This window comes from Panthera leo, chromosome F2 (genome assembly GCF_018350215.1).
Source record: "Panthera leo isolate Ple1 chromosome F2, P.leo_Ple1_pat1.1, whole genome shotgun sequence".
Classification (NCBI taxonomy): domain Eukaryota; kingdom Metazoa; phylum Chordata; class Mammalia; order Carnivora; family Felidae; genus Panthera; species Panthera leo.
The window spans coordinates 53950736-54022824 of NC_056695.1; the positions used below are offsets into that span (position 1 = coordinate 53950736).

The following is a 72089-nucleotide window of genomic DNA, read 5'->3' on the forward strand; positions in this document are numbered from 1 at the left end:
CTTGACATAGAAAGCTGAACAGCATTTACCTGAACACAGAATTGTTCAAGGGATATAGAATTGACTGGGAAGAAACATAGGGAACATTTTAGAATGATGGAAGTTTTCTATATCTTAATTGTGGTGGTATTTGTCAAAATTCATAAAACTCTACACTTAAAGTGAATTATTTTTATTTTATGTAAACTATCTCAATAAAATTGATTTTTAAAAATTACATATACACATCTGGGAAGCAGTGTTTTGTGTCTGCATTTGTGTGTATGACGTAATAAAGAAATCAGAACAGAGGAGGAACCAAAGGTCGAGTACTAAATCGATAGATTTAGTAGGCAAAAACAAATTTTATTGGGAAGGCCTTATACAACTATTCATGTAAGGACATACGTTTGGACTTGAGATCCCTAGCAGCCAGAATACAGAATAAAATATGATCAGCTACAAGATGGAATTTTATAATAACTTAATTTCAGTACATTTTTGAATTATATAAATATTTAAAAATAGATTTAGTGTACCATAAAGCATGCAGTGAATCAAGATTAAACACAAGCTCAGAAGTAGGATGTTGTGATTAAAATTCTTACTCTTAAATCTCCCACTTGGGTCATGCTTCCAAGTAACACTTCAGGGAAACTTCTAAATGGTGTTAACTCTTCCTAAACATGCTTCACCTGACCAGATTACAAATGCTACAGACTACAAAGAAGCAGGAGCTGTGTGTTTGTGTTTATACTTTTCACTTTTAGGTTTTGTTCAGTTGAGTTCTACTGTGCTTTTTTTTTTTAATGTTTATTTATTTTTGAGAGAGAGCACAAGTGGGGTAGGGACAGAGAGAGAGGAGGACAGAGGATCCAAAACTGACTCCTTGCTGACAGCAGAGAGCTCAATGCGGGACTTGAACCCACGAACCACGAGATCATGACCTGAGCCGAAGTCGAACACTTAACGAACAGAACTACCCAGGTGCCCCCACCGTGTTTTGTTTTCAAATCTAAGATCCATTTTTTTCCACAAACTGGGACATTAGGTAATATAAAAGTATATGTTATAGAGAAACAGAAAGGAAGGGCAGCTTGTGCCCAAAAGACACATTCACTGTACATCTTACTTTACAATTTAGGGTGAAAAGATACCATGTCTTTTCCAATAGCACAAACACAACTTCATAACCCCATTACATAAAGTATTTTCTTTTGTTGATCAACAGCCAACAATTTTCCCCAGCTAATATTTGCATTTCAGCAAAAATGGATTTTGACATTTGTCTGCGGTTTGCCAAATGCCTTCTCTTACTCCAGGCTCTAGGTTGAAGCCTATACCTGCACAGAGGAAACTGGAGGATCCTTAGGTCAGCATTTAGGTGATTCAGCATCGAATTCTGTTTTGACTTTGTTTTCTACTTCCAGAACCCAGACCTTCTATCTCAGTTCCAATGACCAAGTCTTTACCTTGGTGTTGTGTCTGAACCTTAAGTTGATAGACGGTATACCATGTTTAGCACGTCTAAACCTAGAAATCTGCATAGCTCTACAGCTTCTCTCAGGAACCTGAGTCCTGTGCTACTGTTCTGTTGCCAAATTGTTCTGATGCTGTCACCTTTCTGAATCATTGCACATGCTTTGCATGCAGTTTATTTCATCCTCCCACAGCCTGGACCACCAAGAACCACCGATCCTTCATTCCCAGAGACCAACATGTGGTGGTACAGCTCAGTGATTCTAGACCACTGTTGCCCTAACCGTGCGTAGGCTTCACTTGCTAGCTAATTAAAGAATATCTGGGAGTGAGACCTAAGTATCTGCATTTTTTTAAAACCCTCCAGATGATTCTCAAACTCAGGCTGAGAATAGGGCGAGGCAAGGGAGGGTGCTAAATTTAAGGGGGGGGGGTCCACGAAAACAGTAATCAGGATGTAACTTTAGTGTACTATTTTTTTAAACCATAATAAGCAAAAAAGTAAAATTTTAAGTAAAGGCTTGGAGCCTGAGTTGAAAGGGAAATTTTCATAATATTGATCATGTCTTTATTTAAAATTTTGGTATTTTATTCATCATAGGCTTATTTGCATTTATACTAACTTAGAAAACAGTCCATGGAAATATCAGTTACATTATGTGCTGAGGTTTAGGGTGTCCCCTGAAATTTTGCTGTCTCCTTATCCTGGTCTGGGCCCTACAAACCACTGACCTAGTCGGATGCTCTACATCGTCTCTGACCCTAGTGCCAGTTGACCGTAGTGAGCAGGTGGGAAATTGTGCTCTCTACAGAAAACTGGCCCCTGGGTCAGAGATGATGTAGCACTTTCCACTAGGTCAATGGTATATATATGAAGAACAAGTCAACTGCTTTTGTCCAGGGTCCCAATCTCTTTCTCAAGTCTTAGTCTGATTCTAGGAAATACACCTGTATCCAAAATATGTAGGAGGACTAAGCTAGTCCTCCTTTTTATTTTTATTAATATTTCAGTTAGATTTTTTAAATGTGTACTTATTTGTTTTAAGAGAGAGAGAGAGAGAGCACGAGTGGCAGAGGGGCAAGGAGAGAGGGAGGGAGAGAGAGAGGAAGAGAGAGAATCCAAGCAGCTGACAGTGCAGAACCCAACCTCACAAACCATGATATCATGACCTCTGCTGAAATCAAGTGTTGGACACTTAAGGGCACCTGAGTGGCTCAGTCAGTTAAGTATCTCACTTCGGCTCAGGTCATGATCTCATGGTTCATGGGTTTGAGCCCTGCATCAGGCTCCGTGTTGACACCTCAGAGCCTGGAGCTTACTTCTGATTCTCTATCTCCCTCTCGCTCTGCCCCTCCCTCACTCATGCTCTGTCTCTGTCTCTGTCTCTCTCTCTCTCTCTGTCTCTCAAAAATAAATAAAATGCTAAAAAAATATTTTTAAAAAGAGTTGAATGCTTAACCAACTGAGCCACTGAGGCACCCCAATATGCACATTTTTAAAACTCTTTCTAGGTGACTCTGATTCATCATCGCTCCCCACCTCTCACATCAGAACCATTGAGCTAGGTCATATAGTACAGTGTTGCTCAGAATGTGGTCCACAGAGCAGCAGCATCAGCATTGCCTGGAAGTTTATAAGGAATGCTCAGGTCCCATCCTTGAGCTACTTAAACAGTAATTTGGGGATGGAACCAGGAATCTAGATTTAATAAGCTCTCCAGGAGACTCAGATGCATGCTAAAGTTAGAGAACTGCTAATTGTATAAATAGTCATCTATCTATTAATTGGATTCATGACAACCAGTAGACAGCCACCTACTCCCAAGATGGCTAAGATCACCTCCAGAGATGAGGGTGGGGCTTGCCCTAATTCTTCCTGTGCAGAGGTAGGCAGGCCCAGCAAATGTAATATCATGTTAGCCAGTGTGTCTCAGGAACAGACACTCACCAAGCAGATGGTTTCCTGGGGTACCCACGAAAAGGAAAGCCAGATTCTGAGAGCAAGCCATGTGATTAGAAGTGCCAGGAGTGGGAAGCAGAAGTGCTAAATCTTTCCTGAAGCTCAAGGGGCAAGTCTGAGTCCAGACCAAAAAGAAAGCCCTGACTAGGAGTCCAAGGACATTCTTACAAAGGAACCTGTGAAGTCTGATGCTTTTTATTGTTGCTGGCTGGCTGGCATGTGGGCGAGAAGGCATTAACTATGGGCATAAGGTCAGAGAAAATAGTCTGGGACTGAAATGGGCATGAGAAATGCATGCAGTGTGTGGGTTTGCCATCTACATGGCTTAGCTGGGACTTATCAGCCTTTTTTTCAAAACAGATGCCACTGGACTGTTTTCAAACTTCTCTCTAGTCTGAAGTACTTACAAAATATAAAATCTGCAGTTGGTTTACAATTTAAGATACTACTGTGAGAAAAAAAATGAACTCAAATGTAAGGTTTATTTTATTTTATTTTTTAATGTTTTTATTTATTTTTGAGAGAGACAGAAAGACAGATCATCAGCAGGGGAGGGGCAGAGAGAGAGGGAGACATCGAATCCGAAGCAGGCTGCAGGCTCTGAGCTGTCAGCACAGAGCACGATACGGGGCTTGAACTCACGAGCTGTGAGATCATGACCTGAGCTGAAGTCGGATGTTTAACCGACTGAGCCACCCAGGTGCCCCTAAGATTTATTTTAACTGAACCCGATTTTGTGCAGTTCTTTACACATAGGAAACATTTATTTGATATCATCTGATTGAGCTTTGCAAATGAAAAGCCTAGCTTATGGAATCTCAGTTACTTTGAAAATATAATTTTGTACAGAGCATGAAGTTGATTGAAAACAGACAGAACCACAACTTCACAGGACGGTGAGGTCAGAGTTTGGACCCTCCAGAGTTGAAAGAACAGCAAGGTACGGGGCAGGGCAGGGGGAAGATGGTCTGAGTCAGAGCAGAAGGGAGGGCTCCTCACGAGAAAACCTGCCTGGTTACCATCACTGGCTGTCTCATCACCAGTGCCACCTCCTCATGGCCAGAGCAAGATCATATAATTGCACGCCCCCCATCCTTGCCACTTTACACAGCTGGACCTTATCTATCCTATTGCCTCCTTTCACCTGTCAAAAAGCACCTGTACTTCTCTTCAGGAATGTTTTCCAATGTTACCTTGCCTCTGAAGCCCTCCTGGGTCCCTTAGCTCATTGCACCGCCCCCGCCCCCCCCACCATGGATGCCTTCGCCTGCACTTCTGAACCTTCTCAACATAAGCTTTTAGTGCCTAAATCCCTGTAACTGTTTATAAGTCTGCTTCTCTCCCACCAGACCATGACCTATTTGAAGATAAAAACAAAATTTTACATACTGGGTGCCTGGTACATAGTAGGAGCATGACAATTATGAGCTAAAAAATGAATAGACTCAGATTGACAACATCCTGCAGAAACGCTGAAGAATGTGCTAAGATTTGGAGTCAAGGTGGATTTGCCAGAGCAGATAGCATTATAGATGGGCTCTGCCCTCATTTTATGACCCAAAAGTAAGACTTGAAGTAAGGTCTTCTCGGGAGCCCTGAAAGCCAACTAAAGTCCGGGGCGGGGGGGGGGGGGGGGGGGGGGGGGGAGAGATGTGCCATATGAACTATGACTTTTCAAAAGGTATTTTGGGTTGGAGATGGTGACATTGGGGCAGAGTAGGGAAGCAATGCCTTCTCCTTAGAAAGCATTTTTTATTCCAGAATGTAAATGGCTAAGCAAGAAAAGGGGTGCTCAGAGTAATCTCTGTCCTCTAGTCCAGAAAGAGAGGCATGGAGGGCATCTCCTGTCCAGTCTGCTAAACAAGTTGGAGGAAGAAACTATAATGCCAGCAGAAATCCTACTCATGGTGAAGGAACGTGTATTTGGCTCATACTCTAAGGAACTTGCTTATGATAAGGAACCAAGACGCAGATGGTTACAGAGGCCAGGTGTGTGTGATTACTAAGTGAAGCCGGACTGTGTGACAGAGCATAGGGAGCAAGTATGGAGTAAGGATAATAGAAGAGGGCATATCCTGTATCAAGGACCCCCACAAATTACCACCCACAACCACTACTCAACTCCAGGTGGTTATTTCTATTCAGGAATGTGGGCCCACATTTGCCAGATCTTTCTAATTTTTATGAGAGGCGGAAATTCAGATTTAGTACACAATCTCCCAATTTTGAAAAGTAGACAATAATTTAATTATTTTAAATCACACTTGAGCCTACAATGTATGAGCCAAACAATAAATGCCTCAAAGCTGAATCTGGGTCATGGGTTATTAATTTGTAATATGATGATTTGAAAAGAGAAGGAGATAGTCAAGGAGCACTCGGTGGTTCAGAGAGTGAAATTACTCAATATGATCCAGAAGTTCCCCTGCATCTTATTGGTACCTAGCATTGAACATGGCTTTGATCACCCCATGGTTCTGTATACTCAAAATCTACACTTCCATTGATATCTAGAAAGAAGAACATCTAAACATCTTAAAACAGAGAATCAAACCATTTACCATACAGGGAATTTGGTTAAGGGTTGTTTTTCGTTGTCAGTTAATAAATAAGAGTGGACAAACATTAACGTTTGGTGTATTAGGTTGGTGCCTGTGGAAGGGAGACATGTTTTCTGAGCCTGTATAAAAAAAACCATAAGGATTTTAGAGAAATAAAAATCAAATGGAAGTACAGTTTTCTAAAAAAAAAAAGAAAGAAAGAAAAAAAGAAAGAAAGAAAGAAAGAAAGAAAGAAAGAAAGAAAGAAAGAGATGGAACCATGAAGTTTCGTTTCAGAGGTGTGGTACCAGTTGCCCTGGCCTAGATTTCCACAGGATGCGTTTTCCACCTGGAAATAAATGAACACAAAACGTTGCTGGGTAGTAGTACGTGTGGTTGGCATACCAGAAGTGGATGAATAGGGAAAAGGCACCCAGAGCAGTTAGAGAGATTCTAAGAAGTTATGCAGAGCCAGAGTTGAAAAACAAACTTAACAGATCATATGTAGGTGTAAATCAATATTTTTAGCTCAAAAAATTTTTTAAAAACTGATTTTTATAAGCCTCAGAAGATCACAGCTGCCATGGCTTAAAATCAATTTTAACTCATTTTCCATTCATGTAATATGAGAGGAGGGAGCCAATTTCACTGGTTCACTGGAGAAATAGTTTAAGGGTTTCCATAGTGGAGAAAGAAGTTGGTTTCAGTTCAGACAGATATTTCAAGCTTCAAGGGCTGTGTCTGGACGGAGAAGGATTTGCTCTCCCGGAAGTCCCATCACACACAGGGAGTGTGAACATATTTCAGGGCTTCTCAGGTACTGGAATTCCTGTGGCACTTAGACTAGAAGAGACTACAGTCCCAGCTGCCTCTGGAACCCTTGCTTGTGATTTCAGCCTTCCAGAGAGACGGAAGACCCTGTCATCAGCATGTTTAAAAGGAAATCCTTCAAGGGGAGAAGACTCTGAATCAGTGAGGACTGGCTGGCCGGCGTGTGTGTGTGTCAGAGAGCGGGGGGGGGGGGGGGGGGGGGGGGGGGGGGGGGGGGGGGGGGGGGGGGGAGGGGGGAGAGAGAGAGCATGTGTGCTCATTAGGGGACGCTCTATGATTCGACAGCCTCATTGTTGCTGCCGCTGCTCCTGCTGCGGCTGTGTGGTCTGTCAGCAGTTGGAAAGAACTGCAAGGGTTTAGAGGAACTGCAGGTCTGAAGACTGAGCGCTGCTAAATGGTATCCCCGTCAACAAAGTAGACGAGACCTCCTGCAGGATTGGAAACTTGGACTTATTACTGCTTCATCCACCTGGAGAAAGCAGGCAGCGCCACAGAGGAAAAGGTAAGAGAAGAAATTGGCCTCTACTGGGAAGGCAGGGCAGGGGGCATGGGGAAATGGAGGCTCAAAGACTTGCTATTTGTAGCCAAGCCCTCCCACCCTCAGAGAGCAAAGGAGGCAAACGCTAAAATCCTACCAAGCTTCATCACTGAGCCTTTTCCCCTGGTACATTTTTCTTCTTTACACTTTTCCCAAGCATCTAAGAGGTCTCTTTGTATTTCTTTTTCAGCGAGAGCAGATATCATTCAGTTTTTCCTTCTGGGCAGTCTTTCAAAATAGGGAGCTTTCTCTGTTTCTCTTACGAGCTTTTTCTCCATTAAGAGGAAATAGGTGCCTCTTATTAAGCTGGTCAAAAAACAGTTGCTCCTTCCTACACGAGGGTTGCCTTAAAAGGAGTTTTCAGAAGTACATGTGAGCCCTGTTACTGTAGACACACGAGAGGTGAAAGTAGCGGAAGAGAGAGCTACTGTCAGTGACTGGCCCCATTTGAAACGGTGATGAATTTGGACTATAACTCTTCACAGGGGGAGAGAACCACTGAGATAAAGGCAGAACACCAGGAAGAGGATGTTTTGAGAAGTGTTTCAGAGAAACTTCAAGTCACTAAAGATGGAAAACGAGACAGTAAGTGAACTGAACCAAACACAGCTTCAACCCAGAGCAGTGGTGGCCCTAGAATACCAAGTGGTCACCATCTTCCTTGTGCTCGTTATTTGTGGTTTGGGCATCGTGGGCAACATCATGGTGGTCCTGGTGGTCATGAGAACCAAGCACATGAGGACCCCCACAAACTGCTACCTGGTGAGTCTGGCAGTAGCTGATCTCATGGTCCTGGTGGCTGCTGGCCTCCCCAACATAACAGACAGTATCTATGGGTCCTGGGTCTACGGCTATGTGGGATGCCTCTGCATCACTTACCTCCAGTACTTGGGCATTAATGCCTCCTCTTGTTCCATCACAGCCTTTACCATTGAGAGGTACATAGCAATCTGTCACCCCATCAAAGCCCAGTTTCTCTGCACATTTTCCAGAGCCAAAAAGATCATCATCTTTGTCTGGGCTTTCACATCGATTTACTGTATGCTCTGGTTCTTCTTGCTGGATCTCAATATTAGCACCTACAAAGATGCTATTGTGGTGTCCTGTGGCTACAAGATCTCCAGGAATTACTACTCACCTATTTACCTAATGGACTTTGGTGTCTTTTATGTTGTGCCGATGATACTGGCCACCGTCCTCTATGGATTCATAGCTAGGATCCTCTTCTTAAATCCCATTCCTTCAGATCCTAAAGAAAACTCTAAGACATGGAAAAATGACTCAACCCACCAGAACAAGAATATGAATTCAAAGACCTCTAATAGATGTTTCAACAGCACAGTATCTTCAAGGAAGCAGGTAAGCAAACCAAAGCCTCCAAGTCCACAGAAAAAAATGTGGGATAGAGTCCCTTGCAGGATGGGGTCCACTTTGCCTTACTTAGCTGATGGCAAAAAGAAAATACAGTCATGCAAATGTTTCACAGTTGAAGCTTCTGCTTTACATATTAAATCCATCTCTAAAGCAAGTAAAGACCTAAAAATAGGTGGGGAAAATGTGATAGCATAGCAGCAGGTATCAGTTTAGGTGCTGTTAAGATAGAGGGAAATATAAACAGAAACTCTAGAAATCCACCTTTAAAATGTTTGTGACTCTCTGGGAAATGTTATCAAAATACACCATTTGTGGCTTCTGGATATCTTTAAAAGTTCTATTACATGACAAAGATTTGATAAGGTAGTTTGAGAAAAGATGAGTCAAAGCAATAATTCTACAGTTGTTCACTGAGATATATAAATGAGAGGGCTTCAGTTCCTGGACTTCCTAGTTTTAGTGGGGAAAGTTTCTATCACCCTCTCCCCCAGCTCCCTGCAAAGTATCCCAGCATGCAGAAGCTGAAAAAGCACTTTGCTCAGGAAATGTTCTGATAAAAAGGCTAACACCAAGCTCAATTTGTTTGTCACAAAGAATGATTTATTTTTTTAAATGTCTGTTTTTCCTGGTAAGCATAACTAAAAATCCCTTTATGCTTTCAGATCACCAAATGTGGATGTGGTTACGGTTGAATAGTGGTTTTACTAGTGAATGGAGTGCAACTTTGTTACAGTAGAAAAGGCTTATAAGACAATATAGGAATGAAATACTTTCATAGCACATACACGTTCAGCTCTATTTACATATGAACTTAGCCTTCAGTTCCTTTCCCTTCTCTGCTAAACACAATAAACACATGGTAAACATTTATTCTCATGGCTGAAAAAGAAAACTTGAAATCAACAGTACTGGCTCTCTCTCTCTTTCCCTGTATGAAATGCAGTTCTTCCTGTGTGCATAGATAGAAACTGAGGAAGCATGCTTTAAAAAGTATGCATATAGATTATACATGCTATTACTTCCTAAACTCTAGGTCGTTGAGATATGAAGAATTTTAATTGGACATATGGGCACACACTGAAGTGAGCTACTAATAATTACAGGTGTTGTAGATATATATGGCATACATAAGAAACTGTAATTTAAAAGGAGTATCATTTTACATGATACTGTGAGATTTGATTTATAGAACATTTATTATTGAAGATACCTCGATACTAGACAGAGATGTAGGAAGTGCCAGCTTTTAGATCCCTATTGCTTTGGGTCCAGCAATGCTAGCTAATACAGGGCATGTTTGGCCATCCACTACCCAAAACTTGATTAAGGAAAATTTAGAGAGATCTGTTGTCCATCTGCCAAGACAAACATTAACAAATACATTAAGAAAGTAAAGAATATGTACATCTCAATTAGAGATCAAACATGGTTTAATGTCTGCAGCAAAGGGGGTCAGCGAGTAAATTTGTTCATTAGACTCCAATTTATATTCTTGTTATAAATTCTAAAAAAAATGTTTGCACTAATGTCCTTCTTTTCAATTATAGACACTAGTACCTATTTTAAATTGTTAATTATGTTACATGTTCACACTCTTATTTCAAAGCTGTCGCAGATAGTCTCTTTATACAGGTTGGGGGTAGGAGACAAAGTTGAAGATTTGGTCCCAAACAATCCTGGGCTTAAATGCCAGGGCCCTAATCAAACAGGATGACATTGAATAAGCAGAACACTGTGAGCCTCAGTCTCCTCATTTATAAAATAAAGATAAATAGCATCCAGGCTTGGTATGAGGGTTCAACAAAACATCGTATGAAATGGAACAGTGATTAACACCTGACTGTCAATTAGCCTCCTTCCTAGTTTTGTAATCTGTGGGCAACTGTAAGAGAAATAAAGATTTGTTCTTTAAAATACTATATACAGTCACCATTTAAACAGCTTAGTTGTTGAACAGATGTGTATATGATATAGTACCCTCTCTAAGGAACTTTTGAATAACGAAGGCATTTGGGAATGTATTCGGAGCATTTGGGTTTGTCACAATAACATCACTGTCTGATAGCATTCAAGAGTGACAGGCATCAAATGTCCTGACATGTGCAAGACAGGCCTGCGCGTTGAAGCAGTGCCCTGTCACAAATGCCAATAACGCCCTCATTGAGAAACACAGGATGGCATATAAATCAATAGAAGTGCATTTAAGTAATATGTCATGAAATTCAGTCTTGATTACAGATGCGATGGCAATTCAGAGAAAAGAAAGGAAATTATGGGGCTAAAGGGATCAGAGAAGGCTTCCTGGAAGAGGTGGCATTTGAAAAGGCTCTGAAAGAATGGAGCTCCTTTGCAAAGTAAAAGTTAAGAGGACAGCACTCCACACAGGAAAGGGCCTGGCTGGGGTGAGAATGTTATGGGTTTTGAAAGGAGACAAGGAAGGGCACACGGAGTGGGATTTTTATGGTATTAAGTGATTTGGTTGATTAAAATGAGTGATGTATTTGGGGGAGCAGTAAAAAAAAAGATTGTATTAATGTGTGTGTGTGTGTGTGTGTGTGTGTGTGTGTGTGTGTGGTTAAGAGACAGAGAAGGGGCTGTGGAGGATCCCAACTATCAGGCAGAGAAGGGAGTTGTGGGTGGTGAGCAGAGAGCAGCAGTCCGCAGCATGATTCAGGGGGGTGATCAATGTGTGGATGAAACAGGAGACCATTGGCAGAAAGACCACTTTGGAAATGGGTGGTAGTGATTCAGGCATGAGGTAGTAAGATTCTCTATCAGGAGAACTTAAAGTAAGGTGTGAACCAGAGATGTTTCAAAGAAAGAAAGGGTGAAGCGTGAACATAGAGGACACACTGGCTGGAGACAACACAGCATCAGGGCTCTGAGCCTAGAAGACGCAAGCTGCCCTGATCGATGAGTGGGAGTGAGAGCCGTGCAGGGGGGCCCGTTTTGTCCAAAATCAATGTACCTTTCGTTTGGCCTTTTTCTCTTCTAAAATTGTCCTTTTCTTAAATCTTCGAAAGGTTCAAACCTCCACCTACTATGACCAGGGTCTTTTATTTCCATATTTTCTCTGCATTTTTTTTCTTTCCGGCAAGTTTAATTTACATTTTAATAAATACTCTGTCTGGGCCAGGTCTTTCAAACCAAGTTATTAAAGTCAAATATGCATAGCCTAAGAGATCTCCATTTAAAAAGTAAATAAATGAGCATTTATATGTAAGGGACAAACGTGCATTTTCGTTTGTCTTCAACTTTTATCCCCCATGCAGAAAATCCAGATCATATCTTCCCCCCCCCCCATTATTTAGAGATTCAAATATATTTTAGGAAACCGACTAAATATTTGGTAAATTCAATGAAATAAATTACTCAAAATCAAGGCTTGGGCCTGTGTAGAAAAAATATTTTTCTGATTGACTAAATCTTTTGCTTTATAATTGGGTGTTTTGATATTGAGGAGATAAGGTTTAAATGGTCCCATTTGTCACATTTCAGCTCTCTTCACACAGTGCCAATTCCCATGTGGAGCATTGTGTAGATAAAATATCTCTATTACTGGCTGTATATTTCAAAAGAATTGATTGGATCCTTCGGTACTTTGGAGGCACAGAAACATCTTGGTAATGGACTGTACTACAGATACACACATTCAGTACAAGCATTTACTTTCCATAGGATGCAGGGGTGCTCAGAACATTGTGTGGATCAGACTACCAGTTTTCTTTTGCATTCAGTGGCTCTAATTAGTTTCTCTTTTCTCTGGTGGGAAAACTGTGGAACAGAGTCCAAATAGAAGCTCTGAGTTTATGGCAAATTTTCTGTTATGGGTTTTATATGACTAAAGAAGCCTTTAAAATACCAGTCTCTGTTTCCATACATTTCTTACCAGCCTTCTACCTTACCAGAGGAACATTGCTAGCCCAAGAAACAAAGCTGTCCTTTTTAAAAAAATTTTTTAACATTTATTTATTTATTGAGAGACAGAGACAGAGTGTGAGCAGGGGAGGGGCAGAGAGAGAGGGAGACACAGAATCTGAACCGGGCTCCAGGCTCTGAGCTGTCAGCACAGAGCCCGGAGCGGGGCTTGAACTCATGAACCACGAGATCATGACCTGAGCCTAAGTTGGATGCTTAACTGATTGAACCACCAAGGTGCCCCACAGCTTTCCTTTTTAAAGTGATACATGCCTTTTGTTGTTGTTGCTACTGTTATTGCTGCTGATGATATAAAAGCAATCATGCATATTATGGAAAACACGGAAAACTAGGATTAAGAAAAAGGCATCTCTTACTCCACCTCCCCAAACCATAGTTTATTAGCGCGTGCTTATATTCTTTTCCTTATGTTTTCACTTGATCTTTGTATATAAATACAGAAATACATATATATACATAAAATTTTATACTCTGCCTTTACATAAAATGTTGAAATTAATATTCTCAAGGAGAATAGCAGAGTAAAAGAAAATGGGTAAGACTGAGTAAGTTTCTCTTAGTCTTGATTTTTTTTAATCAATAAAAGGGGAATAACAATTACTCACAGACTCCTTGTCCAAATCCAATGAGATGCATGTGACAAAATTCATCTTAGCTCCTTCCACCTGTCCCCTCCACTACCCTTCCCTCCTGTCTGTCCTTTCTCACTGATCTCCAGCCCCTTGGCACACTCCAGTAGTGAGATGGGCTCCTGGAAAATGGAAAACTGAGATAAAGAAAGGGCTTAAATGTGTCTTTTCTCTTCTCCTCATTCCTCCCTCCAACTCCTGCCTCCAGTGCTATTTACTTTTTTTTAAAGGTGTTTTGGGTTTTTTTTAAGTTTATTCACTTTTGAGAGAGACAGAGACAGTGTGAGCAGGGGAGGGGCAGACAGAAAGGGAGAGAGAGAATCCCAAGCAGGCTCCACATCATTAGCACAGAGCCCCATGGGGAGCTCAAACTCACAGAATTGTGAAATCATGACCTGAGCCGAAACTGAGAGTCAGGCCCCCCAATGTGCTACTTACTTTTTAAAGAAAACACCTTGAACAAGGAAAATCCTTTAAGACACTGGAAGGGTCTTAAGGGAGGGAAAGAAGGCATAATTGTATAATATCAGGCAGTAGTGCTGGTATTTGGAAGCATAAAATCCTGTAAGTTGTCTAGGCAGCTTCATCAATGGCTAATCTTATCAGGCAAATTAATGGTACTAAACTCTTCAGCGTTAAGCCTAAATCAGGGGTTTCTCAAGTTTTACTGTGACTGTTTCCACAGTTCCTTTTTTGATTTCTATTTGTTTTATTTGCTTCATTTGTCTGGGATCGATTATATCCTTCATAGTATAAAGGTCTCGAAGATGGAAGAAAATACGATTGTTGTCACTTGGCACACAGGTATCTAAGTGAGACATCTTATTTTTATTATCAAAGAATAGCCTTCTATTTTCCCATTCACATCCTGTATAAGGAAAGACTCTGTACATACCCCATAAACCAACTCATTGAAAATCCCTGCAGTTATGTGCTTTGTGTCCCTTGGTTAGATGAACATTGTTTATTCCTAGTTTTATATTTGCAGCTTTGAGCCATAATTTCATCAGTAGAGAAAAATAAAATTTCCTATATGCCTCCTATGTACCCCTACAGCATTCTTAATTTGGCCATACACACACACACACACACACACACACACACACACAAGCACACCTTAAAATCAGCTAGCCTTGATCATGACAAACTGTATTTCTTTACGTAGCCTTTTGTGAATTCTTCAAGCTGCGAGCAGATATCCCAAGCTCCAGACACAGGAAGGCTGGGCTGGCACCATGTCTTTAGGCTCCTTTACCTTTTCTTTATGGGTTGGGGGAAGGGTGAGAAATATAAAGCTAGAGCAAGGTCAACACTAAGCAAAGTTGTGCAGTAGGGCATTTTATATTTGATATCTTCCTCACTTTAATGAAACATCCATTCATAATCCAAAAAGCACCTAACACTGTCCTAAGTGTGGAGGCTACAGGGACATAGAGAGACGAACTCTTCACCTTCAAGGAGCTCACTATTGACGATGTGCACACACTATCCTGAGCAGCCCATCATGTTCTGGATAGAAGGCACAGCATCAGGAGGGGAGAGGTGAAATGAGGGAGAAAGGAGGCAGGTTTTCTGGAGTATGTGGCATTGAGTTGAGCCTGTAAAGATGGACAGAAGGTCTAAAAGCCACACCAAGAAGACCAGGAGAGAAAGAAGGAACGGACCCCAACAGAACAGAGGCTGGGAGATGGCTGGGCAGGTTCAGGGACAGAACAGTCTAGAGCTGGTGTCGTTGCAGTGGGGCAACAGAAAGCAGTTGTCCAATGAAGGTCGCCTGACCCTGTTGCATCTGACTCCCTTCTTGCCTCCACAACCTTGCCCTTTGTAATTCTCCCTGCTTTTATCCGTGCTCAGTTATGAGTCTGCAGCACGCAGCTCTAGCAAACACTTTATTGTTTTATGGACATCATGTAAGTGCATCAAATCCAATATGTCTGAGACTAAACCCATTATTTTTCTTGATAACCTCTACCTTCCTCTTTCTTTCTTATTTGAGAGTCCCAACCCAGAAATCCGGGAGTCCTTCTAAGGTGCCTTCTGCTCTGTATACCCAAGTCTGAGTGGTTCTAGCTCCAAATTCTCATATTGTACATACCTTGTTCACACCACCATTGTCCTCCCTCGCCGCTGCCCACCTGCTCGAATTCAGCACACACCTCAGCAGCCTCTCAGGCTCTAGTTCCAATCTCTCCGAAATCATTCTGTACACTGCTCACTAGGGGATTGCTCTAACACAGAGATATGTTATCCAAGTGATTTATATGGTTCCCTGAGGTCTACAATTTAAACATCTTAGCATTAACAAGTAAGATCCTGCCTCCTTCCTATGTTTTCAGCTTATTCTCTTGTGGCTCTCCTAACTTATACTTTATGCTGTAGTGATACTGAATTATTTGTAGCTCTCTGAACTTGTTCTTTCAGCCAGAATGCCCTTCATCTGGCAAACTCGCAATGATCTTTTGAGTCTCAGATCAAATGGTACCCCCAGCTACCCCACCAAGCCTTCCCTGAATTTCTCAGGCAAATGTATATAACTTAATGCCTAGCTGTAACTATGTATGTTAGGTATTCTAGCTATGTTTCCATAATGATTTGCATATACTGCTGGTTTAGTAATTCTTAGCATCATTATTGTTAGTCTGTCCAGCTTCCTACTGCCACAAACATCCTTAAGAGTAGGGTCTTGTATCCTCAGTGACCTCAGCACTGTGTCTGGCACAGAGCAGACTTCCAAAAGTCTGTATACGTAGTTGCGTGTTACAGCCAAAAAATACAGGCTTTGGAAGACTAGGTTGTTAGCGTGTCTTCCCAACTCTGTGTTGGCCACACTGGTTGCTTAAAATTGGCCATGGGTGTAGTTTTGTTTTTTTTTAACTACAGAAATCAGCAAGTATGACACTTCAGTGTTTCCCCTTTTTTTGTGGCAAGCCAGCTGTTAAGTATTTTTCAGCACACTTGTGTGTGTGTATCATATGTAATTTTACATATATAATGAATGAAAGTATGAAAGAGTACATGCACATTTACTTTGGGGCTTGGTCAATTCCAATATTATTTTGCTCCATGAAAAATCATTGTGGATTTATGCTACAGTCTTCTCTGCTTTTAATTACAATTTTCTTGCCTTTCATTGCATCCCCTTTTTTTAAAAAAATTATTTTATTTCACTGTAAGTAATCTCTACACTCAACATGGGGCTCAAACCCATAACCCCAAGACCAAGAGTCGCATGCTCCACTGACTGAGACAGCCCCGCACCCCTACTGAATCCCTTTTTTATTCTAAAGTAGCCACACAAGCAACTACTCAGTATGATGGTGACTATGTGAGTAGACAAGGCTTTTTATGAATATTTTCCCTCCCAGACAGGATAGGCTAATTTAGAAATATGGAAGACACAAGTAATAATTTACCTTTTATACAAAATCCTGTTGGCTTTCCAATGAGCCTTTGAAATATCCTCTGTAATGAAAGAGTTGCACTGGACAGGATGGGCAGAGAGGCAGGGGGATAGCACCTCAGGGAAGGAAAACAATGTCAGCAGAGGTATAAAAATGAGAATAAATCTATCTGACCATCCCTATGTGACTAATTTTCCTAAAACAATTTGCACACATCATTTTCTTTCAAAAGGAATATCCCCAATATCCTCTGACTAGCTCTTAAAACTCTCTAAAGTCTGACCCTTTCATGATTATTTTGGCTTTGTTTTATCCTTATTTCTTCAATTCAAAAAACATTTATTGAGTGCCAATTTCATGCCGGGGATTGCTCTGGAAGACCAATGGTAGTCACTATCTTAAGGAACTTCTAGTGAAATATCAAAGATCGCCACTAAAGACAGTTGGAAAAATAGAAGGTTAGGCTGTACAGTGTGCAGAAGAGGCAACAGAGAGTGGTGAACGGTGTGCTTAAGGCTGGAAAGCAAGCCTCCCACAGAGTAAGAGTCCCCTGCACAGGACAAAAAAGAGCAGACTTATCTGTATTCATTCCTTCCCCATAGATTCAGGCATGTCATACCAGATTCTCCCGCACACACCAGTCTCATTTATATTTTGCAACCTTGCTCATGCAACTTTTTCCCACCTGTAAAGCCATCCCCACTCTTTACGCTACCACACCTATCTGTGCATCTCACGTTTCAACCTCGGGCTGCAGTTGGATCAACAGGTCCCGTATATTGGACATATATTGGAAGGTAGATGAGCGTGAGCTCTAGAGTCAGAAACACACAGGGACACCTGGGTGGCTTAGTCAGTTGAGCATCCAACTCTTGATTTCAGCTCAGGTCATGATCCCGGGGTCATGGTCAAGCCCTGCGTCCAGCTCCACACCTGCTTGGGATTTTCTCTCTCTTTCTCTGCTTCTATCCCTCTTCCCTGCTCATTCTCTCTCTCTAAAACAGGAAAAAGAAAAAGAAAGAAAGAACAACATAAGTCCCAGCTCTTTTACTTTGGATAAGTTATTTTACTTCTTGATATTTCGGTTTGTTCATATGTAAAATAGGATACGAATGATACCCACTCATAAGATTCTTGTGAGGCAATGCCTAGTCCATAAGAAGTATTCAGTAATTCTTATTTACTATATTTAAATTGTATGCTATATTTGGAATGTCAGTTACTCCCTCCTTTTTCATGACATAGCAAAAATATAAACGGGTAATTCTTTCCCAAAGAAGACAAATTTAAGAGGTTATAAAAGTGATAGATCTTCCAGGATCATCTAACAGCATATTAATGAGATCAAATTAGTAACTACTTCCTGAGTTCCTACTACGTGCCCAGAGAGAAATATAAGTGCAATATAAAACTCACACACATAACAGAAGCTAAGTGTCACTGACTTTTTACTATGTATTCTGTACTCTTTTATTTGAACTAACTCATTAAATTCTCACAACCATCATGGGAAGTAGTAACTAATTATAGAAGAGGATGCGAAGTCATTGGGGGCTGCTAAGTGTCCTGCTCTGGGTCACACAGCTGGCTGTGGCAAGCCAGGATTTGAACCCACACTCCTGCTCCAGAGCTGATACAATATCAACCATAAGGGCAAGAAAAAAGAAAATAAAGGTAGGATTGGTGGAGGTTAAGTAAGTTTCCTGGAGCTGGTAGGATGAAAGGGGTCCAGAGGTTTTAAGAGGGTTACGGAGGGGAGATAACAGAGGTTCTCCCAGATAAAAGAGGGAGAAGGGAAATATATGGCAGTATTATCCATAGGAGACAAAAGCCCAGAATTTAAAAATGTGTGTTCTGTCTGAAGAACAGTGATGAGATGAGCTAGATGTGAGCCAAAGGTCCATGTTAGTGAGACATGGGATATAAATGTGGAGGACACGCAGGCTGGGAATGCATCCATGAGACCAGGAACCCAGCACAGCATCCCCACTAGAACCTAGCTGGCGGCTCCCTGGTCTCTCCATTGGGCGATGCCACGGAAGAGTGCATGCTGTACAAAGCTGCTCAGCCGCCCTTGGAGTTTCCATTCCAGCCTTGGTGACCTCTGTCCCTGTACAGGACCATAAGCAGTTCCTTCTTTTTGTGCTTGAAATGCCTATTTCAAAGCTTCCTGATTTCGTCATACCATTATACCTGCAACGTTTTCCACTGAAAGTTCTCCCCTGTCTGACATCTGTCTTCTCTCTATCACTGCTTCCTCCGCACCTGTGTTTCATTGCCCCTCTGTGCTGCAGATGGGGAGGCCGGCTCCTGCCTTGCCAGGCTCTTGCCCGGGCTTCTCAACCAGTCTCCCAGCCCTTAATCTCCCTCCTCTGGGTCATCCCCAAGAGTGTTGCTCAGATCCTCTAAAATGCACACTTGATAACATCCCTATGATGCCTGGAATCACCAATATCCTGTGTCTTACAGGCATAACTGCAGCATCATTATTACGGTATACTGGGACATTTATGATCTGCTGTCTACTCTCCCAAACCCACCTTCAATCCCCAGCACCCCATTCCAGGAGCAGTTTCCTAAACTGACCCGCTCTGTCATGGGTCCAAGCCAGCATGCAAACCCTGAGCTGGAAGCTTTCTGCAGCTCCTTCTTGGACCTGTTACTTCTAATCCGCCCCTCACTGATCTCCTCTCGGAGCAGGCTTTCCAGAGCCCACTGGCAGCAAGTGTTTGAGGTTTCTCCCTCCCCTCAGCAGCATTTTGTTCTCACATCTGTGCAGCACACTGTGTTGATGTAATAATTTGTTCAGATGTCTCTGCCACCAGATCGTGTGCCCCACACTGGCGGCAACATTATCTGGTTCGTTTTTGTGTCCACACTGCCTGTTGTGGTGCCTCGGGACATACTGATAAATGACTGAACGGGTAAGGACTGGGTGTAAAGGATGAGGATGCTGGAAGGGTCAAATATGACTCTGGAAGTTCTTTTCTGAAGCCTGCAAATGGTGAAATTGAGAGAAACATTGAGGGAGAGATGTCAAAAGCACTGTCCGAAATCTTCACTGTCAGAGGAGGATCATTTTTCCATTGTGTTTAGGATTTGGAAGTTTTTACATTGTGAATGGAGTGGTCAGGATCAAATATGTGCCTTCAGAGATCATTAGAATAATGGAAAGAAGGTGTAATTTGGATTGAATCTAAAGAGAGGGGAGGACAGACTAACAAAAACTGAGTTCTGGAGGAATCTTTATAATTAGGAGGCTGGAAGAGGACTGGAGTCTTTGCTGTATAAAAAGACCTATTTTCCCCTCTTGGAACATGGCCAGAGGGCCAAAGGCAGAATTATAATAGATGCTTTGCCTCCAGTTGGGAGGGAAAATAAAGAAAGAAGAATGAGCCAAGGAGAGAGGGAAGTTTCCGTTATAAGAGTAAGTGGATTTATCTAAATCTGGGAAGTCATGGCCTTGCCACCAGAGTCAAACACAGCTCTTCATAGCTGCATGCAAGGTGCATAAGAACTTAAACTACAAATTAAATTCTCTCTGAAAATTAGACAAGACTAAATGTGCGCACAAAATAGAATGAATAATGCAAAACCCCTGACAGCCCTGTTTAGGTGAAATAAAAATAGAAAAAAAGTCATTTTGGAAAAGAAAATCCTGCAACCTTTCATAAGCAGCACCGGTGACTTGAGGCTGTCCCTCTAGGATAGCTCGCCTGAGCATAATTGTGTAGTGACTGCAAGTAGGTGAAGCATCCTGTGCCTCTCCATTCTGCACTTCGGCATTGGAGCTCTATCGGGATTTATGGCTCTGGGAGAACTCAGCATATTTTCTGCAGGCAGAAGCTCTGAGCTTAGGGAAGGCGGCCGTGACTCAGTGAGAAAGGCAGCACCATCTTGAGAGTGAGAGAGAACAGAAGCAGGGTAAAGGCAGAGCACCCCATGAATTTTTAAGGATCATTTGTAAAGTCAAGTAACTGGAGCCTCCAGTACTGTGCAGGACTGATGCCCTGCCATCTTGCTCTGATTGGAGTTCGGCTTTGTGACTGATTCGACCTGGCAAATGTGGAAGATGATGCATACAGAAAATGTGGATGAGGGAGGGCGGGAGAAAAAAACGGGCACTGAAATATTTTCTGTTCTACCAGGAAAGATGGCAATGGGCTCAGATTCAGGGTGAATTTACAGGAGAAATATTTAACCAGAAACTATAAAGTGCTAGGATGGATCTCCAGCTATTTCTCTATTAAATTAATTAAGAGCAATCAAATCAATACTTTTTTATCAACCAACTGCAGCACACAGTGGAGACGTTTTCCTTGTTAAATTATTACAATCCCTTCAGTGTGTTTTCATATGGAATAGGAAAAGAGTTGAAGTAAGGACAGATTTGCACCTGCTCATCTATGGTTTAATTGAAAATCTACTATATATCAGGCACTGTGTTAGGGACTAGGATACAAACATGAACAAGTTACAGTTCCTGCTCACAAAAAGTTCACAGTCTAGTAGGAAAAACAGGAAAGTAAACCAATAATTAAAGCTACAAAGGAATAAATGTTATCATCAGAAAAAGCACAGTGGTATTCTGTTCTACTGACCTAGATGGCTTAGGGGTAGATGGGCATCAGAAAGGCTTTCTGGAAAAGAGGACTCTTACGCTTCACCTTGTAAATTAATAGAAGTTTTGTAGGTGAAGAAGGGAAGGAAGATGGTTCATGCAGTGGGAACTATACAGGGGAAGGCTGGGAGTCCAGAAAGAATGTCATCAACCCAGAGAAATGCATATAGCTCATTAAGACTGGACAACAAAAGATGAGTCTAATGAGACAGGCAGGGACAAAGAAACAAAATCTTTATCTAAGATATTGAATGATTTAAACAATATTCTAAGGGCTATGCAAAGTCATCAGAAGATTGCAAGGTGAGGCATATTATCATCAGATTTGTGCTTGAGGAAGATTGCTGTCTTCTTGTAGGCAAAGGATTGGACCAAAGTCAAGGGCATTAGCTAGGAGAGGGCTGCAACAATATGGATGGTATAATCTGAATGACTCTACACAGGCTTCACATTATAAGGTAAATGGCAGTAAGAATAGAGAGAAAGAGATACATTTAGAATCTAATCAATAGAGTTTGTGTGAGTAGATGTGCAGAAAGTAGGACAGAGAATCAAAGATAAGTCCCTTGAGCCATTGAGAAAGTAGTGTGATAGCTGACAGTCTGCATTCTGGAGTCCCGTGCACTACAGCAGAGCCAGGGTTGGCCACTGACTACGAGATGTGAGCCAGTTAATTTGGCTCACTTTGCACATCCTGTAAAAAGGACACTAATAATGGACCTATCTCTCAAGGTAACTATTAGGATTTAGTGAAAAAATCCATATAAAGCACCATGCATGGTGCCTGGAACATGGAAATGATAAACGCTAGGTACTGTTATTATTAATTGGATAGTGTAATTTGCCCAAATGAGGACAATTAGTGGAGGAACACATTTCAGGGCAGTGAGCATATTAAGTTTAGCTTTGCCCATGTTGCATTTCGAGTGTCTAGAGAACACAAGGGCTCAGTTTGAAGTATAGATTTCGAGCTTAGAAGAAACACCTGGCTCACGATCTCACGGTCCGTGAGTTCGAGCCCCGCGTCAGGCTCTGGGCTGATGGCTCAGAGCCTGGAGCCTGTTTCCGATTCTGTGTCTCCCTCTCTCTCTGTCCCTCCCCCGTTCATGGTCTGTCTCTCTCTGTCCCAAAAATAAATAAACGTTGAAAAAAAAATTTAAAAAAAAAAAAAAAAAAGAAGAAACACCTGGCCTGGAGATACAGATTTGGAGCAATCAGTGTCCAGATGGTTTGTTGGGGACTCTGGGGTAGACATGATTATTAGGGGAAACTTTGTGGAATAGAAAAGAAACACTAGAGAGGCTAGAATTCTGAGGAGATGGGATGAAGGAGCCTATAAAATAAAGAGAAGGAATTGCCAGAGAGGGAGGAGGAAAGCCAGGAGAAAGTAGAATCACAAAAGCTGAAGGAGACTTTCTATAAAGGTCAATAGAAAGAGGTAAAGGTAAGGACTGAAAAAGCACCCGAAACAGGCATTGGTCACCTTTGTGAGTGCAATTTCCATAAAGTGTTAGAGGAATTAGATTTCATGAAGTTGTGAATGAATTGATGAGGGGAAATACAGAGAGTAAGAGTAGACAACTGTTTTAACAAATTCGATTATAAGAGAGAAGGGTGGGTGGGGGGTCCATGGTAATGACAGGGAGAAAAAAAGACAGGGTATTCTTGTTTATTTTATTTTGTTTACTGCTTAATACAGGAGAAACCTTAAGCCTTTAAATCCTGATAGGAAAGAGCTAGCAGAGTGGGAGGAATTATTTGCAGATATACAAGCCAGACTCGCTGTTGAGAGGGCATGGTCCCCGAGGAAGTGCGAAGGAATACCAGAAAGAGCGTAGGCAAAGCAATCACTTTGGGGAGGGAAAGGGGGCTTCTTTCCTTTCCTGGCAGCAGGGATTGAGTCGAATTTACTCATCCACTTACAGCATCTTGCATAGTGTCTGGCACATAGAAATCTCAATGAATGTCAAATGAATGGATAAATGAGTCAATTAAAGAAGGAATGAATGATACAGGAAGAGAGGTAAGGAAGATCATGGTGGCAGATTATTTTTAGGTTAGGGGACAGGTGGTGGTTAATTCTCAAAAGCTGGTCTCTCTTTTCTTGGTGAAACCAAATGGAAAATCATGCCCTGAGAATGAAGAGGCAGTGGTGGAGGCATGGCAGTCCACTGTGGGGAGTGGGAGAGGCAGAGTTCATGTTTAGAAACAAGGAGCTGATGTGATAGTATGTTACAGGCAATCTGAATTTCTTAGTGACATCTAACACTTTGCAATGGGCCAGTTCTTGGACTCATTCCCAGTAAATATCTCAGGCAAATTAGGAAAGTCCATCCCTTTGTTTAGGCAACCAAAAGCACTAATCCTTAAGGTCTTTACGTGTGTGGTGCCACATTTAGATGATCCAGTTCATTGCCTTCAAGGTTGTTTCCTTTTCTGTTACAAAGAATGGCACACCCACAGCCAGTACAATTTACATTTAGCACTTCATTCCCTTTTGTTGAGGCAAGGGTCTTATGATAAAGGGTGTGACCAGATAAGATTTGATGCATTACCAAGGGCAGAGATGTCTACATTTGCCAAAAAGTTCCATCTGAAGTCCTGCTCCAAATCGATAGAAGCCAGGTGCCTCAATAATTCCCTTACTCAAAAATGTTGTGAACAGGACCAGCTCATGGGCAACAACTCCTTTCTCACAATCTTCAGCCAGGTCTCTCTTTTATCAGCACCCTCAGCTGATGTGTCTGGTGTCCACAGTCTTTTTCCTTCCCCTCAAACATCCCGGCTCTTTCCAATATATAATTGAAGGATGCTGGGAACATATTTAAAAGCAATTAGCCTTTTGACAAAAGTAACACAACTCCATTCTGCAGACAGTTCTTGACTTTACTTTGCTCCTGACTTTGTCTCATAGAAAGAGGTCATTATGAAGTGCAAACACTCTTAATAAACAGGGATTGGCAGGATCAAGGGTGCTTGGCTCTTCTCATTCTTATGCAAGCATACTGCATTTTTGCGCCTCACCAAGACTCTTGAGCTACGAAAGGCAAAAGGCACAGAGGTTCCATATAACCTTCTCTTTATCAGTGCACTAGATCCCACACGATGTTTGCTTCTTCTGGGGGGAGCTCTCCCAACTCAAGGAGTCTGTGGCAGCCACTCAAAATCCAATGCAGACCCCAACTTCAGACATGTGGAAAACTCTGTTATGGACTATGGCTTTTAAGCTAATGAATAGTTTCTGTTGCTGGCTCCTTCCCAATTGTACTCATTTCCTCAGAATAATTAATTAAGATTGGTTATTAAATCACATCAGGCTTATTGTACCCATCCTAAACATGCTTTGATATAGACAATTATCTATGTGCATACCACAAGTAGAAAATGCAGTCTTGAATTTATTTCTTTAATCATGAAGACTGAGATGGTAAAAGAAAACCCATGTTCCTATTATGCCCAGTTAGTCAAAAGACAGAAAATTCTGGACTGTGACGGTATGAATTATCTTCTCAACTAATTTTTAATGGTCATTAAGAAGTTCTAGACTGCCTCTCTCTCTGCCCCTTCCCCTGCTTGCACTCTCCCTCTCTCTCTCTCACAAAGAAATAAACTTTAAAAAAATTTTTTAAAAACAAAGTTCTTAGTAGCATTAAAGGAAGTTACTCTCATTTTGACAAATTGATACCTAAATGTAAGCCCACTTTAAGACAGTCCTGCTGTCTTTCATAAAGAGTTAGAGTAAAGCCATTATAATTAGAATTCCATTTATTCAAGAATGTTACTTTTCTGCCTCAGCTAAACTGGCCCAATATGATCTCAATATTAAGGATAGAATCAAATTGTTTAGTAACACTGAGGAATATAAATAATTCTTTCAAAAACAATAATTTATCATAAAGCTGACTTGAATATGATAATTAGCAATGATAAAATTCACAAAATCATTTTTTCCTAAAAAAGCAATAGAAATGTCTTCACTCAGAAGCAAAACATTTAGGGCAGCTGGGTGGTTCAGTAGGTTAAATGTCCTACTCTTGGTTGCAGCTCAGGTCATGATCTCACGGTTTGTGGGATTGAGCCCCACAGCAGGCTCTACATTGACAGCAAGGAACCTGCTTGGAATTCTCTCTCTCCCTCTCAGTACCCCTACCCTGCTCACGTGCTCTCTCTTTCTTTCTCAAAGTAAATACATAAAAACTGTTTTTAAAAAAGGAAGTAAAACTGGGAATGCAAGCTGGTGCAACCACTCTGTAAAACAGTATGGAGGTTCCTCAAAAAATTAAAAATAGAACTACCCTATGACCCAGCAATTGCACTACTAGGCATTTATCCACGGGATACAGGTGTGCTGTTTTGAAGGGACATAGGCACCCCAATGTTTATAGCAGCACTATCAACATTAGCCAAACCATGGAAAGAGCCCAGATGTCCATTGATGGATGAATGGATAAAGAAGATGTGGTATATATATACAATGGAGTATTACTTGGCAATCAAAAAGAATGAAATCTTGCCATTTGCAACTATGTGGATAGAACTGGACAGTATTAGGCTAAGTGAAATTAGTCAGTCAGAGAAAGATAAGTATATGACTTCACTCATATGAGGACTTTAAGAGACAAAACAGATGAACATAAGGGAGAGGGAAACAAAACTAATATAAAAACAGGGAGGGGGACAAAACAGAAGAGACTCTTAAATATGGAGAACAAACAGAAGGTTACTAGAGGGGTTGTGGGAGGGCAGATGGGCTAAATGGGTAAGGGGCATTAAAGAATCTACTCCTGAAATCATTGTTGCATTATATGCTAACTCATTTGGACGTAAATTTAAAAAAAATTAAATTAAAAAAAAAGAAGGAAGTAAAACATCTTGGTAAGCTGTTATATAGTCATGCTAGGGAAACGCTGTGCACAAAAGCTTCTGAGTGAGCAGTGATTCACCCCATGTGTACTAACTAGCCAACATTTCATACATATTGCATGTTTACAGTCATCAGAAAGATTTGATCATATTATACCTTAGTAATATATTGTAAATTTATTTTCAGATTTTTTTTACTCCAAATCCCTGAGGAACAGGGAATGTTCCCTTCAGTACAGAAACACATCCCAACCCAAACTGTAAAGAGAGGCAATGATGCCAACTCCCCAGGAGCATAGAGGGTTTTGAAAATTTCCCTCAAGTGACCCTCAAAACCTCCCCATCCCAGTTTGAGTTGCTGTTTCAATATTCTAGCTGAGATGCCTCAGTTAATATCATGCAGCAGGCTGCTTCCTGCCAATATAACCTAGAAAATAGCATGTCCCATGCCTGGTTGGCAGTCGCTTATCCACCCTTCAGGTGGCTGGTATTCCTGCGCTCATTCCATGTGCTAGGTATGCTGCCCAGGAATTTTTGCACATCATCACATTTGTACCTATAGCATAGGTATAATTTATCATCTCAGTTTTAAAGGTGAGGAGTCTGAAATTTAGCACCGTTAACTTTAAGGTCATCCAATCAAGAAATGGAAGAACACGGAGGGGTACCTCGGATGGCTGTCAGTTTGCCATCTAACTCTTGATTTCTGCTCAGGTCATGATCTCATGATTTGTGAGTTCAAGCCTTATGAACTGTTAGTGATGTCAGCATGGCACCTGCTTGGGATTCTCTCTCTCCCTCTCTCTCTGCCCCTTCCCCCTGTGTGCACTCTCTCTCTCTCTCTCTCTCTCTCTCTCTTTCTTTCAAAATAAATAAATAAACATTTTTAAATAATGGAAGAACAGGGATCTAATCCTAGCATCTAATCTAAAGCTTCTGACAGTAACATTATACTCTACTTCCTCACACACTTACCCACCGTATTAGTATCTCAGAGATGAGGTACATATCTTAGGCCATACCTGCCTAAGAAAAAGGAAACTTCTGGGGCACCTGGGTGGCTCAGTCAGTTGAGCATCCGACTTTGGCTCAGGTCGTGATCTCGCGGTTTGTGAGTTTGAGCCCCGCCTTGGGCTCTGTGCTGACAGCTCAGAGCCTGGACCCTGCTTTGGATTCTGTGTCCCCCTCTCTCTCCACCCCACCCCTGATTGTCCTCTGTCTCTCTCTGTCTTTCAAAAATGAATAAACATTAAAAAAATTTTTTAAGATAAAGGGAACTTCTTATATATGTGACAATTACATCGATTCATTTATTCCACAAAATGTGCTGAACACAGTCTTGAGTGTTTCTGGCACTGTTTCAGAATTGAAAGAGTGAATAAATAAGACAAGAATCCTTGTCCTGTGGAGCTTACATTCTAAGGAGGAGGATAGAAACAGAATAAATACACACAGTATATAAACATATACACATAGTATATCAGATAGTGGAGAAAATTAAGCATATGAGGGTGATATGAAATAAGAGGGAGATGATTTTAAATAGGGTAGTCAGTGATTTAAAATAAATAGCCCATCGTCAGAATGGAGTGTTGTTTTGTTTCTATATGCCGACACTAGCTAATGTCCTTTATAAATCAATGCCTGAAACAACAGAATTTTTCCCATTAAGGAAATGTTACAATACCAGGCTGGCCTACATACATCATTTAGCTTTTATGCACAGGAAGTATAGCAGTGATACTATTCAATTATCTTTCATGAACTTTTATAACACTTATTCTAGAGGAAAAGCCATTCTTCATTCTAATTCAGAACAGAAACAGTTTCCAGTGGTGGGAATAGGGGCCTCTAGGTAGGTCAGGCACTGAGAGAGGTCGTGACTGGTGTTACCTTATCTGTATACAGTGCTTGTTCTCTTCCTTCTTGTCAGAGAAAATATGACAATGTCTACCCAGTTCCACCTAAGGAGTAAAAAGCAGTTGCCTTTTTAGGGACGTATAGGACAAGAGACTTCCAGCTCTTCAATGGCAGCCAGAGTGGTGAAGCACAGAGGGGGGCAAACCGTATGGATCAAATCCCAGCTTTGCCTCTTGTGAGTGTATGTGAGTTCCCTCATTTGTAAAATGGAGGTTAATGGCAGCACCTTCTTCAGGATGTTATTGTCGAGATTAAATGAGCTGATATGTAAATGAAACACTTAGAACAGGGTCTGATGCACAGTAAGTGATGAATGATTTTTGTTGTTAGTTTCAAAATGAGCTTTGCTTGTACAGCTTTTACTATGTTCCAAACACTACAGAAGCCCTTGATAAACATGATCTAATTTATCCACACAACCACCCTTGGAGATAGGTAGAATGTCCTTCACCATTTTTACTGAAGAGAAAACTAAAACTCAGAAATAGAAAGGGGCCCAACATCCAACAGCCGGTAAATGCTGAAGCCAGGATTCCGGCACAGAGTGGCTGCTCTATAAGAGGAGTATTTGGCACAGGGAAATTAGAATCTGATATGAGATCCAAGGGACAGGCTTGCTCTGGGCCAGCCGGGTCCACCACCATCAATCTGGAAGTGCACTGTCTCCAACTGGTACCTGAACTCATCATCCGTTAAGAGCACACGTCTTCTGTCTTCTGGGAAAGCTGCTCCAGGATTATTAAAAGGACTGTATCGGCATGATATTTTGTAGGTGACAGTTTTTAGAGTGGTAATGTTCATGATGCTTCTGTCATAAGAGAAATCAAATTTTAAAACAACCTTGGTCCAAAGTTGAGAGCCAGCATTATTGGCCTATATTTTTCATAGGAGCTATTGATAATTAGATGAATAATTTGAAAAAAATAGCCATAAATCACAACAGTGGATTGAAATGGGTTATATGTCATTTATCTGTTTGACTAAAAGTTTTTGATTATTCCATTGGTTGGCAAACTACAGCCGTGGGCCAAATCCAGGTCCAAGAAAAACTGCTTGTTTTTCTAGATAAAGTTCACCCGTGTCTGTTCATTCACATGTTGTTCATGGCTGCTCTTGCATCATAGCAGTAGAGTTGAATAGTTATGACAGAGACTGTGGGCTCCGTAAAGGCTAAAATACTTACTGTCTGGCTACTTACAGTAGAGGTTTGCTGGCCTTGAACTATTCCTATTTAAAAGATTATTTGTGGGGCACCTGGGTGGCTTAGTCGGTGAAGTGTCTGACTTTGGCTCATGTCATGGTCTCATGGTTCATGAGTTTGAGCCTCCCATCAGGCTCGATGCTGTCAGCACAGAGCCTGCTTGGGATCCTCTGTCCCTCTCTCTCTCTGTCTGTCCCCTGCATGTGTGCTGTCTCTCTCAAAAATAAATAGACATTTAAAAATAAATAAATACATACATACATACATAAAAGTTTATTTGTGAAAATATATACTTAATACAGGTACATGAAAGGTGCTCAAGAAATAAATTATAAATATTAAACAAATACTACGAAAATAAGAATTACCACAAAAGAGAAAGTTCAAGCTCATCACAGGCAACCTAAATTAGCAGCTAGTGGATCCCCTGCCATCATCTTGACTCTATATCCCCTAAAGAAAATTCTTTGTCCATTATATGGGAGAATCCTTGATTTCAATGGACTCTAAAAATACAAATCTTGGGATGTCTGGGTGGCTCAGTTGGTTTAGCGTCCAACTGCAGCTCAGGTCATGATCTCACAGTTCATGGGTTTGAGCCCCACATTGGGCTCTGTGCTGACAGCTCGGATTCTGGAGCCTGCTCCAGATTCTGTGTTTTCCTCTCTCTCTGCCCCTCCCCACTCATGCTCTGTCTCTGTCTCTCAAAAATAATTTAAAAATGTTAAAAATTTTTTAAAAATTTAAAAATACAAATCTAAAATGCAGAGTGACATCCAGAGAAATACTTTTCTACAGCTTTATGAGTGACTAAGAAGCCACAGATGACTTAATGTGACAGCAGAGAGGTAAAACAGCACAAGAATGACTGTCAAAGTGGATTTGTATCTTTTCAAGGAAAACCCCACTTTGGTATATATTAATGCAGTATCAGTCACCATCAGTAATGGGCAGTGACCTCAGCATAAATCATATCGAGTTAGCATCTCTTCAGTTGTTCATATTCCCTAAGTTCTTCATAACATTATTTCTAACAATTGTTTATTTTTACAGAATAGCAGACTGTTCCCCAGAAAATGTTCTTCACCCTAATTCCAGTTTGATCTATCATGCCCCTTTTTGAGACTGAATATTTACACATTCATTTTCATTTTTTATGAATATAATTTATTGTCAAATTGGCTTACATACACCACCCAGTGCTCATCCCAACAAGTGCCCTCCTCGGTGCCTATCACCCATTTTCCCTCTCCCCCATCCACCCTTAGTTTGTTCTCTGTATTAAAGAGTCTCTTATGGTTTGCTTCCCTCCCTCTCTGCTTGTATCTATTTTCCCCCCTTCCCTTCCCCCATAGTCTTCTGTTCAGTTCCTCAAGATCCACATCTGAGTAAAAATATATGATATCTGTCCTTCTCTGACTGTCTTATTTCATTTAGCATAATGCCTTCCAGTTCCATCCACGTTGCTGCAAATGGCAGGATTTCATTCTTTCTCATTGCCAAGTAGTATTCCATTGAATATATAAACCACATCTTCTTTATCCATTCATCAGTTGATGGACATTTAGGCTCTTTCTATACTTTGGCTATTGTTGAAAGCGCTGCTATAAACATTGGGGTACATGTGCCCCTATGCATCAGCACTCCTGTACCCCTTGGGTAAATTCCTAGCAGTGCTATCACTGGGTCATAGGGTAGCTCTATTTTTAATTTTTTGAGGAACCTCCATACTGTTTTCTAAAGCAGCTGCACCAGTTTGCATTCCCACCAACAGTGCAACAGGGTTCCCATTTCTCCACATCCTCAGCAGCACCTGTAGTTTCCCGATTTGTTCATTTTAGCCACTCTGACTGGTGTGAGGTGGTATCTCAGTGTGGCTTTGATTTGTATTTCCCTGATGATGAGTGACATTGAGCATCATTTCATGTGTGTGTTAGCCATCTGGATGTCTTCTTTGGAAAAGTGTCTATTCATGTATTCTGTCCATTTCTTCACTGGATTATTTGTTTTTCAGGTGTTGAATTTGGAAAGTTCATTATAGATTTTTGATACTAGCCCTTTATCCAATATGTCATTTGCAAATATCTTTTCCCATTCCATCAGTTCCCTTTTAGTTTTGATTGTTTCCTTTGCATTGCAGAAGATTTTTATATTGATGAGGTCCCAATAGTTCATTTTTGCTTTTAATTCCCTTGCATTTGGAGATGTGTTGAGTAAGAAATTGCTGCAGCTGAGATCAAAGAGATTGTTGCCTGCTTTCACCTCTAGGATTTTGATGGTTTTCTGCCTCACATTTAGGTCTTTCATCCATTTTCAGTTTATTTTTGTGTAGTGTAAGAAAGTGGTCTAGTTCCATTCTTCTGCATGTTGCTGTCCAGTTCTCCCAGCACCATTTGCTAAAGAGACTGTCTTTTTTCCATTGGATGCTGTTTCCTGCTTTGTCAAAGATTAGTTGGCCATACATTTGTGGGTCCAATTCTGGGTTCTCTATTTGATTCCTTTGGTTTCTGTGTCTGTTTTTGTGCCAGTAGCACTGTCTTGATGATTACACCTTTGTAGTAGAGGCTGAAGTCTGGGATTGTGATACCTCCTGCTTTGGTTTTCTTCTTGAATGTTACTTTGGCTATTCGGGGTCTTTCTGGTTCCATACAAATTTTAGATTTGGGAGGAATGCCAGTGCAATTTTGATTGAGATTGTATTCAATGTGTAGATTGCTCTGGGTAGTATTGACATTTTAACAATATTTGTTCTTCCAATCCATGAGCATGGAATGTCTTTCCATTTCTTTGTGTCTTCTTCAGTTTTCTTCATAAGCTTTCTATAGTTTTCAACATATATGTCTTTTACATCTTTGGTTAGGTATTTTAGGGTTCTTGGTACAATTGTGAATGGGATCAGTTTATTTATTTCTCTTTCTGTTGCTTCATTATTGGTATATAAAAATGCAACCGATTTCTGTATATTGATTTTGTACCCTGCAACTGTGCTGAATTCATGTAACAATTCTAAGAGTCTTGGTGGAGTCTTTCAGGTTTTCCATGTAGAGTATCATGTTAGCTGTGAAAAGTGAAAGCTTGACTTTGTCTTTACCAATTTTGATGCCTTTTATTTCATTTTGTTGTCTGATTGCTGATGCCAGGACTTCCAACACTATGTTAAACAACAGTGGTATGAGTGAACATCCCTGTCATGTTCCTGATCTCAGGGAAAAAGCTCTCAGTTTTTCCCTATTGAGGATGATATTAGCTGTGGGCTTTTCATAAATGTCTTCTTTGACATTTAAGTATGTTCTTTCTATCCCAACTTTCTTGAGGGTTTTTATTAAGAAAGCATGCTGTATTTTGTCAAATGCTTTTTCTGCATCGATTGACAGGATCATATGGTTCTTATCCTTTCTTTTATTAATGTGATGTATCACATTGGTTGTTTTGCAAATATTGAACCAGCCCCACAGCCGAGAAATGAATCCCACTTGATCATGGTGAATAATTGTTTTTATATGCTGTTGAATTCGGTTTGCTAGTATCTTGTTTAGAGTTTTTGCATTTATGCTCATCAGGGATACTGGCCTGTAGTTCTCCTTTTTTGTGGGGTCTCTGCCTGGTTTAGGAATCAAGGTAATGCACGCTTCATAAAATGAGTCAGAAAGTTTTCCTTCCCTTTCTATTTTTTGGACCAGCTTGAGAAGGATAGGTATTAACTTGGCTTTAAATGTCTGGTAGAATTCCCCAGGAAAGCCATCTGGTCCTGGACTCATTTGTTGGGAAATTTTTGGTAGCTGATTCAATTTCTTCGCTGGTTATGGGTCCATTCAAGTTTTCTGTTTCTTCCTGTTTGAGTTTTGGTAGTGTTTGCGTGTCTAAGAATTTTCCCATTTCTTCCAGATTGTCCTGTTTGTTGGCATATAATTTTTCATAGTATTCCCTGATAATTGCTTGTATTTCTGAGGTATTTGTTGTGATAAATCCATTTTCATTCATTATTTTACCTATTTGAGTCCTCTCTCTTTTCTTTTTCAGAAATCTGGCTAAGGGCTTATCAATTTTGTTTATTTTTCCAAAAAAGCAACTCTTAGTTTCATTGATCTGTTATTTTTTTTTATTCCATATTGTTTATTTTTGCTCTCATCTTTATTATTTCTCTTCTTCTGCTGGGTTTGGGGTTTCTTTGTTGTTCTGCTTCTAGTCCTTTAGGTGTGCCATTAGATTTTGTATTTGGGATTTTTCTTGTTTCTTGAGATATGCCTGGATTGCAATGTATTTTCCTCTTAGGACTGTCTTTGATGCATCCCAAAGGGTTTGTATTGTGTTTTCATTTTCATTTGTTTCCACATATTTTTTAATTTCTTCTTTAATTGCCTGGTTGACCAATTCATTCTTTAATAGGATGTTCTTTAACCTCCATGCATTTGGATGTTTTCCAAACTTTTTCCTTTGGTTGATCTCAAGTTTCATAGCATTGTAATCTGAAAGTGTGCATGGTATGATCCCAATTCTTTTGTATTTATTGGGGGCCATTTTGTGAACCAGTATGTGATCTATCTTGGAGAATGTTCTGTGTGCACTCGAGAAGAATGTGTATTCTGCTGCTTTGGGATGAAAGTTCTGAATATATCTGTCAAGTCCATCTGGTCCAGTGTATCATTCAGGGCCATTGTTTCTTTATTGGTTTTATGTCCAGATGGTCTGTCCATTGTTGTAAGTGGAGTATTAAAGTCCCCTGCAATTACCATATTCTTACCAATAAGATTGCTCAGGTTTGTGTTTAATTGTTTTATATATTTGGGTGCCTCCAGATTCTGTGCATAAACATTTATAATTGTTAGTTCTTGTTGATGATATACCCTGTAATTATTATATAATGCCCTTCTTCATCTCTTGTTATAGTCTTTAATTTGAAATCTAGTTTGTCTGATACAAGTATGGCTACTCCAGCTCTCTTTTGACTTCCAGTAGCATGATAGATGGTTCTCCATCCCCTCATTTTCAATCTGAAGGTGTCCTCAGGTCTAAAATGGGTCTCTTATAGACAGTAAACAGATGGGTATTTTTTTTATCCATTCTGATATCCTGTGTCTTTTTATTGAAGCATTAGTCCATTTACATTCAGTGTTATTATTGAAAGATATGGGTTCAGAGTTATTATGTTATCTGTAGTTTTCATGCTTGTAGTGATGTTGCTGGGCCTTTGTGGTCTTTGCAATACTAACAGAATCCCCCTTAGGATCTCTTGTAGGGCTCGTTTAGTGGTGATGAATTCCTTCAGTTTTTGTTTGTTTGGGAAAACCTTTATCTCTCCTTCTATTCTGAATGACAGCCTTGCTGGATAAAGGATTCTCGGCTGTATATTTTTCCTATTCATCACACTGAAAATTTCCTACCACTCCTTTCTGGCCTGCCAAGTTTCAGCAGATAGGGCTGCTACTACCCTTATGTGTACACCCTTGTAGGTTAAGGCCTGTTTATCCCTGGCTGCTTTCAGAATTCTCTATCTTTGTATTTTGCCAGTTTCACTATGATATGTCATGCAGAAGATCCATTCAAGTTATGTCTGAATGGAGTTCTATGTGCCTCCTGGATTTCAATGTCTGTTTCCTTCCCCAGAATGGGGAAGTTTTCAGCTATGATTTGTTCAAGCACACCTTCGGCCCCTTTGCCTCTCTCTTCTTCTGGAACTCCTATGATATGGATATTATTCCATTTCATTGAGTCACTTAGTTCTCTAATTATCCCCTTGTGATCCAGAATTTTTTTATCTCTCTTTTTCTCAGCTTCATTTTTGTCCATAATTCTATCTTCTATTTCACCTATTCTCCCCTCTGCCTCTTCAATTTTGGCTGTCACCGCCTCTAGTTTATTTTGTTCCTCATTTACAGCATTTTTAATTCATCATGACTATGTTTTAGTTCCTTGATCTCTACAGCAATAGATTCTCTGCTGTCTTCTATGCTTTTATCAAGTCCAGTGATTAATCTCATGACTGTTATTCCAAATCCTTGTTCAGTTATATTGCTTATATCTGTTTTGAGCAATTCTTAACTGTCATTTCTTCCTGGAATTTCTTTTGAGGAGAATTCTTCTGTTTTGTCATTTTGGCTAGTTTTCTGTCCCTTATGTGTTTTAAAACTTGTTATGTATCCTGCACCTGTGAGCACTGCTATATTAAAGAGGGGTCATACACTGTCCAGGGCCTGTCCCTTCAGGAGGTGTTTTTTGGAGAGTGTTATTTGCTGTCTGTTGTTGTGAGTTTGGTTACTTTATCTCCCTACTCGTAGTGATGTTTTGAACCCTCCACCAAGTGTGCTTTGATTTGTTTGTTGAAGTACCCCTGTAAAGGAAAACAAACAAACAACAAACAAAACAAAAACACTCAAGCACACACACAAACAAACAAAAAAAACCCAAAAACAAAAACCCAGAAACACCAGCTACAAGTAAACGATAGGGTGGAGAGGTGCTGATGGAAGAGGCCTTACCCCACACAAAGAGAGAAATGACAGGGAAAAAGAAAGAATAAAGTTGACCAGAGAAACTATATGGCTTAATCCAGAGACAGAGAACAGAGAATAAAGAAGGAGGTGTGGAACATGTATCAAGGGAATGCATTAGATATGTCTGCTTAAACAAACCAACAACCAGAGTAACCAGACTAGAGAAGGGAAAAGATAAGAAGGAGAAAAGGAAGGAAGAATATATCTACATAATAAAAATTGTCCAAGAGTGAAATCAGGCAAGGCAATAGCATTGGTCTGGAGGATGGGCCATTGGGATCCTCAGCGTCAGTCCCGCTCTAGTAGATACACAGTTACCAGGCACCGAGGGGTGTGGTTTCGTATGGGTGGGTCCTGCCTCCACTGTGGGCCCCAAGGTCTGATCCCTGAGGCCCCACCTTGGTTGCTGTGGGGAGAAAAATGGCGACCCCTCTAGTAGTTCCTCCACGGACCAGGTGTCCAAACCACTCTGTGCCATCCTTACTGTGCTGTGGGTGCAAACCAGGCAGTTTGTCCTGCTCCAGGGACTCCTGTGCCCTGGTGTTCAGCTGGGATTCAAACTCTTGCTCCACGTGCCCCAGTACTGGGGAAGCACCGCTCTGCGCGGCCCAATGTGTGGTCCCCGGCTGACAGACACAGGCAGGCTTTGTTCTGTCCCACAGCATTCCAGGGAGGGGATCACTTTCTCCTACTGTGGGTTGCACCCCTGACATAGCCACCCAGGCTGGGACTGGCTCCCTTCCTCGCCAGGGGCACAATCCGGGCAGCCAGCCTCAGTCCTGAGAAAGCCCCTCAGTTAGAGATTGGATCTTCCTCAGTCCCAGCCGGAGGTTTCTCTCCTGTCCAGATACAGTTCTATGCTTCCCCAGACTCTCTTTCTCTTTCCTTCATCTCTCCGCAGAAGGGGATCCATTTATTTTATCTCTCCCAGTTCACAATCACACACCTATGGCCTGTCAGGTTGTCCCCGTGGGTCCCTGGAAGTGACTGTCTCTTTTCCTCCCAGATTCTTGGAGTTCAAAATCCTTTAGCTTCAACACTGCTTTGTTTGTGAGAGGAGGGAACTTTGGATCCCCCTACTTCTCCACCATATTGGCCCCTACTCCTCTTGATTTTCGTTTTTACTCCAAGCACTTTTTTTATGCCAAACCTTGATTCAAAGGCTAGAGATAAAAATATGCAGTGCACATGATTCCTGCCAGCAAGATCTTATGTGTCAGAAAAGAAATCAGACCTAAAATAACAATGACATTTGTGATTAGGGCTGGAAGTACCAAACAACCATGTGGATGGAATTGCATGGAAGAAGCTAAAGTTAGAATAGCATTAGCTAATTGTTTATTCATTCATTCATTCATTCATTCATTCATTTCTTGATTATTCATGGTACCTACTAAATGCCAGACCTTCATGTTGCTCCATGTATATAGGTGGGGCAGGGATCCTGAAGGAGCTATCATTCTAAGAATGAAAAAGAGACAATAAACAAATAAACAAATGAAGCTATAGCATCCTCTCAGAATGGGATGGTTAGTACACATGAACTAAACAGAGAGATATGTGAGAAAACAACCCAAGGAAAGGTTAGTACCTGCCACTCCCTAGAAAGTTGATATTCTTTTCTCTGGATCTCTTTCTCTTCATCTATAAAATGAAAATAATACCTACTTGATAAATACTACAAAGATTAAATAATTCAATAAAGTCCCTGGTGTTATGTTTAAGATCTGTTGCATACAATAAGGAATTGTTGTTGTTGTTGTTGTTGTCAGAGTCTTCTCTGCTGTTTGGTTAAATCCTCCACTTTTCCCAGAGATAGTTAAAATTATCTGTTGTTTATTGAAGACCATACTCTTTGCAGGTGCCTTACCTAAATTACTTAATGTATTCTTTACATTTAGTCCTATTTCACAGGTGAGTATACTGAGGCTTCCAGGCATGAGATATGTTGCCCAATATAGCTAGAGAGAGGCAGAACTAGAATTAGAATCCAGCCTGTTCCATCAACTACTATACTAACACAACCTGGACAAGACCACTGAAAAGAAACTCTAATGATTTAATAATCTGTGATAAAAGCGTGGGCATCATAGCTTAGGCCCCGCATGCTGTGGTTTGCATCATATGCCTTGTAGACTCATGTAGGTTTTTAATCAAACCAGTAAAAGCAGATAAATGCAAAGTAGCTCCACTCAATCTGTTAGGCTAACAAGGAGGGATAAAGTTAGCACCCCTTACCAAGGATGCACATTTCAAGACAGGATAAGGGATGTAACAGCACCTCATATTAGAAAGGTCTAGTATATGTTTCAATGTGATTTCACATCCTCCTTGCAATTAATCCTCATATATTATTAACTAGACATCAAGGCTCAGCAAGTTTTGAGTGGCAACGATTGGTAAAGCTGACATTTCAAACCACATCATCTGATTCTGAGTCCCATGTTTAGCCCATCGGAGAGCTAAAAATCAAGGAAAGGTGCTGAATTTATGATTTGCTGAAGAAAAGAAATGTATTTTCCCTATTTGGCTGTTTCTGTGAGTTCTTTTGGGACAGCTGGAACATTAGCTCCATAACTCCTGACAGGCCCAAGCATGCTACAGGCCGTCTCCCCCAGGACAGACACAGGTAGAGAAGAAGGTGGCTGCCTTCCAGGTGCTCTCAACCCTATGATGAGGTACTATGTCCAAGATCTTTAGGAGCAAGACAACTAAATATGCACTAAAACTTTGGCAGCCCTGAGAGCTTTACTTCTATTTAGAGATTACCTCTCTCCCCCTCCATCATTCACATTTTACATTTTAAAATATTCTCATTGATTTCCTATCCCCTGCTGGGTGAGCTGAGGGACTGTGTGTGTGTGTGTGTGTGTGTGTCACTGTCTATGGTGTCAACCCTCACCAGGCTGCATGGCCAGGGAAGCACAGGGGAGAGATGAGATTGGGAAATAGCTCCCTCGGAAAGGACCGATACCTTCATAGAAGTATTAGAGCCTGCTGCTGGACTCTCAGCTCAGAGCCAACCAAGATGCCTCATTCAGAATCTCCAAGGTCTGGTTCCAAAGAGAAAAATGACCAGAAGAACTAAACACATTCTAGAGAGCAAAGGTAAGAAAACCCAAGCGAGGCAGTAGGGCAGGCTTTTCCACATGCTTAGCCATTCGTCAATAATTTACCTGAAGTTCCAGAACATTTAGAAGCTAAATAGCACACTCAACCCACAGCAGATGAACTGTAGCATTGTTCCAGTATGGCTCATACTGAAAGAATTTAGAGTGACATTTTATTTTCTAAATTGAGATGTTATTATAATTTGAATCCCAATTCTGCTGGCTGAGTTTTCCCCTTCCCAGCATGTTTCCAAACATCGGCATCCTATGAACAAGAAAACATACAAGCATCAGGAGGGGAGCCAGCCTTTCATCACTCCCAATTATCAGACTGTAACCAACCTTGAAACCTCCACACCACAGTAGTTGCTGGTGTTGTGGGAAGTTTTATAGCAAATCCTCGAGGCTAGCTACAAACGCTACCTAGCCCTGGGCTGTTTTCCACTGTTAGCAGAAGAGCCCCTAAATCGGAAACATTCAAAAAAAACATTCTCCCTCAGAACTTAGTGGCACAGAAGGAATGGAATCGCTGTTAGGGGCTGAGGCGTAAACCCTTGGGTGGAACTAGGAATTCATTTTTCATTCTCCCTGCTCCACTCTCTTACAGCCTTCACCACTTCCCGACTTTCAACCCAAGTTTTGTTTTTTGGTTTTGCAAACTTAAAAAAAATTTCCCCCAAATTCAAGGTCTTATAGTAAAGAGAATAGGGAGACTTGCAGTGAAATACACATGCCCTTAAAGTGTGGCTTTCATTCATCAGCATACAACTTTCTAAGCATCAGTCTTGTCCAGTAAAGTGCAGACAAAGTCGGGCTTTTAGGAAGAAAATGCCAAGCGCACTGCCTGGCACACAGTAGGCATTGCATATATTTGGATGCTCTTACTCCCCTTTCGCCTGCTAATTCCTATTGCTAGATTAGAATACCCTCCACTTTCAGGGCGCCTGGGTGGCAGTGACTTCAGCTCAGGTCATGATCTCACGGCTTGTGAGTTCGAGCACCACGTTGGACTCTGTGCTGACAGCTCAGAGCCTGGAGCCTGCTTTAGATTCTCTGTCTCCCTCCCTCTCTCTGCCCCTCCCCTGTTCATGCTCTGTCTCTCTCTCTATCTCTAAAATAAACATTAAAAAAAATTTTTTTGTAAAGAATGCCTTGCACTTTCATCCCGTTTTCCTATCTCCATACTGAAACATGTTAAGAAATACTGCACAGTGCTCCTCTAACAGAGACTCTCAGAATTTCTCAAAAAATGAGGCTTACAGCTACTCAGTGTCTCTCTTACCCTGAGAGGTTTGGTATAATTTAGCCCTGAACTCGAGTTCCACTAACTAGAACATCTCAGTGCTCCATCGCTTTTTTCCACTCTTCATATGTCTGTACCTCTCTCTAACTTTGCTCATGAAAGAAAGTACAGGCTTTGAGGGTTCATCCCACATCAGACTTGGATGCAGAACTCTGTTTCCCATAAGAAGTGCCCTCACACTTGGTATTTGGTGATGCTTTGTAAATTTTCTGGAGCACTGTGGATGTCACAGAGGAACGGTCACATGGTGTTCTACATGGAAGTATGTCCTTCTATAATTCCACCCCTCAGCCATGCTCAGGTATCTTACCAAGGGCAGTGCCAGCTCATGACCACACTGGCCCATGAAGCGTCCCCCACCCCGGGGTATAGAGCCCAATTTCCTGTCTCCACAAATGTCTTACTCAGAAAACAGCTCTGCTTGACAAGTCCATTTTCTCAGCACCTATACAGTTGTGGAGGAAAGTTTTCTTTCAATTTCACTGGATACACCACACTTGCAAATTTATACTCAAAAATCTTGTGCCACTATTTGTTTCCTTAATCCCTACTTCTCCCTTAATCACTACGCCTTCCTCAAGCATCACTAAATACAACCAAGCTTTCTCTACTGTGAATCTCTGCTAATATTTTCCATGGACATTCTTAATCAGAATAGAGCCCAGAAAATACTTTGTACCTCTAGCTAGAGTGACTCTTCTTAATGGAATATTTAGATATAGTACTTCACAGGTGGAATAAAGAACCCATGGGTTATCCTGCCTAGGTGGCTTCTTGCCAAGAAATCTGTTAGTAATCCACAAGGCAGGATTTGACATTCCATGGTCTCTCCACCATGAATCACCACTCAGACTTCATTCACTTTTATTGTACTTTAACTGACTTTGAGTTGATTCCAAGCCCTTTGGTGGCCCCATCATTTAATTTTTAAACCTCACCAATGATCTCACTCCTTAGTATGAAGCACCCCACATTGATTATAACTGTCTTTTAAAAACTGTATTGCCAGGCTCCAAGTCAAGACAAAGCAGACAGAACACTCTCGGTGAGGAAAATCCCAGAGCTCCCAATCAGTGTAGACGCTTACTTAAATTCAGATTTATATAATTGTCTCATCGAATATATTCCTCAACTGGCTCAATTAATGTAACAAAATGCAAGGGGTCATTGATCACTTTGCTGAAGGCCATCTGAGAGCAAAATATTCCCAGTAACAGAACACTTTGTTAAAATGCAGCAGTGCAGGAGAACATGGACAGGATCCAAACACAGAACATATTGTTACTCTTCAAAGAATGGCATTAGAATATTAAAGCTAACGGTTTTGTATTCATTGACCAAGAAAATGTGTCCAGAAGGAGTACGCTTTTTGAAATTGGGAATATTCCAGCCAGAAGTACAGGAACTAAAGCACTTTGCTGATTTAAAGAGTCCTAAACCCATAAATGCCTTCTCAATTATATTTTAACAGATGTGAAAAATAAATATTAAAGAAAAATAAGTATTTACTCAGTAATGATTCGACTGTACATTGAGCCCTCATTATGTGGCAGGCATATTTACTAAGGACTTCTCCCAACCTTTTATGTATTAGAGATCCAATAAAAGTTTGTCGATGATTTACTTTGGTCATGAAGCCAAAACCAGAACTTTAGTGTTATAGAATGTGGGATCCAAAACAAATAAAGAGCGTATGGTTCACAAATTAAAGTTACCTGTGATGACACTCGTGAAGATCATTCATTATAAAAGTGGTAAATATCTTCAAATACAAGTTACTGATATGGTTGTCATCTCTTTTTACATGGCTTTGTTTTAAGAAAGCATTTAGTTTAAGTCTAGTTTAAAGTTTTAGTTTTAAGAAAGCTTTTCTAGTATTTAAGATTGCCCTGACACCTTTTGGGATGAGCACTGGGTGTTGTATGGAAAGCAATTTGACAATAAATTTCATATATTGAAAAAAAAAAAAAGATTGCCCTGAAATCTTTATATTCTGCCACTTAATTGCGGCCAAATGTTTGAATGGACCCTGGTACCTGTTATTAAATAATTTTTGGCTCAGCATTCCTTTCAAAGCTTCAGTCTTTAGATTGACAGTATTCCTTAAAAATAAATACAATAATAATGATAATAATACATACATACATATATACATTGACAGTACTCCTTAAAGAGGATTCACTTATTTGGCTTTCTTCTTAAAGTGATGTCCCAATACTTCTCTATAACTCAATTTCTTCAACAGTATTTCACTTATAATAAACTTTAAGGAAAAAAATTTTTTTAATGTTTATTGATTTTTGAGAGAGAGAAAGCACAAGCAGGGGAGGGACAGAGAGAAAGGGCAACATAGGATCCAAAGAAGGCTCTGCACTGACAGCAGTGAGCCTGATGTGGGGCCTGACCTCACAAACCACAGGATCATGACCTGAGCCAGAGTCGGACGCTCAACCGACTGAGCCACCCAGGTACCCCACTTATAATAAACTTTAAAAGGGAAAATAATAGGGGCGCCTGGGTGACTCAGTCAGTTGAGCGTCTGACTTCGGCTTAGGTCATGATCTCACAGTTCGTGAGTTCAAGCCCCACATCCACCTCTGTGCTGACAGCTTGGAGCCTGGGGCCTGCTTTGCATTCTGTGTCTCCCTCTCTCTCTGCTTCTCCCCTGCTCATACTCTGTCTCTCAAAAATAAATAAATATTAAAAAAAAATTTTTTAAGGGAAAATAATATAAGGTTAGGAGACCACGGTTTTGGGTCTAGAGATGCACCTTGTTCTTAATTAGCTATAGAAAGTTAAAATGAATTTTAGTAAGTTCTTCAGCACTTCAGGAAACTTCAGAGAATCCTCCCTGTGAATGCAGCAATTAAGATGATGACTGACAATCACTGTTGTTAGGAAGTGAATTTATTCCTATAGTTTATCAGCACTTTGACGGATACATATGCTCCAGGGACTATTTCCCTTTGCCTGGCCTTACAGCCCCCAAATAACCCCCAGTTATGTGAAAATGAGCACAAATATGTCTGCATATTATGTTACCGTAATATATAAGTTATATCTTCTTAGAATGTTGGAACTGGAGAGACTTTTGAGATAAATATAGATTCCATATTTACCGGCTCTGGAAAATGAGGTTCAGACATAGGTCATACGATGTGCCCAATCTCCTCAGAGTCAGAGATGGATTGTGAAACCAAGCCGCAGCACCCCAACCCTAACTCTTTCCTCCGTACTCACTCCACTTTGCCACTCACTAACATACAGGACTATGCCACCACAATTCTCTCCCAAGGAAGAATGTCTAGATAATAGCAAGACCCATGACCATGCACAGAATTTTTCTGAATCAAACATAAAATCAAAAGTCAGAATTTTTTCTGAATCAGTACAAGAATTCCAACAAAATCTTCCAGAGAACTGAGGTATCAATTAACTCCCTGTGACTTCCTGGGCAGACTAATAAACTAATCTCTGATAATGAATCAAAATGTCCCCAAATCCCATGTAACCAGATCTTCACAAATGACATGCTAATTGCACTGTGACCCCTGAAATAGAAGTTTTCAGTTCACTTTATTTTTTATTCCATTTAATTACTTTTTCATTTTAAATTTTATTGTTTGGTTTTTTTTCCCTAGGAAGTAGATTGGTGTGAAGGATCCCTATCTGCCTTGTTATGACAACTGTCTTCTCCCTAATCAATACTTTCTAAATGTAGCACTCCAATTTTGGGCAAAAAAACACACGTAATCCTAGGGCTACCAATGATTCCTGCCAATAATATTATGCTTTCCAAATATTTCATCAACATTATTTACAACAATAGAAGTCTTCAACTCACTATACATGTTGATTTTTGGAATTATCTAGAAAGAAAACTAGCTGTAGCCTCAAAAGACCTTAGTCCAATAACTAGCTTGCTGTTTATACGTATATACGAGTTGTATGACCTTATTTCTGCACTTTTCTGAGCTCAATTTCCGTCCCTCTTCAATGAAATGGGAACAGTAACACCTGTCCTACAGATTTCATAGGGAAAAAATACAAAATAACTTGATGACAATGAAAGTACTTCATTAATTCCAAGGAAGTAAATAATTTGCTGCTATTAGAACCCTATTCAGTATTTAGGGTATTGACTTAAAAGTGACATTTTTCTCCTGCATTATCTTGATCTTTTAGATTGAGTGTGGCTAAGAAGAAAATGGGAAGATATTAAAAAAGTGTTTTCATGTATATGTCTGAGAAGAGGCCAACCTCACCACTTGTGCACCCTGTACTATTCCCTATTCATGAACACAGTTCTTCCAATTGTCTTCTTTTTCCCTCTCCTGGATCACAAAATTTCCCCTCTCTGTGGGATTGCTCCTTCAGTAAACAAAGATATAATATCTACTATTTTTGAAAAAAATCGATTGACTCTGCATCCCACTCTGGCAATTCTTCTATATTACCAGTCCCTTTTCCAGCAAAACTTTCAAAAAATATTTTTATAGTCACTATCCACTTCTTCCACCATCTCTTGAACCCACTCCAAACAGGCTAACCTGATAAGTGAAAATTTTATAAGTATAAATAAATAATAAACTTCTCCAAAAATATCCATTTTCTCTCACTCATGTTTTTCTGTCTTGCTGTTGTTCTCCAATTTTCAAGAGCAGCCTAAGACTAATCCCAACTGTTTTAGGTTTGTCTTTCTTTATTCTGTATCTTTGTTGAGTCCTGATATGTCTATAAAGTCAATTAGTATTTTTCACCAGGTATTTATCTCTCAGAATTGTTCTAATGATTAAATGTTTAATATTCTTGAATGCTTTATGACTTAAAATGCAATATACAACCCATCAGCTCCATTCCAAAGTATATACCCAAGAAAAATAAAAACCTATATCCACATTAAGAACTTGTACACAAATGTTCATAGCAATATTATTCATTACAGGTAAAAAGTGCAAACCACCACATGACCAGATAAATAAAATGTAGCATATACATAGGGTGGAATATTATTCAGCAATAAAAATAAATAAAGTACTAATACATGCCCCAACTGTGGATGAACCTTAAAACATTATGCTAAGTGGAAGAAGCCATTCATACCACAAAAGACTAATTCTATTCATATGAGATGTTCAGAATAGGCAAATCTATGGGGACATAAATATATTAGTGGCTGCCTAGGGCAACCTAGGGCTGGGGAAGGTGGGAATGACTTGTAATGGATGCGGGGTTTCTTTTCAGAATGATGAAGATGTTCTAAAATTAGGTTGTGGTAATGGTTGCACAACTCTGTGAGTATACTAAAAACTTGAACTATACACTTTAAGTGTGGGTGAATTTAATTATATGTAATCTATGTCTCAATAAAACAAAATATGAGGTTAACATTAGTCATAAGTCAAGCTGATAACATGCACCCTTGATGTATTGTGTTGAGAATGACAGTTCACCTCTATGGCCCTCCTCCCCCAAATCCATACCTTCATTCTAAGTGTGAGAAAAATATCAGCCAAACTCAAATTGAGGGATATTCTATATAATACCTAACTGGTATTTCTCAAAAGTAAGGAAAGTTCGAGAAACTGTCACTGCTCAAAGGCACCTAACGAGATGTGATGATTAATAAATACATGATATCCTGGACGAGATCCTGGAACAGAAAAAGTGAACCAGGAAAAACCAATAAAATTTTAATAAAGTATGAAGTTAACTAATTCCATAGAAAAATTATCAATATTGGTTTGTTAATTGTGACAGATGCACCACACTTTTAGGTGTGTTAATGATAGGTATTAATAACAGGGGACTTTGGTGTAAAGTATATGGAAACTCTGCATTATCTTTGCAACTTTCCCATACATAAATCTAACACTTTTTAAAAAACAATATACAAACATTAGTTAATAGTTTTAGAATTTATAGTAAACATCATAGAACATGGGATAGTAGTTAGTAATACAAGGATCCTTAGCAGGCTGAAATAAAGAACCTAAAAGGCCTGGTTTTTCACATGCAGCGCTTATATGCAGAGTTGAACTAGTATTTCCTGAAGGAACCATAATTTCAACTTTAACAGTCAGAAGATAGAAATTTGTGCGGTTCACATTAGAAAGAAAGAAAGAAAGAAAGAAAGAAAGAAAGAAAGAAAGAAAGAAAGAAAGAAAGAAAGAAAGAAAAAGAAAGAAAGAAAATCTCTACTAGAGTCTTTATCTAGAGGCTTTATAATGATTACAAAGGATGTGTTGAAAAGGACCGAATCCAAACTCTTTTACGAACACTGTATGCCACTTTCCACATAATTACGGTGAAAAGTAAAGTGTAAATAGTGGGGCTTGATTTTTTTTTTTAAATTTTGTTAATGTTTATTTTTCAGGTGGGGGTGGGGAGCGAGGGAGAGAGAGAGCCAGAGAGAGGCAGAGGGAAAGGGAGACACAGAATCTGAAGCAGGCTCCAGGTTCTGAGCTGTCAGCACAGAGCTGTGAGATCATGACCTGAGCAAAAGTCAGATGCTCAACTGACTGAGCCACCCAGGCACCCCTAGAAGGGCTTGATTTAAAATATTCAAGCTGATCCTCATGAGAAAGATAACCCTTCACCATGGTGGCCAAAGACAGAGGCCCTTGCTTAGCTCCTCCTGTTCCCACCCTGCTCTTCCCCTCAACCATGTCTGTATGCAATCCCTCTCTCTCCAAACACTGTTTTAATCAATTGACTTTTCCAGCTTCCTTTTCACGCCCTCACTATATTGTGCAAAAATGGCTGCCTACGTCCTCATTGACTAATGGGGCTTCATGGAGCTGACATTTTCAGAACTTACCACTGTGTCTCCTTTGGCAGCTCCATCTCTCCTTCTGGCCTAGCCATGGAAGGCCAGGCACCCCACAGCGTGACATCACCTCATCAGAGAAAACTGATAGCTTTTGTAATGTAATGAAAATAATGGCTTTTTGTAAATCTTCCTAGAGGAAGAGAGAGAGAGAGAGAGCGCTCCATTTAGTCACGTGATCTGCAATTGGGACTTGCATACTAAATCACTTCGGGCCCCCATGATATGCCCCGCTATCTCATGCCTCCAGGTTACCATACACATCCAGTGTCTTCACTGTCTTCCTGCCTCTCTTTACCTCCAGATTTTGGCTTAGATGTCACTGAGACCAGAAAGCCGTCACAAACCACCACTCAACCTCAATTCCAGATCAGGTACTCTCATAGAACCAAAACTTTTCTCTGTCTTAGGATTCATCACGATGTATTTTATCTGCCCATCAGATTATAAGGTACGTGAAGCCGTTGGCAAGGTCTCTCTGGACCACCGTCAAATCCTCAAGAGCCAGGACATTGACTGGCACCCAGTAGGGATACAAATGAATCTCCTAAATGAATGGATAAATTCCTTCCCAATCAAAAGTATGTTGTGGGGGCGCCTGGGTGGCGCAGTCGGTTAAGCGTCCGACTTCAGCCAGGTCACGATCTCGCGGTCCGTGAGTTCGAGCCCCGCGTCAGGCTCTGGGCTGATGGCTCGGAGCCTGGAGCCTGTTTCCGATTCTGTGTCTCCCTCTCTCTCTGACCCTCCCCCGTTCATGCTCTGTCTCTCTCTGTCCCAAAAATAAATAAAAAAAAAAAAAAAAAAAAAAAAAAAAAAAAGTATGTTGTGAAATCCTTTTCCCTGAAGATTGTGTCATACTGTTTCTCAAGGACCTTCACATTCTGGTACAGAGGCTTGTAAAGAAGCAATCTTTCACCTTATCACATATCCCATATATTGCCCTAGCAAAAATGTCAATGCTTAAAAACAATGGCCCAAAGATATTTTCAAATTTGCATATTTGTCACTGTATTTGGGATAAGGAATAGCAACAAAACTAAAACTTCAACAACCACAGTGAAATTAATTGGGTATGAAAGACAAACACCAGGACATTTTTTCCTAGGTGTTTGCTTCTATACTGAATAAGAGCTGTTAAAATCCAAGCTATGGTTACACTAAAAACTTATGAATATTTTAGAAAGTGATTAAATGCAATAAAAAATTCTGGGAATTAACTAAAAATAATTACAAGTGGAGTTAAATGTATTCTCTATTATCCCACTGGAGATGTGTTTTCCATTTCATCAATTTTAGAAACATATTTCACTCCACACTTCCTTACATTTTTAAAAATATATTTATTTTAACAAAAACCGAAATGTATTTAGAACTCATTTTATTAATTAACCAATCTCCACTTAAAACAGATTTTTTAATATTACAAAGTCAAATGTTTGCAAAAATCCCCTAACAATATGTTAGAGAATTACAATCCAGAAAAGGATCATGGCTATATTTTGAAATAATTCTTTCCATGCCTGAATTTATTCAGCATTTACTGGGGGCTATCTTATGTCACACACCGTACTAAATCCCTGAGGACAAAGAAATTAATAAACTTACCCATGCCCTGAAGAAGATTACCATATATTGGAGAAGTGGACAGATATAGCTCATTGCAATAAAAAGTTTTGGTAGTGATGTCAAAGTTTTCCTGGGGAACTGTGGAAGCATATGACAGAAATATTAACCTTGAAACATGTTGCTTTTCTCAAAAACAATGCTCCCTCAGTGACATTAAGTGAAAACAGGTAGGTAGTTATTAAATGTGGGTTCAATGTTTCACCTGACAATTGTAGAGAAAAACACAAAGGCAGATGAAATTCAACCTTTAAGTTGGAAATTTAACAGCAATAAGTATTTGGATTTATACTTAGAAGAAGTTACAGGTTTAAGTGACCAGAATGGGGATAACCCAGTAGAAATCTCATAGTTGGAAATGCAAAAGACTTTCAGAGAGAGAGAGAGAGAGAGAGAGGAGAGAGAGCGCAACGTATAAAGGAAGGAGCGTGGGTTTTGGCTTAAGTAGACTTAGGTTGAGTCACAACTTTGTCACTCACTACTCATGTAGTGTCCTTAGACAAATCACACAGATTCTTTAAACCCCAGTTTCCCAATATGCAAAAGGGAGCTAACACTAGCTTACACATGGAGTTATTATAAGCATTAAATAAGATAATGTTTACGTACCTTTATGATGAGCCATCATAAAGAACTTAAATGTGATGGTACCAATCTCATCGTTCAGGAAGCACAGATTCAAATATCCAATGCTGAGTCCTTGGCAAGGAGTGGGAAGATGTTAATGAGTGTGAAGCAGTGACCTGATGTCAGAGAACCTGGAGTACTAGAGAGAAGACAAAGGCAGGGATGATGATGATAAAGATGATAATTACTGTAGCTCCCTCTGAAGCGCAGAATACTTATCACTGGATTAAGTGATTTCCTAGGACCAATTAAAGTATTTACTTATAATCTTAAAAATCTTCTTAGAAAAACATTAGGCTTCAGTTAACCTCTTGACTGAGTAAATCCTTCTTATCTCTGAAAGAAGTCAGAATCTCTGGAATATTTTACTTGGTATTATATGAACCAATGTGAAAATTACACCATCTCATGGAACAACTTCTCTACCCACAGCGAGCAAAATATGAAGTGTTAACTCTGTGCACTGAGTCTGAAGAGAAGCTCAGGGTACAATGAGTGAAGCAGAAGAGGGGACATGGGACCATTCTTGGAGGGCAGGGAGAGTTTCAAGAAAGTGATAAGATGGCCCTAGAAGGGAGGAAACAGGAACCTGAGAGGAGGTGGATAGCTCATAGGTATCACTGCAAGGAAGTAGTAGGAGTTGTTCAAAAAGAGATTGTAATGGTTTAAGAAAGAAAGAAAAAGAAAGAAAGAAAGAAAGAAAGAACGAACAAAAGAGAAAGAAAGAAAGAAAGAAAGAAAGAACAAAAGAGAAAGAAAGAAAGAAAGAGAAAGAAAGAAAGAAAGAAAGAAGAAAGAAAGAAAGAAAGAAAGAAAGAAAGAAAGAAAGAAAGAAAGACAGACAAAGGCTATTTGTAGCCATAGATGATATTTGGAGAGTCAAGGAAAGAGACAGTTGCTATAGATCTGGAAAGAATAACAGCAAGAAAGTATCTACTTCCACAATGTAGGATGCAAGGGGAATTCCTAGCTGAGGCAAAAGAGATATGGCTAAGAGTGAAACAGAGCCCCAGTGTCAGAAGGTTAAAAGTGCTAGGGATAGGGGCGCCTGGGTGGCTCAGTCGGTTGGGGGGCCGACTTCAGCTCAGATCATGATCTTACGGTCTGTGAGTTCTAGCCTCACATTGGGCTCCCTGCTGACAGCTTGGAGCCTGGAGTCTGCTTTGAATTCTGTGTCTCCCTCTCTGCCCCTTCCCCATTCACACTCTCTCTCTCTCTTTCAAAAATGAATAAATGTTAAAAAAAATTTTTTTTAAGTGCTAGGGATAAAAGGAGGTATTCCAACTCAGGAGACCCTGATGGATTCTATTACCAGGTATAGATTCTATTACAAGGTAGGGAGATGAATTTATAGTAGATACTGATGACAGAGTAGATGTCTAGATGCGGAATCTTTATTTCTACACTAAAGAACTTTAAAAAGCCCTCTCTGAAAACAGGATTCCCCTCGATGCCAGAACAAGATAGAGGCTGCTGGTTTTAACTTCAGTAAAACACTGGGAAGTCTGGAGGGATGAGGAGGGAAGAATCAGTTCCTTCCATTTGGGGTAGTTTTCAAGCTCAGAACATCTAGAAGGTCTGGGCCAAGGAAGCTGAAAATTCTCAAACTCTGTGAGAGACTAAAAATAACTGAAAATTATGTATGTATGTATTTATTTATTTATTTAAAGACTTTTTTTATTTTTCAGTAATCTCTACACCCAGCATGGGGCTCAAATCTACAACCTCAAAATCATCAGTCACATGCTTCACCAACTGAGCCAGCCAGGCACCCCTGAAAACTTATTTTTAAATGTGTAAAGTGTTGCTTTAGAAGAAGAGCAATCAATTACCTTCCCCACCGAAAAGATAACCACAGCTACAATTTTAATATGCCCTTCACAGAATTGAAATATTGTGTCCTCTTTATACTGTCACTAATCAAAGGATAGCATTTTCATAGTGGTTTAGAGTTCCAAAGCCCTTAACATGTTCATTATTTTTAAATTTTATTTTCTTAATATCTCTATGACGTAAGTGAAACACTATGATCAGGCATATTTTCAGATAGAGAAATTGAAGTACAGATGAATGATTTCATTAAGGTCTTAAAACCACATAATATAGACAAAGCCAAATGACCTAACTCTGGGTCCAGGTCAAGCCCCAGCTGCTCACCGAGCATGAAGGTGAGAGAAGAATCTTCTAAACGATGCTCTTTGGTAATCTTGTCCCTGGGCAATCTTGGATATCAAGTCCATCCTACCTATTGTCCTAGCTCCTGTGCATTGCTGTTCTTAGGAGTAGGGTCAGCTCCACGTAAAATTTCAAAGTTTATTTTCTCCATCTTGCATCTCCCTTTACGCTGAAGGAAAGTTGTGCAGTTGAGAAGGGCAAAACTTTGGATCTGGGCTGACTTAGATTCCGATCCCAACTCTAAGACTCTGCCATTTCTGCCAAAGTACTCACCAGCACCTACACGTTAGTTTTCTAACTTGAAAAATGGAGGATGCCATACATATTTGGAAGGTTTTCAGCTCTTTTTTTAAATGTGGGTTTTTTGTTTGTTTTTGAGAGAGAGAAAGCATGTGTGTGAGCAAGCATGGGAGAGAGAATCTTAAGCAGACTCCACACCCAGTGGGGAGACCAACACAGGACTCAATCCCATGATTGTGAGTTCATGACCTGAGCCACAATCAAGAGGCAGAGGCTTAACTGACTGCACCACCCAGGCACCCTGTGTTTTCAGCTTTTTAAATGTAGTGACATATGCAAAGCAGTTAGTCTAGTGTCTGGAACATAGTAGACATTCAATAACCATTGGCTTTCTAAAAAGACATTTTCTCCTTTTCAAACTATTACGTTCCTCCTTGGATTTAAGGGAGCAATACTGGCTCCATTTTGCAGACAAGCTATAAGGTTAAAATCATTTCTCAGGGCCATATATAAGGTAAGTAAAGATGGGATTAGACCCTAGGTTTCCCAACACTTGTCACAGACATTTATGGTGGCCTGTGTCACATTCTCTCAGCTGGACTCTGATTGCAGCCATTGTTATAGTGGATGGTTCCTATTTGCAGGGAGCATCCTGTTTCCGGTGTTCACTCTCCCCTGTCTAGCTTCTCTGCCTCAAGTTTCTTTCTAAAGCCCCCAGGAGTTTCCAAGCAGGAGAATTCTGAATGTATGGACCAGTTAAAGCCCCTAAGGGCACTCCTCAACAAAAGGGAGATGGCAGCCAGTGGACAGATGCCAGGGCCTCTCTTTCCCTGGACAGATAATCCTGAAATGCACAGTGGGAGCCATCACCCCATCTTAGCTTTCCTCTTCCATCACATTCTTTTTTTACCCTTAATCCTGCTTCCTGAGATGATCTCACAAATAAACCACCTGCATTTAAGTCCTTGTCTCAGACTACATCTTGGGAACTAATTGCAGGGGGGTGGGGGGGAGGGAGTTGTTTTTATTTTCATTTGTTTGTTCTGTTTTCATTTTGTGTTTGCAGTGCATTTCTCTTTATTTCTCCATAGGTCACCAAGATGCTGGCAGTGGTTGTAATTCTGTTTGCCCTTTTATGGATGCCCTACAGGACTCTTGTCGTTGTCAACTCGTTTCTCTCCAGCCCTTTCCAAGAAAATTGGTTCTTGCTCTTTTGCAGAATTTGCATTTATCTCAACAGTGCCATCAACCCAGTGATTTATAATCTCATGTCCCAGAAATTCCGTGCAGCCTTCAGAAAGCTCTGCAACTGCAAACAGAAGCCAATGGAGAAACCCGCTAACTACAGTGTGGCCCTAAATTACAGTGTCATCAAGGAGTCAGATCATTTCAGCACAGAGCTTGATGATATCACTGTCACTGACACTTATTTGTCTGCCACAAAAGTGTCTTTTGATGATACCTGCTTGGCTTCTGAAATAACCTTTAATCAAAGCTGATTCATGAATAAGAAGAAAATGGACCACAAAGTAAATGAGAATCTGTGCCGTTATCAGCCCAAGAGGAAACAGCCAATACTTGTACGTGAAGACAGAGCAGATAAAGTCTTTGCCAACGTTCTAATAAATCCTGGCCCAAGATACTTTAACACATGAGAATGATTCATATTTTCCTTCTAGTATCACAAAAATGTTTCACAAAAAATGAAGCAGATTTGTGAAAGAGCCAAATGGTAGAAACTGAAAGTGAAGCTCTTTCCATTTAATTTGAGAAACTCACTATATTTGCTGGGGCTGTGAAGTTTAGATAAAATCTAGACATCGATTTAACATTATTCATAATAAATGTAACTTCTCAAACTCCCCCAAATTACTTGTCCATTTGGTAATTTGCAACATGTAAGTGTTTAAATGTTTGCATTTAACATTTCATTTTAACAAAGTACAGTGCTATTTCATGCATCTCTGAAACTACAGGGGAAAATAGGAAAAAAAATTGTTTATTGAGTAAAAATGAGATTTCAGACAAATATGTTCACTATATGAAAATCAAAAACAAATGCCATAATGCTTATAAAATTCTGAGATGATTTTTTTTAATTCAAGTACAGCTGGCACACAGTGTTACATTAGTTTCAGGTGTAAAACATAGTGATTTGACAGCTGGATATGTTATGCTGTGCTCACCAGAAACGTAGCTACCATCTGTCCCCATACAACACTATTACAGTAACATCGACTATCTTCCCTATGCTGCACCTTTCATCCCCTGGAAGATTCTTATGTCTTATAAAGTAGATGTCATCATTCAACTTTAATGGAAAATAAACCTCGATATAGCTGGAATTACAAGTTGGGAAGACATGTAGATTTCATTTTTAGATGAATCCGACTCTGAACCAACTCTTTGAACCTCCTAAATGATGGGTGAGACAGGAGAAATCTATTAAATAACTATGAAGATACAAACTAATGTGTGAGTAATATTGAAATGCAGAGACAGGACAAGAGAGAGTATTTAAAATAAGGTTTTACTCTTTCTCTAAAATTTTTAAGGAATAAAATCCTTTTTGAGCATTCTTTGTGTATAAACTACTGAGCCATGTCAAGCGAATCCTTCTAGTCAATCTAGCTTAAAAAGTTTGAAGCATGCTCAAGAGCTTTGTTGCTGTTATAAGTCAGCCAGAGTCTGACTATTACACTTCCAGATGAAGACTCCCCACAGAGCATTGTAGTCTGTGGACTTTTAATTTGTCTGCAACCACCTTTCCTTCCCACCTGCTTGTCATTTGTAGATTTGGAAGATTTTTGTTGTTGTTGTTGTTGTTGTTGTTGTTGTTGTTGTTTTTATGCTAGTGATATTTTGTTTACAGATTTTAAGTCAAAACAATGCAAAAGTCTGTCGGCTTTAGTTTCAATAGAGCTAAAACTTATTTCATCTCATTATTGATATCTTTTTCTAGGTATGACTTAGACCTGCTATTCTATTCCTGTGATTATGAGAGAGGTGTGAATGTGAATCTGTCCAAGACATAGTGTCAAGATCCTACTTTAATTCCTTCCAGATGACTCACCTACTGGTATTTGGTCAATCAGCATCTCCAAGTGTATCTCCTTGGTGATGGTTCAGTAATATTTCATTTTTAATGACACAGTCAAAAAGTCCTGGGTGCCCCATAGACTGGCATCTTCCTCGCTCCAGCCAATATTCCTATTTCATGGATTTTTTTTTTTGAGACCTAATTGCTAATGACAATGACCCCTCCCCACCTTCTTTATGAAGAATACATCATTTCTCTGTTGGAAACTTCGGTTTTAAAATGCTGCTACATGGAGACTCTGCTATCTAGAGCATCAGAGCAGAATATGTTTTTGAGAAAACTGGCCTCATCTCCTCCAGGAAGACATTCTTATCCTGTCCCTGTATCAGTAAACAAATGCAAGCAAATGTCTATAGGAAATACACTAAAAGTCTATCTGTATGATACCAAGAAATCTATTTTAACTGACTTTTCATCCTGGACTAAATATTAAGCTTAGAATCATATGAATAGAAGCACCAGAGTGACCCAACCCCAAATCACACAGGCACATGTGCAGATGCATACAAACTCATACTCACGTGTGCATAAATTGCTTAACAGAAGGCATTGGAATATATTAGCTTTTTCATTAGGGAAAGGAGCTGATATCATTGAGCATCTACTGAGCATGTCTCAGGCTTGCTGGTAGGTACTTAAACCACATTATCTTCATCACAGTCTCACTATAGCTGTGATTTATTTCTCTGATGCTAAAACCAAGGATCAGGGATTGATACAGCTTCTCTAAATTGTGTAGATACTGAAAATGAAAAATGTGTTTCTTTTTTGTTTCTCTTTTTTCAATCCAGCATGCTAATAGCAGCTTGTGAACTGATGGCCTAAATAACTAAACTATATATATATATATATATATATATATATATATATATATATATTTTTTTTTTTTTTTTTTTTGCTAAGTGGTAATATTAGATGTTGAAAAAAAATTACAATTAGTTTTACATGTTGTACACAGAACACAATATACTCTGCCCACCATTGGAAATTTCATTGATGAGCTCAGTCTTTCCATTTCCACTTTTAATAACCTGTTAGTTTTAGACCACATGGGACATTCAAAAGAACATAGTTCATAGTGTTTCAACTCTAAAGCAAATGTCATTATGAAATTAAATGTTCCCATGCAATTTCCAATAGATAACTGGGTTTACACAGAAAAGATATGACTTTCTAAAGTATTCTTTATCACACCGTACTAAATCATAAAGTATTTCCATAAATCATAAAAACTTAATACACCATCAAATGAAAAATAAAGAACTTGAAAAAAATTGCTCATGCAGGAGAGAAATATTATTAAAGGCCTCCCTTAATAAAATCCCTTGGGTTATTTTATTACTTCCAATTTCATTAATTGTTGAGTGTCTTTGGTTAGATCTTGCACCTGAGGTAATTAGGTAAAGGTCACAGATTACAAATAAAACAAGCAAACATAAATTACCTCTTAAGATTTCTTCCATCTGTATTGGGAGTGTATTTCTAGAGCTTAACTCCAACACAGGTACTTTGAAGAGAAATGAGAGAAGTCCAAACCATCGTCACCTTTAAATGGGCTAAGTGAACAGAACAATACACCTTGAAAATATTTCAAAACAAGTGGCTGGTTTGAGCTACATAACTGGTAAAGCAAAAGGAAAACTATGGCCGTAAGGTTTAGTGTGACTGAATCTTAAACTTGAATTCTATAATTCTCAGCTGAATGTGTTGGAATACTAAGGACAATATGACTTAGTAAAACTGAATCCAAACACTTTTGGTCTGCTCTTAAAGATTGAAGGAGTTACATCACTATAAACTGTTAAATCTATAAATTTGATAGAAGAGAGAAAGGATTAACTTTTTGGAGGAAAAGCAGATTTTAAATAGTCTACCAATGATTCTGTGAATTCTATAAATACTGTAGTCAGCATTATTTTTGTCTCTCAACTACAACTCACAAAGGAGTTGGAATCTTCATGCATGGAATAAGGAAATTCAATGTGAAAGAGAGAGCATCCAGAAACAACTAGTCAGCCCTAGGTTCAAAGAAAATTTTTTTTCAAATGTTTGGAATCACTCATTTCTCTTGAAGGAAGCAGAGGATGAAAATCTCTTGCAATTTATTTTTTTCTTATCTTTAATTGTCCACAGTAAATAGTCATCCAAACCAAGATTTGGCTGAGGGAATGTAAGTGTTTAGAATAATACTCATGAAAAAGTCTTACAGAGCTCTATAGTAACAAATACATTTTTCTCTCCTCCCTTCCTCCCCCCTCCTGCCTATCAAGTTTTTGTTTCTCCTAAAAGATGACTTTCCTCTGAACAGGCAATTTCATCGGACTTTATTTCATCGGACTATCATCCAAGACTAAACCTGGACATGAATTAAGTGAAAGTGTAAATATTCTTTCAAATATATTTATATGTAAGAAAATATCTTGTTGTTCTGAACACTTTCATGAGATCATGTTTCAAGTATGGAAAAACTGATGCTTCTGACATTTCTAGTTATGTCCCCATTTTCACAGTGGGGCTCAGGTGTGGTGTTGAGCTGCTTGATGTGGCTTTTTCCTCACAGAACCAAGCCGAGGTTTGACATTTCAGAGCTGCAGTGAGAAGCCAATAGTGGCTTCATAAATGAAAGCTACTGCAGGAATTCGTTTAAGGGGACAAACGGCTCTTCCTATTCTTAAGGATCTCACAATCCAGTGAGGAAATACAAAACCAATGTGATATCTCAAGATATAACTGTTGGCAATATTTAGAATATGAATTGGAGATGTCAGAAATGTTTTTTTTAAGAAGCAGTTGTTAGGATACTTTATGTATTGTGATTCTGTTTTATGAATTATATTTAGAAGTATCAATTAGTTTAAATGTTAATTTCATTGATTACACAGGGGGAAAAAGGTCAGATAAGGCCCTAGTAATTTTTTGTTTATATGTTTGGTCTATAAGAATAATCTCAAATCACTCAGCAGAAGATCTCATTTACAAAGTTACACATTGGGGAATAGTTTTGTTTCTGAGATGGTTAGCTATCTGATGTAATATAAATCTTCATGGTTCTAATTCTAATATTCAAATAATCTCTTTTGAAAAGAGTAGCTGTAAATATTTGTCTACAGTGTTGTTAGGCCTATTTACATTCTTCTACACCAAATACATTCATGGAAAATCCAATCTGGAGTGAATGATTTATGTTCTAGAAATCAGGTCCGGAAAAATAAAGGGGCTCAGTGAAATGGTACAGCTGGGACAACACATTGTTGTAACTGTCAAATCTGGATCCAGCAAGAAAACAAAAGACAGTTTTGTGGCCAATAAAGAGCAAATTCACATAATGGTTGCCTGTATGACCTCATGGAGGAACATCTGGGTCAAGTCCATACCACAGACTCTCAACTAGAATAATGGAAATGAAAGTACTTTGAAAATTATAATAGAAGGATGGGCTAAGCAGTGGAGCTGGCTAGAGCTGCAACTTATTTGATCCCTGAAGCAACATTCATAAGTGATTATTTTGTTCCTCTCAGAATAATGGACCTAACTTTTGTTCATATGACTTTTCTTTGACTTGCAACAAAGAGAGAGTATGAACTTTCTCAAGAATGTTATGGACTGATACTGATAAAAATGGAGACTTTCCACAATAGAAAAACAGGGGCGCCTGGGTGGCTCAGTCGGTTGGGCGGCCGACTTCAGCTCAGGTCATGATCTCGTGGTCCGTGAGTTCGAGCCCCGCGTTGGGCTCTGTGCTGACAGCTCAGAGCCTGGAGCCTGTTTCAGATTCTGTGTCTCTCTCTCTCTGACCCTCCCCCGTTCATGCTCTGTCTCTCTCTGTCTCAAAAATAAATAAACGTTAAAAAATTTTTTTAAAAACAAAATAGAAAAACAGATACAACATGGCAACAGAATAAGAATCCACCTAACTAGAGGTCTGAATTCAGAAGTCAACAAGAACATTCTCTATATTTCTGGAATGACATTAAATGCTCCAGTGAGAAGCCAAGTGTTCACTCCATAGCCAGGAATAATAAACCATTCCCACTTTGGTACATTTAAGAAGTACCTGGAAACTTATCTTAAAATGCACTTTATTTGGCCCTGCCCCAATAGATTCTCACTTATTAGGTGATTTCAATGCCTGTAGTCCCCGACCACATCTTGAAAACCACTGAGTGCTGGTCCCTCAGGTAGAGCCTTCAAGGCTCTTACTTATCGCACAATTCTTAATAAACAACTACATGGAAAATCTCTTGAGAGTAAGCCTATTTCATCTTTGTATTCCACAAGTTATTTAGACTTGGATGATGTCTCTAAGTGTCTGTTAAATGGATGAACAAATCAATGAATCCCAAACTAACGAATATATTTTAAAATCTGGTGATGCCCAATTTGCCTATAAACCTATCCTCACAATAAGATAACTAGTTCTATTTGGGTTTTTTTGTTTGTTTTTAAACAGTTTTCCTTTCAGTGAAAGGCACTGCATTAAGTGTATTAAGTGTACTGGATCGTGGTCAGAACAATCCCTTATATATGCATAATGCTTGAAATTTCAGTAGCACTTTCATGTCCTACTTTAATAATTCTCCTAATTTAATAATGAAAAATTAAGAAGGCAAACACATTGTCTTTGTCCCCAGGAGATTATAATTTAGTGACAACATATGAACAAAGAAATACATAAGAAATACTGAATATGTAATTGGAAGCCAAGTTGTATGATTTCAGACTATAAATAACTGAGTGCCTCAGAGGAAAAGGGGCCTCAGTGGGACTTGGATTAATTAAGCAGGACTTTGGAAAAAAGATAGGACTTCTTTTAAGGATACATTTGATTTAGGTCATTAAAGGAAAAACGGTTCACATGGGAGAAATAAGATGAGTGAAGGCAGGGAGACACAATAGATCTTAGAGAAGACCTCTGGACATTAAGGATAGATATCTGAAGCAAGCCCATTTTCAGGGGCGCCTGGGTGGCTCGGTCGGTTAAGCGTCCGACTTCAGCTCAGGTCATGATCTCACAGTCCGGGAGTTCGAGCCCTGCGTCGGGCTCTGTGCTGACCGCTCAGAGCCCGGAGCCTGTTTCAGATTCTGTGTCTCCCTCTCTCTCTGCCCCTCCCCTGTTCATGCTCTGTCTCTCTCTCTGTCTCAAAAATAAATAAACATTAAAAAAAAATTGAAGCAAGTCCATTTCCTAAGGGGTTAATCAAGGAAAACAGCTAGTCCTTTATATTTGCCACCACCAATAAAGCCCTAAGTAAGGGGAAAAAATGAATGAAGTCAAGTTACTTTTGGTAAGAAAATATTCACCCATATACTATGAATATGAATATGGAGGGAAATAAAAGCTTCTAGGTCAGCACTGTTTGTTTTCTAAACTTTGTGAATTTCACTATCTATAGAAAATATACTACACTGTCTCATAGGTGTTATAATTCTAAAGGCGTTCTTATAGTCTTGATATTCCAAGTGAAAAATATATGTGTATACATATGTATTGTTTCTATATCATATTGTCACAATATATAAAAGTATTTATACCTATGTATATTATTCAAGGGTCCGTAACAACTCTGGACTTATCAAATTGTGATAAACATAGAGATCAGAGCTAGCTCAGGAACCTAGGCCCTTCACGAACTTAAGCTTCAGGATTAAATATAAAATCAAAAAGCATGTACTGCTTAGCTTCAGATTACTTCTGACAACATCAAAGACCCGCATGTTGCTTATGGTGTGCTTCTGAATGTACTGGCTTCCTTCTATCAGTTTTAGAAAGTTATATGCTGACTCGCTTCGTGGGAATTAACTGCTGTGTCCATGAGGGACAAAGACTCTTCTATAAGAAAGTGCAGTATTATGTGTGCTGCTGTGAGAAACTGTGTGTGTGTTCCAATATGTGTACTGTGAACAATAAAGAATCAAACTGAAAGATCTGGCTCTTTAGCTTTCTTTTTTTCCTAATTATTTAATTTTGGGTGTAACTTAAGCCTAAACCACTTGCGTAGAAGACTTCATTTTAATCCAGTGGCACTCAACATGAGCACTGAGGTTTGTTTGTTTGTTTGTTTTGAGATGATTATAAGTAATACACAGACATTTCCAATTCTAATAATAAGTTTAATGTGTATTGGAATGAATAAATATAACTACCTCATCAAATTCATGATGTCATTCATATTAATGAACTCACTTAATGTTGTTCTAAGACAAAAACCATAAGGGTTAAATAAGCTGAAGTTTGAGCAACACTGTTGAAGTAATTCTTTCAAATGTCTCTGTCTCTTTTTAAACAATAGCAAAGTAAACTCAAATACTTGTATGTTATTGTAAAGCAGATTGCTCCATTACCTTTTGATTCCAAGTAATCTCCAATATATGTGAAATAGGGCAAAAATACACAGACTATAAAGTTCAGTTCTGTGTGAAAGTGGGTTTAGTTAGTCCCTGGAGCCATCATTCTAGTAAACAGACTCCATTTGATAAAGTTCATTTGGGCATGTAAAAGGAAATGCTTGATGAAGTCAATCTCAAGCTTCGCTTGAATGACCTCACTCTTCCACACTTGAAGAACACGGGGAAAAGTAAATAAAAAATATCCTTGAAGCCCGGTGGCACTCAGTGAACAAAAGAGGATTCTTTGATTCTCTTTATTCAATAATAAAACACTGTTGCTACCACTAACACTACCTATCTTTCAAAGTATTTGTTCTTATATATGATGCTTAGTACTTGCATCCTATGTAAATTTTTCTTAGTCTCTCCAGGTAATTAGTATAGTGGGACTATACCAAGTAGCATATTCCTCTTTCTCAGAACTCCTGAAAACGCTGTAAAAACTCAATGAGGACATGTGTTTGCTCCCTGTGGTCAGCAAAGTGCAGTGACTAGTACAGTGCCTGGCATAAAATGAATGCTCCACAATATCTATTAAGGGATGTATATGACTGTGTTTATTAAAGAACTAAATTTAACGAAAAGAAAGAATTTTATACCACAGATAATACCTATTAAGTTTGTAGTTTGCATATACACCCTGAAAAGTCCCAGACCTCCTAAATCTCAAACACCACCCACTTATTCATGTTAATCTTAAAACATTCAGGTTCATGATTCAATACTGTTTCCTCTGACATGAAAATCTACTCATTATTCAATGTGTCTACCCCATAAACTCCACAAAACTGCCAAATTTGCTTCTAGATTTGTTATACAAGGTGAGATAACGTAGATGAATCTGTGCAAATAGATCTGCTTTGTGGGTAGCAGCCACTTGTGGAGCCTTGTGTGCCATCTCCTCTTTAGCCCGTGTTATTTCAGCACAGCTGTGGTGAACAGCTCCTCACACAAGGCTACTCTCCCATATCTAGCAAACCAAGGTGACTGCTTTTCTTTCTTTTTTTTTTATTATGAAATTTATTGTCAAATTGGTTTCCATACAACAACCAGTACTCATCCCAACAGGTGCCCTCAATACCCATCACGCACCCACTCCTCCCTCCCACCCCCCATAAACCCTCAGTTTGTTCTCAGTTTTTAGGAGTCTCTTATGTTTTGGCTCCCTCCATCTCTAATCATTTTGTTTTCTTCCTCTCCCCCATGGTCGTCTGTTAAGTTTCTCAGGATCCACATAGGAGTGAAAACGTATGGAATCTGTCCTTCTCTGTTTGACTTATTTCACTTAGCATAACACTCTCCAGTTCCATCCATGTTGCTACAGAAGGCCGTATTTCATTCTTTCTCATTGCCATGTAGTATTCCATTGTGTATATAAACCACAATTTCTTTATCCATTTATCAGTTGATGGACATTTAGGCTCTTTCCATAATTTGGCTATTGTTGAGAGTGCTGCTATAAACATTGGGGTACAAGTGCCCCTATGCATCAGTACTCCTGTATCCCTTGGGTAAATTCCTAGCAGTGCTACTGCTGGGTCATAGGGTAGGTCTATTTTTAATTTTTTGAGGAACCTCCACACTGTTTTCCAGAGAGGCTGCTTTTCTTCGTCACAACCTTCTCCAAAGCTGTGGAAACTACTCAGCTTGAGCATAGGTAGCCAAGGATTAGAAAGGAGTTAATGCCTCTTCAGTGAGGGACAAGAAATGATAAGGGAAAAGCGAGGGAAACAGTGAAAGAAAAGAAATGATGGATACATGCTCCATGCTCTCTTTTGGTGGAATATTTCTGAGACATCTTCAAAATGGCTCTTTAGGTCTTCAGCATGGCGGAGCCTCCATTCTCCTTATTAGCAACCAACTCAGAAACATACCCTTCATTAACTTTTCTGCCTTCCTTGTCCCAATTTCCCAACTTTCTCACTTCTGCTTCCTGAATTTACCTCCAAACGATTCCACCCAGATCCTTGTCTGATGCTTTGCTTTAGGTACCATTCAGTGCTACGATTTTTTAAATGGATGTCTAATAAGCACTAGGTCAGTTGCCATCATCAAAAAATGACACCAAGAATAGATCTTATTGTATTTCCAATAAGAGATTGCTTTCTAAAATCTCAAAGAGCTAACATTGCATGTGTATATCAGTTATTACACCTCTAATATAGCACAGTTTATGATTCACAAAAAAAAAAACTGTTTCTCTGTAACTATTGAACCACATTAGGTCCTATCAATTCATTTTTGTCCCCTCATTCTCCCTTATGTAATTTGTAAGTATGTAACCCAACATAAAATCATTGCATCTGTAAAACAGAGATAGAAACACCTAATTTATTCATGCACTGTGAGGATTAAATTAAATTATACATAAAAGTAGTTATAAGATACATGACCAAGGATATACATTCAACACTAATAATTACTAATCAGACTCAAAACAAGGAATTCCAGCCATATCAAGTTACAAATATTCACTGAGAAATGTTGTGTATAAAGCACTTTCCTATGTGCTAGGATTTTAAAAAAGGCAATTAAGAATTGTCCTCAATAATTTATGATCTGGCTGAAAAGACCAAATGCAAACATTTAAAATTTAGGTAACAGCACAAGATTTAACTAGCAGTTCAAATGCCAAGAGAAAGAAAAGAGAAATGCATGGTGAATTCCCCAATTATTTACAAACAGACAATAGTTGCCAAAAAAAGTTAAGAAGAGATAGAAAGTACTCCAGGTTAAGCCAGCAAGAGGAGGCCTTGGAGAGGTGGTGGGACATGAACTGAACATTCAATGGTAGTAAGATACGAAAGAGCAGAGAAGGTATCAGGTGGAAAAGACAGAAAGGGAGGTGTTCAAAACACACCTCAACAAATGAAGAAGGCATAAGATGGTGTGGAGACAGAAGAGTGTGGTAGAAAAATGGAAAATTCACTTGTTTGCAATAAAACATCAAAAACAAAAATAACAGTCTAAATCAGGTAGTGCTCATTCAAAAGTGGAATTTTGTTGGGCTGTTTTCTTTCAAACAAACACATCCTGAAACTATCAGGCATGAAAATAATAATACATTATGGATTGAATATTTGTATCTGCCTGAAATTCATATGTTGAAATTCTACCCCCCAAAGTGATGGTATTTGAGGGTGGGGCCTTCAGGAGGTAATTAGGTCATGAGGTCACAGCCTTCATGAATGAAATTTGTGCCCTAATAAAGAGACCCCAGAAGCTTCCTTGCTCCTTCTTCCTGATTAGGGCATAACAAGGCTACCATCTATACAGGAGATACCAAATCTATCAGTACCTTGATCTTGGAGTTCCCAGACTCAAGAACTATGAAAAATTTCTCTGGTTTATAAGCTGTTCAGTCTATGGTATTCTATCATAGCAGCGCAAATGAGCTAAGACAAATACTATTTTGCTTAACTTGTTTCTGGTTTAGAATAAATAGAAAGTAAGCACAGTGACAGTACTCACTTTGAACCTGTCTTTAAATCTAAACTATTCCAAAATAATTTGTCTATTACAAAAATTTTAAATGTTGATAATGGAAGTCCAAGAGGAAAGCAGTTTGATCTAGAAGGTTTCCCCTATGAGTCCCAAAATCATTTTGACATTTATAGTTTTGTTTAAGAAATTAATCAAATGGCAAAATTAGGCCAATCCTCTTATCAGAATCACTAACAAAGTGTATAACTGTCAAATTATAATTCAAGTGCAACAGGGATTTTTTTGCATGCTCTCACTGGAGTCAGCTTCATATTTTGTTACATAGCAGTGTAAACCAGAAAAGCTCCATCCTAATCCCAAACACACACACACTCCCAGATTACAGAATTTACATAAGTATAAAATAATGGGAAGCTGAGAATAACCATAGACATCTTTGTTTCTTCACTTTATCCACACATTTATTCATCATCTAAAATATATTATGTATCTAGTATACAACTTTGGTAATTCTCAGGTATAATAAAATGGACTCTAGTTAACTCCAAGGTGTTTCTAATGACTGCCTTCACCAACTTACTCTCAGAGAAACTCCAGCATTGATCATTAAGATGGTGTTTCAATTTTTATACCACACTAACCTTGAATATCACGTCTTATTATGGTAGATCACATAGTTGTGGCAACTTCCAAATTCTGAGAAAGACTAACTCTTGAACTTGGGGGAAAAAATGAAAATGGGTGACAATAATAACTATTAGAATATTCATTTTTTGTTTGTTTAGCTTCTTAATGCTCTCAGCTGTGACTGGACAGAGATATACAGAAATATCCTGAGACACCGCCATAACAGCCAGACGAAGGGAAGAAAAACAGGAACAAAAAAACCCAGGGTCAATGAAAATAACTCTTCTAAATAGCATATTCTGTGTTAGACCTATTGGGGAAAAAGTTCTTTTAGTGTTTAATATTCAGTATTTAATAAAAGTGCCCTTATTTCATTCACGATCATTTTCTCTGGGAAGGATGTAATGAGTTACCAGAAGGACTTGAGACAGCTGCCAGAATCAGTGTCTTTGCATGGAACATTGAACACATTCATTTTAATGCCAAGATATGAAGGCTGGGGAAACACTGATTTTGGTAGCCAAATGGTGCACTACAGCTTCTTTCAAATTGGACATTTGCCAAGTTGACCCACATCGCACATTGTTCATCCAGGCTCTACTTCATACTGTCCTTCTGCTTGCTGATAACAGGGTGATGTACATTATTAGTTTGAACCAGTGTGAATTGCTGCCCTTTCATTTCTTATGTCAGTTACATACGTTTGGATTTTTATAAAAATGAATATTGCTATGTCTTGTGACTGGCATTATATAGAGTAACACCTAGAAGAGCTAGAGGGATTGAGACGCAGCATCAAAACTGCTGCTTCCACAAAGCAAGCACTGAGAAAGAAGTTGAGGTAAGGGCCATCTATCTATAAAATCGGAAAGGGAATTCAGTCCATTAGGAAAAATGGCATCCACATAATTCCACTGAAGGCAACAAATGGGTAGCGATCATCTACAATGTGCCAACAGTATGGCTGGTGGCATACAAAATACACTACATGTACTAGATAGGCAATTACTCAAATATTTAAGTTGCTAAAGGGTGACAGATTCTTTAAATGTTTGAAGGGTTTCTCTTAGTACCTCTTCTTACTGTTCTCATTGTAAGCACACATTCTAGAAGTTTCACCAAAACCCCCTTCCCATCCCCTCCTCCTCCCTTCTCACTCCTCTCTCTGTCAAAGGGTAGCGACTCATCCCGCAAACCATCCAGACTGCCCAGAGGCATTTGTTTGTGTCAGTCCTAGGAGGACACCACAGGATACTGCATTCAGTCTTGAAACGACAGGTTGAAATGACACAAAGCAAATAAAAAAGTCTTTCTTATCAGATTTTAGAAAAGCATATCAAGTGCAAATATATTGAAATAATGGAGTTGCAGCAAAAGAGTGATCTTCTCTGCCAATAATTTGACATTAACTCTAAGTCCCCTAATGTAAGAGTGCCATGTCTCTGTTTCCAAGTGAATTGAAATTTGGGGTCCCAAACAGGTGTTTGTGCTGTCTGAAATAGAAGCATTTTTCAGGGGTACCTGGGTGGGTCAGTCGATTAAACATATGACTCTTTTTTAAATTTTTTTAATGCTTATTTATTTTTGAGACACACACACAGAATCAGAAGCAGGCTCCAGTTTCTGAGCTGTCAGCACAGAGCCCAACGTGGGGCTCAAACCTATAAACCATGAGATCATGGCCTGAGTTGAAGTCCGACACTTAACTGACTGAGCCACCCAGGCACTTCAAGCATTGTCTCTTGATTTCAGCTCAGGTCTTAATCTCACAGTTCTGGAATTTGAGCCCCGCGTGGGACTCCATGCTGGCAGTGTGGAGCCTGCTCTCTGCCTCTCTTTCTGCCCCTCTCCCACTCACACTGTCCCTCTCTCTCTCAAAATAAATAAACTTTACAAAAAAAAAAAAAAAAGAAGAAGCATTTTTCTGAATTTTCCTGCATTTTACCAGTCCATGGACACAAATAAAACCACATTAATACTAAATTTCACTGCTGGTCAACCGAGCTGCCTGACCAGAGAGTGTCAACGTCCCATTCAGTTATTATATTCAGATCTGGGGATGTATCACATTGTTCAGATCCTGTGTTATCTTGTTCTTCAACCTCAGCCTCCTCATTAATCCAAACCACCAACAGTTAGCATCTCTCCGCTATCCTGCTGCCAGTTCTCACCATGATAAAATACTTTTACCCATGGAACCATCTCTTTTGACTTCAAAAGATGCAAGGCTCTTGAGTTGCCAAAAAGAGCTGCACGACTTTTTCTGCTCCACATAAAATGCTCCTTTCCCCTACTTTATATCGTTTTTTGTAATAAACTCAGTTATGTATACCACTGCTTATGTTCTGTGTATAACAATGAGTTCTATAAAAATCGGCTCTGGTTTCCACCTGCAAACATTCTTTTGCTAGAAGATCAAATCCAACCTAGGTGTAAGGCTGAGGAAGAACACCATACGGTCCTTTGCCTCTTTCCAATCTTTGCTTTCAGACACTTTTCACAAAATTTCTGTCTCTGGTCTTTTACTCCTTTAACATAAATCAACTCATGAATTTAAATGATGAAGGTCCCTGGCCCAGCAGAGGGACAGACTGAATCCCAGTTTAAATTCAGTGAAAATTACAGTTCTATTGAAAACAAATTAAGTAGATGTGCCAGTTCGATTCTTTTGGGGACTTGAGAGAGCAAACATTAAAGGAAAGAAAAGTTCAAGGGAGCCTGAGCTTTCTTCAAATCTGAGTTCAGCCCGACCCAAACAAGAAGTTTTGATACTAACTTTAGACATGATCATTCATGGCCTCAGACTCTCAAGTCAGTGGTCACCTCAAGCATTCAGATGGCATGAATGGGGAAGGGCCAAAATGAAATATATTTGGCTCTCATTAGTCTACAAATGAACAGAAAGAAAAAAAGCTGCTTAGTTTAGCCAACTGACATCTGATCAAAATGGAATTTTCAAATCAAACAGAGAAATTTAGCTATTAAGATGCTAAAAGCAAATGTATTCAGTGGTATTTATTCTGATTTCCAGCTGTTCTTTTGAAATCCTATTGACCAGACTGAGGTTACAGCATTCTAACCAACAAACCTAGATCCACTGATTTTACTCAGTGCATTTAGAGAGAGGCCACTGAATCTACTACACTCTACTTTCTCCACAATCTGTAACTGTTTACTGATCGCTTCACAAATTCAATTTTATGGTGAAAGGCCATAGCATTTCTCTCTCCATGTGTCAGAGACCATCAAATTATTCATTGCCTCCATTTACAGTGGTCTCAGGAGCAAGTGAGGTCTAAATCTTCGGTTGCTGGTAAATACATAATAGAACTTTCGCTAGCAAACAAAGGATGCAAATCAGAAGCTTAATTTTGGCTCGTACATGCAAATCACAAAGCAGCAGCTCAGCCAGGCCCCCTGAACCCAATTAAGACCAGTCAAATAAGCATTCTTTAAACAGAATCCTGGAAGTCCATTTTTCTTCTTGCATATTCCCTCCTCTCCTGGAGAACTTGCCCAGCAATTAGAGGTGCTGAATTCATGCAGAGAGCCTGTTACACAGATGAAACCACACACAGAAAATTGGGAGACACACAGCAGCATCAAGTAGTATAATTAAGAAAACCGTCTTTACGTTTTTCTATGAATATGAATGACTGCATAAGTGACTGGGCAACGCGGCCTCTCCACTGGGAAGAGAGCCTGATGCCAGAGAGGCACCTAGGCTCCAGGAGACCCAAGAAGAATTAGGATAAAAAGAGTCAGAAGCCAATGCATCTCAGTAAAATGTAGGAGCCCAGATACTTGCAGATAGCAAATAAAAATGAGTAAAACTTGCAGCTCAGGTACACTTGCTGATATATTATCTTGGGTCAGAAAGAGGACAGAAAGCACCATGGCAGAATGTCATGGCTGAAAGGCCCCCAGGAAAGTGCCAGATCTGTGCTCTAAAAATGGGTTTTCCCGTGTTTTCAGCTACCTGGCCTCAGCACTGCTCTTCATTCTTCCCTACCTGAACACTTCCCCACCCCCTGCCTTTTTTTTTAAGAGAGAGAGCAAGCAGGGGAGGGGCAGAGAGAATCCCAAGCAGACCCCATGTTGTCAGGGCAAAGCCCATTGAGGGGCTCGATCTCAGGAACCGTGAGATCATGACCTGAGCCAAAATCAAGAGTCGGAAGCTTAACCAGCAGAGCCACCCGGGTGCCCCCAGCCCTGAATGCTTTTAAACTCTCGTGTGGTGTGTTCACCTCTTTGTGCTTCAGCTGAGAGCAGGACTGATACAAGCAGTCAGTTCCAAAAAGAACTGAGGAAGAAAGCAGAGAAGCATCGGCCTCGGCTCATGGGAGCATCCCAGTGCCTGGCTTGGGAAAATGCAGCAAGGCCTTGATCAAGGGTGATGGAAGAAAACTCTCTAAATACCTGATATGTGAGGGAAGCCATTTTAGATTTCTAAGTCAGCATGACTATACAAAAACTTTGTTTAAACCAAAAGCCTCACCCCCAAGCATGCATTGTACATCTGTTGTATGAATGAGTAGCCTAAAGGAAAACCATTTGTCCTTAGGACCTCGATCAATGCTCCTACCCCCTGCATTCTTTGATGTAAATACTGGTGATTCCTAATCTTTTGAGCTTTCACAAGATGTAAAAAGCATAGAACAGTAAAAACTGTTCATTCTCCAGAGTACTCTGTTCTTTGTGAAGATTGTGTTTCCTGGGCAGCTGTCCTAACTTGGGCTCAAGGAAAATTCTTTATTTCTTATAGAGATTCTAAAAGATTTGTTCATTTTGCATCAAGAAGGGTCATCTTGAGGAAAGCAATGAGGAGACACAGAAGACTGAGGAAATATATTTGGGGGTCAAATGGGGTCCAACATGACAGAGGCAAAGGAACAGTCAAGGAGGAGGAATTAGGACCCATTGCTTGGGAAGTGTTTGTACTGAAAAGGAACAGCTATGTGGTTCTAGCTCATAATCTCTCTGGTAGACATAGCAACATGTTCTAAAGCAATCCCCAAACTCATTTTACAATAAGCCTGGATTTCTCTGAGTACAGTCTTTCAGTTTGAAAACCCTTTTTTAAATGTTACAGGAACAAAATAATAAAGTAAAATAAATAAAATAATTTTTTAAATGTTATAAATGTTCATTGCAAAGAAATTTATAACAGAAATATTATAAACAATCTAAAATTTCAACATTAGAAGATTAAGTAAATTATGGTATTCTTATAGATGGAATTTCATAGGACCATTAAAAAAGATATAGCATTTGTGTAGGGGTGCCTGGGTGGCTTAGTCAGGTTAAGGGTTCGACTCGATTTCAGCTCTCATGGTTTGTGGGTTCGAGCCCCACCTTGGATTCTGAGCTGACAGCTGAGAGTCTGCTTGGGATTCTCTCTCACTCTCTGCCCCACCCCTGCTTGCATGCTCTCTCTCTCTACCTCTCTAAATAAATAAATAAACATGTTTTAAAAATAGAAATAAAAAGATACAACATTTGTGTAATGATCTGATTTTCCATGCTTATTTATGTTTATAATTTGAATATGTTATTTTTATGTAAATATTTAAAATCTTTTATCCAGTGAAGGATTACTTGAACAACCCCCTTGTTTTTTTCCAGCATAGGAAAGTGAGCATTCTTAGATTAGTGTAAAACAAAACCTTTCATAGCTGGATTGGGTCATGATCTCAGAAGAGTTATGTAGGAATCCAGAGGTCACAGCCCGAGCACAGCCCCCTTAGACAAGAACTCAGGGGGGCCTGATGGAACTTTCTGGAAGTGCACTGATCAGGTTTCATTGGGAAAGACTAGCAAGGGGACAGCTGAGATAAATTTACCTTGATGAAAAGGGTAGCTCTCTAAGCTTTTGACAGAGTCTTAACACTGGAGCCTAGCACTTTGGATGGAAGATTTGATTCTGACACTGCATTGGCTGATCGGAAATTCCTCTGGAGCCGGGCCTTGGAGCATAGTGCACTGGGAAACAGTGACTTAGCTAAGAGAACAGTCCGTAATCTTGGGAATCCAAGTGTGGAATTTGGATGAAGCAGAGGGAAGATGTGCAGCCCCTCTGCTCTTTCAATTCAAAAGTGAGCAGCCCAGCACCTGCACCAATGGAGCGAGTTTTGCGTGACTCCACATCTCCTGCTCTTAATGACTGCTGGAATCCGGCTGTGTAAAACCACGCAGGACAGACCCAGCTTCCAGCAAGTACTCAATAAACAACAGGCCCTTCCAATTGGGAGCTGATCACAAATTCACGAGTAGCTGCTTTTCTTAGAAATAGGAGCGGATTTCTACCCACCATTCAGTTGGGAGCTGATCACAAACTCATGAGTAGCTCCTTTTCTTAGAAATAGGAGTGGATTTCTACCCACGATTCTGAACAAGGTATGCTTTTTATTGCTCCATGTCACCTTCCTTGGAATATTAGTTCTTTGTGTGCATTGTTCATAATCTATATCTAATTATTATGTGGTGTGACAACAATTATGCAATCACTAAATGAGTCAGGTTGACTTTGAGTGTAACACAAAATTTTGTGTTCTCCGCCTTCATAATTAGCTGTTTCTATAATACATCGGTTGGTATGGTTTCGACTGCAGTAACAGAAGACATGACTCATTCAGGCATAAACAATAAGGAACTTTCTTATTTCAAATAGCAAGAAGTACAATAGTCAACGGCAGGGTGATGTGAGTTCAGTAGCTCAAGCTGTGACCTCAGGCACTCAGATTTTTCTAACTTTCTGCTCTGCCATCTAGAAGGCTTGCTCTGTCCTCAGAGTCCTTCTTGTTTTGGTCATAAGAAGGTTGCCAGCAGCAACTATAGCAACATGGTTTCTTGTTCACA

General features: G+C 39.7%; 1 protein-coding gene across 1 annotated transcript; it reads left to right on the plus strand.

The window, feature by feature from the left end:
- The first annotated feature begins 7047 nt into the window (after positions 1–7047).
- Positions 7048–53172, plus strand: TRHR (thyrotropin releasing hormone receptor). Its single transcript, XM_042924066.1, has 3 exons — positions 7048–7291; positions 7813–8686; positions 52765–53172. Exons 2-3 carry the CDS (start codon positions 7898–7900, stop codon positions 53170–53172), a joined length of 1197 nt encoding a protein of 398 aa, XP_042780000.1. The 5' UTR covers positions 7048–7291; positions 7813–7897.
- The last annotated feature ends 18917 nt before the right edge of the window (positions 53173–72089 follow it).

What these genes read in the sequence shown, in the direction of transcription:
- TRHR (XM_042924066.1), top strand. Translation starts at nt 7,898, where the DNA reads ATGGAAAACGAGACAGTAAGTGAACTGAACCAAACACAGCTTCAACCC. An exon ending in CAGTATCTTCAAGGAAGCAG is followed by an intron (nt 8,687 to 52,764) that starts GTAAGCAAACCA and finishes ATTTCTCCATAG; the next exon opens with GTCACCAAGATGCTGGCAGT.